A 72089-nucleotide genomic window follows, 5' to 3' on the forward strand; every position below is an offset into this window, starting at 1 on the left:
AGAAAACCACGTATAAACCCCTAATTGGGCTCGCGGGCCTATGATACAGAGGCTTATCCCAAGCTACTGAGGTGACTAGAATGAAAGGTTAATTTAATGCTTTAGAGAAAGAGAAACAGTTACAAAATCGTAGTCAACTCGAGATAAATTGAAGGGGAACTCAAGAGGGTAACGCACTCTCTATCCCCGATTTACTGTTAAAGAGTTTATGAAGTTTTACATTAGCAAGAAGTAATTTACATTTTAGAAATCACACGGTTGCATAATTAAAGCTTAGAACCTTCCCCTTGGATAAGTTCGCGGAGATAGCTACAGAGATAGAAAAATGGTGGCCATTAACTGGGCTGGTGTACTGCCTGCCGAAGAATGAGGCGCCCCACCTCCTGTCTTAACACACACACTCAGTAAGTCGACGATCAGTAACACAAGGTAGCTTGGAAAGCCGCAGCTTATATACCCGAGGGGATTGTTCGAGAAGGCTCTGGACTAAATCCGGACACACCCTCTCATTTTTATTGGATAGTATAAAAGTTACAAGAAGCCTATTATTGGCTGAAAATTAATTACAGATAATTTGTAATTGGCCAGATTCAAAAGCTGGCGGAATGAGAAGGAAGTGTTGCAAACCTTGAAATATTGATATAAATGAAAGTTAGTTTAGTTGTGAAAACCTATGAACACAAAGCTTCTTTACATCACAAATTTTTCTACCTTGCACCAGAGTGCATTACTTCAGTTTTGTGTAAGGAAATCTATGGAGAAAAGTTCAAACTTCTTGACGTAAACCAAAACAAAACAAATAAATCCAGTCAGTTTAGGCAACTTCAAAATAACACATTACTCAATTATTCAGTGGTGACATCTTCTGGTCAATGTCCCAACTTCATGCATTAGTGGTTTCAAGTTTAGTTTGATAGGTAGAGTTCCAGGCGCTTCTTTTAAATATGCGAGGTTGAGGTGTATCTCCCGGTATAATAATAATAATAATAATAATAATAATAATAATAATAATAATAATAATAATAATACCGAGCTCGATAGCTGCAGTCGCTTAAGTGCGGCCAGTATCCAGTAATCGGGAGATAGTGGGTTCGAGCCCCACAGTCGGCAGCCCTGAAGATGGTTTTCCGTGGTTTCCCATTTTCACACCAGGCAAATGCCGGGGCTGTACCTTAATTAAGGCCACGGCCGCTTCCTTCCAATTCCTAGGCCTTTCCTATCCCATTTCGCCATAAGACATATCTGTGTCGGTGCGACGTAAAGCAAATTGCAAATAATAATAATAATAATAATAATAATAATAATAATAATAATAATAATAATAATAATAATAAATGTCTGGCCATTTCCAAAGTAATTGAGGTTGGCAGTATTGTATAAGTTAATTTGGCCTAGTTTTACAGCCGGATGACCTTCCTGGCGCCAACTCTATGTGGAGGGATGTATTCTATTATGCGTATCTCTGAGGTGAATGGTTACCGAGCGAGTTGGTCGTGTGGTTAAGGTCGCGCTGTTGTGAGCCTGCATTTGGGAGATTGTGGGTTCGAACTCCACTGTCGACAGTCTTGAAGATGGTTTTCCGTGTGTTCCCATTTTCATACTGGTAAATACTGGAGCTACACTTAATTAAGTTCATCGTTACTACCCTCCCGTTCCTAGTCTTATTTCCCTCCTTTTGTCTAAAAAGCAGATGGAGGTGAAAATAAGTGTTTAAAGTCACCATGACATTTTATTCAGTATTTTAAAGTTAACGATGTGAATATACCCATCGGTAAGCTCAGCTGGAATCAATGTACATTTACATCCATTGGATTCAAATATGTTAACTGCTCTGTAGTTGGTTAAGTTTAAGAAAGGGCCCATAGCCTTAAGTTGGCCACCGTTAAATGCGATACCTACCTACGATGGTTATCACTGCGGGGAAGGCTAGTCTAGTGAACCACTGGTTTATATTGTAAGGCCAGGACACTTGTCTTCTATCGCTTGTCTTCTATCTTCTCTTTCAGTATTACAGTCGAACCTCGATATCTCGAATCACCTAATGAGATAAATTCTATTTGGAGTTATCGAATTTTCGAGATATGCAGAATTCCCGTTTCTGAGCATGTATAGCACATGATTGAATCACGAATCTCCTGTTATTATATATATAAAAACAAATCGAAGTATTTTATATTTTTAATTACAGTACAACACTTATTATAGCAAGCCCGCCTGGTGGCCATGTAGTCTAAACGGTCTGACACCGAGGTTAGCCGGTTCGAGTCCCGTTGGTCGAAAAAAGTTTCACCATCAGAATGTTGGCCAGCAGGGTAAGGGAGATGGCGGTATACAATTTCCAATCGCTATATTGCGTGCCAAAAGCCTGGATTCAATTCCAAACCTCTCCGCAGAGCTCATATGACGCTTTTGATGGTGATTTGTCCGTCGGACGGGGCCGTTAAGCCATGAGCAGACCCCTTCGTGCTATTCGAGAGGAGTAGGCTATGTGCCGGCAGCGGGTTTCACCCTCTCCCTTCCTACTATCATATATCACGTCATTCATTTCATCTCATAAACTCGTCTGGGGAGTTTGACGTCAGGAAGGGCATCCGGTCATTAAACCCGCCAGGACAGATTCATCTCACCTCATAGCTCACCCCGTAGAGAAACGGGACAAGGGTTGGACAAACACAATACCAACAACTAGTCGGAAACAGAATACATGCTGTAGACTAGGGGAATATTAAACCTCCGTTAACACCTATTCTGTTTTTTACTCTCAAGCTTGCTGTTATTGCTGTGAAAACACTGTCATTTACAATCGAAGAACAGTAACGTCTGGTCTGCTGACGGTACAGGAGAGGGCTCAAGCAGCTCCAACCAACACATCAGAGGTAGACAGGAAGGCCGCTATGTAAGCATATTGAGGTCCGAGTGGAAGGTGTATTGCACAGTTATTGTCGAACAGTTCGAATTACAGAAAGTTTTTCCTTCTATTTACGAAACGTATGCTTCGAGAAATCGAAAAATTTAGCATAATGGAATTTAAGGTAATGGAGATAAAAGTATAAATAATGAATATAAATAACGGCCAGGAAATAGAAGTTGATTCGAGATACTGAAAATTCGAGTAATGGAGGTTCGAGATATCGAGGTTCGACTGTAGTTGAAAAACCTGATAATTTTAACCTCTAAGCACATGTCCTAAAGTTGATGTTCACTATTTACTCCACTTAGGATATCTCTGTTCTTTACTTTAGCAGTGCAGGGTATTTCAGCATTCTTCGATGAATCCATATTTCAGAGTCTTCTCTTTTTAAAGCGGTGAACACGTACGATTGGATGACCTCTAATACACAGAGCCGCTGGGCCATGACATTGACGACTGGTACCATAAAGTTGGTCTTGTTTACATTAATATTGGGTCTAAATTCTAAGATGATGTGTTGGTATTGTGTAGTAAGTGTTGAAGGTCTCCAGTGCTGTCGCAAAATATCAGTGCACCGTCAGCATATCTAGGTGATCGTGTTCGTATAACACTATTCACTTTAACATATACATTGGCATTTTCTAAGGCTTCTTCCTGTCTTAATTTTAAAAAATGGGACAAGGTGTGCAGCCTTAAGGAACTCTTTTCTGTATACTGTTTATTTATTTATTTATTTATTTATTTATTTATTTATTTATTCATTTATACCTTCCACAATTAGAGATTGCCTCTGAGGACAAAGTATACAAAAAGACAATATGAATATTAAAAGTAATTTTGGGTTCGAACCCCACTGTCGGCAGCCCTGAAGATGTTTTTCTGTGGTTTCCCATTTTAACACCAGACAAATGCTGGAGCTGTACCTTAACTAAGGCCACGGCCCCTTCCTTCCCACTCCTAGGCCTTTCCTATCTATCGTCTCCATAAAACCTATCTGTTTCGGTGCGACGTAAAGCAAATAGCAAAAAAAGTAATTGTGAGTTGGTTAGTACATTTTACATACTGTATGTTGTTGTTTGGGAGATATGGTTATTTTTATTTCAATATTTCAAGATAAATTTCAAGGCAGCCACTGCAATTTCGTTCATTAATTCCTGATTAATGATTTGCAGAATTGGACGAAAAAGACAGGAATGGTTCCTCTAGCGCCAACCATTAATACTATGACTTCGATGTCATTCAGCCGGTATTCTTGTTTAGAGAATCGGATTGTTGGTTCACATGTTGTTTTCTTTTCCTCCTGTACCTCATTGGATTGTGTTTCGGATATCTCGAATCTGATCGTCGAATATTTTATAAAGTCCTTTCGGTGGTCTTTGAAGGCTATCATGTCAATTCGACGGGTGTTGCCTGTAATAAAGGGACCTTACTTTACCGTACTGTAGAAATCTATGGTTTCGTGACATATTTACCCACTCCTAGAGTATGATGTATTTAAGGTTCATTTTTCTTTACACGCGCGCATAGGAAAATGAACTCAACGAAAATTGCTCTGATGAACTGTATATCAATATGTGGCTGGGAGGCGTGACCAGTCTTAAGGGAAATAATAGACAGGAAGAGCATTGTCACATCCGCGGTTTTGGCATACGAGCGACGATATCACAGACCCATAATACATCGAGGTAATACCCACATAATGTGGCGGCGATAGCGACCCCGCGGGGCGGGGGCCCTACGGCTTGTGAGGAGCCTATGACTGTTTCTTACTTCAAGAGCTGAAGAGTGATTTTACATATTGGTGAAGCTACAGCACAGAACACATTTATTATTTATATTACAGAGGGTTATTCCAAACTTAGGCCGTCGTTCAGAGCTTCTCTCGTCAATAGGAGTACGGTAGTTATTCCTGAATGAACGTGGGTTTCCCTACCTCTTCCAATAATAACCATCCCTTGCTGCCACTCACAACAATCAACAAGGGTTTTGAAGTAATTAGCCTGTTCCGAGAATCCAGAGAATATGCGATAACAAGGACGGCCTCCTCACCTAAACTTTAAATACTGAAGTCTCGAGCCTGTTTATAACTCTCGGCAGTCAGTGTAGATAAGTAGGTCTACGATGGACGATTGAGTTATAAATTATTTCGTCCTAGGATCGAGATAACCCGGTCTAGAAAGCCAAGAATAACGACCGAGAGGATTCTTCGTGTTGACCACACGGCACCTCGTAATCTGCAGGCCTCCGGGCTGAGCAGCGGTCGCTTGGTAGGCCAAGGCCCTTCCAGGGCTGTAGTGCCATGGGGTTTGGTTTGGTTTTAGGATCGAGATAATTTCTTAATATGGTGACAGTCGGCGTGTTTTGTTTACCGTAATTGAAATACGCATTACGTGTGTGTGTGTGTGTGTGTGTGTGTGTGTGTGTGTGTGTGTTCGTACCATATACGTGTATTATTTTTATTCCTTCGGATTTGAAAACTAAATTGTGCAAATTATAATTATTATTATTATTATTATTATTATTATTATTATTATTATTATTATTATTATTATTATTATTATTATTATTATTATTTTTGTCGTTGCTGTTCATTGTAATAATATACAACCTTGTACTACGAAATAAATTTGTAACTTCCCTTATCCGGAAAGGAGGGACCCATTTTCAAATAATGCGGTGGGGGGCTGAGCTTCATAACGCCGCTATTGCCCACATTCCAAGTGAACCACGTTCTATTGAACAAAATTTATTATCCGCATAATGTTTGTCTTTTATTTCTAATAAGTAAGTCTACGAAACCCTCAACAAAACCTTGCACCCGTTACAATAGTGACAGCCTATCGCCATTTTTTCTCTCCAGGGAAGCTGTGAGCGCCCGTGCCCAGCTGTAATGACAGAAATGTAGGCAACCAGCACACCATTGGGACGTTGCAGTCGGTGTGGAACAAAGGCGCTACCCCGTGTTTTCACTGCGAGTGAGGTTTAAAATACAAAATGTACTGTACAGCCAATAAAAAAAACACAATTAATTAAGGGCACTTCCACTACCTTCCCGGACCCAGCCTTTTTCCATCCTTCCGTCGTCGAAAACGTTCGATTTATCGGTGCTGCCGAATTTGATTGATTGTGTCACTGATCTTCTACCGAACAAGTGAGATCAGTGCGTTGCGACACGGCCAGGTATAGAACTCAGGAGACAGGTGGGTTCCAATTCCCCGTCGACTATCCTCCAAATGGTTCTCCGTGGTTTCCCATTTCATCTCCAGGCAAACGCCGTGAGGGCTTCTCTCTGAAGCTCACGGGCGCTTTGTTCCCATTCCTAGCGCGTACAGTTACACCTGCACCCACATACAACACCTTCACAAAGAGGAAGCCTACATGGGGTGTACCTGGAAAACAGCTACAGAACTGGAGAGTCGAACATGTCCTCGGAAACTCCCAGCGCTAAAAGATAAGAAAAGTCAACTGATCTTCTATCTGTTTACATGTCTTTAATGCACCAAGGAGACTGTGTAACGGAAGTCTATACGTCGTTATACGGACTGTTCTGCAAGCAGTTCACAATATAGTGAACATATTTCAAGCTGCTGTGCGGTATTGTATTTCGATAAATATTCTTGGCAAATGGTTACAGTTTTGTATTATCTTGATGGACAGCGTTATAGACACCTCTCGACGAAAGAAAAAAGGTTCAGGCCAAGTAAAATCCTTATTTTCTGCGTTTGATGTCTGTTACAGCATTCTTCAATCTGGTATTAGTTTTACGTTCCACGTTGATGGTTTTCGCTGACGTGAAGTGTCCGAATTTTTTCCCGAACTTCTTTTGCGCGCCTGTAAATCTACTGACATGAATCTGACGAATTTGAGTTTCTTCAAGTACACCGGACTGATCCGGTACCGAACCCGTCAACGTGGACTCAGAAAACCAGCGCTCTAACGTCTGAACCACTCATCTCGGCATCTTCAGTATGTATGTATTGAACCCTTTAAGGTCCATAAAGGATACCTACCTTCCTTACCTATTAGCAATCGGCATGAAATTTGTCTCTTGGGTCGTTTACGTGTTCTTCGTCACTTGCTTAGGTAAGAGGCGGATTTCAGTAACTTAATCTATCTACTAAATTAGAGGAATCAAGTCTAAGAAATTGATGTTTATTCAAATAAACTTTAAACGAAGTTGAAAGGACACACATTATTTTGGAACGAACTCCATCTTGTTCGTTAAACCAAATAAACAATGACAATTATAATGCTGATGAGCGGTACTGGCTTTCGAGGCCTTAACTCAACTGCCTGAGGGGCATCCTTACTAGAAACCACTGTCTTCAGCTAATAGTGAAATAAAGAAAGTCTGGAAATCCTTAAAATCGGCTTCCTTGTGAGACTGCATGTACCATCATAATGATTCGTGATGATCCAGCCCCGGTAGCAAGAACTCTGGACTCTTGGTATAATTAAGGCAGCCCAATCAGTATGTGCCACACAGTGGTTGTACGGCATGGACCCTTAATTGAATCGATGTGACCTGCGACTATGTCATGGACCAACATCTAACTTTGTAATTTACGTTAAAGTCATTGTGGATGATGACCGCAAGGAACATGATGCTATAATGGCAGATGGCCCTAATCTAAGTCACTGAGGTTGATGTCTCCATGACCATCCAAATTTATAAGCTGACGGCTAAACACAACTAAGTTATAGTAGTTGATGACAAAGATTTTCCACTCTAATAATCCCCAGCACATTTGATGCTCAACAAATCAAAAATGATAACAACAACAACAAACGCACACAACACTAGTGACAGTAAAGTCCTTTGCTATCGGACAAGCTCCTTAATCGTTACGTTAACAAGTTGAAATTTTCCCAGCATAATAAACTAAGATTTCCAGAATACATTTTCAAGTTAGTCACTTGGTTTTAAGTTAATTCTCAAATACGATTGCACTGCCTTTAATAATTTAATAAATTGAAATAATGTCATAATACTAATTAACAACAACTTCTATCTGCCCGGACGAATAGTTTCTTTAAAAGTCCCTAATTGTTTCAATTACTTAATTTGATTTTTGTTTGTTTGTTGTTCACTTTCTTCGTTGAGGCTGGAAACGCGAATACAGTTTTTTGTTTCCAGTACTATTTATTTATTTCATGACGTCACACAATAAGCTTACGTTAACACTAACAATTCATTACTAAACTAGCTTGGATAACCCTAACATTAATTAACTAAAATCTGCACAAATAACACACAACGCAAAAAAATAATCAGCTCCATGTATTTTCGCTTCGTGACATTTAAAATAAGGCTTTGTGCATCCCTCGAACTATTTAAATCTAAGAATTTCATTTTTGTCCGTATTGAACTGAGAATGGAAGATAGGAAACTTAAAAGGGTCCACCTTTTCAATACAATTTTGACTCGCCCTTCATGACCATTTTGAAACTGACATTGTACTTCACGTCTTCATATTCTCTCTTTTAATCACACTGATGTAACACCTTGTATAATTTAAATGTCTACATGCTATGCCTATTTTCCACATTTTGGCTGAAGATGACGCCAAACAGCGTCGAAACTAGTTCCAAGTGTAAATATATGTTGTAAATAAACTATAACATTTACTTGTATTGAAAAGGTGGACCCTTTTAAGTTTCCTATCTTCCCTCGAACTATATCAAACAATGTTACTACAAACTCTCTAATTTTGATATCCCTGGAAAAGGTTAAATCCGAACATTATTGTCTCATTTCCATCGCTTCAATAATAAATTCAAATCTATATTAAACGAGTGTATTCTAAAGAATGCAATCTGATTTCAAAACACTTACTCTCAATGACAAAATACAAGATACAGCTAGGTTATTCGAACAGCGAGCTCCCTCGATTACAAGCTGATCAGATAACGGGACAACAAAAATAATCTCTCCTCACTTCTGCTATCGCCAGACGACAAGCGGGCGGCGGCTAGTCACGTTTTAACTGGCATTTGAAGAAACAACAAACTCGGTCTCGCTAGCAATTCACAAAATATATAATTCTTGACCCACATAGATTGTGGGAAGAGATTCACTTTAAGACGTCACTCAAACATTCAATATCCATCACTGTCGTACGGTTTCACGGTGAAACCTAATTATGGTCTGACCCTATTCCCATCTCAATAAATTACACAAAAATAATTCACCTGGTTCTACACTGAACATCCCGGCATCAACGCTACATCTTTTTACCAACCTGATTCACAATCCTACATTAACTCACATTACGCAGTACAGTACTTGAGCACTTGCTCAAACACCACAAACCTCGACGACATTAAAATGGAATATCTCTATCGGGTGACCCACATCGCTGTTACTCAAACACTCTGTGTCGGTTAACCATTTCTCCCCACATATCTTGATGTAATATTTACAAATCGCACTTCACAACATGACTTACAAAAATTTTACAATTATTTCTTTCGTCAATTCTACGCAGTTTTAAACGGACATTAAATAATAATCCCCTGTAAACAAAACTTTATCGATCTCACCTCGTAACTTTCCTTCAATAAACATTTACAACATTTACACACCGGTATCTTCACGTCAGCTTTAAATGAATAACCACGGATTTTCTCCTACATAAATTTCGTCATTACGTCGAAGAGACTTTTACGATAAATTAATACCTGAACTCTGACAAATCACAAACACAGAAAATAATGCACGGAAATGATACTCTACCTTTAGACATTATATTCGTTTCTTAATCATCAAATTTACTATTCTAGAACAATTTACCCGCTAGTTCCGCGATTTTCCTCTGATTATCCAAGAAACTAAACGAATGACCCTTTGTCATACTTCTCTGACATTTTTACGAAATGGAAATGGGTGACCAAAATGCGTCACAAACACGCACAAATAAAACGGTGACATCATGAAACAAATAAAAGCATGTTATGACGGTGATAATTACCTACCTTTAGATGTACGTCCTCTGCCATCGGACAGATTCACCAGCGCCTCTCAATCGTTTTATTTAACCATCTCAACAGATTGTCTCTTTACACACATTTTCCTTTATTCGTGTATTCACCTGAAAATAATGGCATAAACAAAAAGAAAACCCTTCACACCCCAGTTTCGCGGACCGAACACGTTTGTCGAATACCGACCGCACATGCAATAATTTACAACATGATAAATATTTATTTATACTTCAATTACAGGATCGCGGCATCAGAATGACCGTCTATTATCTGTTCATGAAAAATGATGTGATACTTAAAAAAATCTATCTCCACTTGGAGGAGATACAACAGCCACCTCGGCCAAAACCTGTCTTTTCTTGTTGGACTTAGTCTTACAATAGCTGGTTTATGGAGTTACTCAGAAGTGCGTGGTCCCTCCTTGAATTCAATTGACACAACGGGTGATTTCAGGATAGCTCACCTTTCTTTTATAGTTTTTCTCTCCACGCTCATGCCATTTTCCTTTGCCGCTAAGAATTTTTCATACATTTTCCTACCCCATGAATATGTATTGAAGGCAAGTTTCACTGTAACATATAATTGCTAATTTAGTACTAATATTATTTATGAGCATTTAAGAAATTCTCTTAACAAATTTACTTGTAAATTACCTCAGAAGATAGGCGCTATAGTTTCGTTGATGTAACAGAGGTTGAACGAACAGGCGCGTCTTTTGACAAATATTCTTCTGAAGCCATTTAGCGATCTAAAATCTGTATCATTAAATACCAAATGATTTCACTTACAATTTTCTGACATTTATTATGCTAGTATCGTTGCTAATTCTTTTTCAAATGTACTTTTATTAAAACAATAATTCCGCTGTATCTATGCTCTATTTCCACGTGTGGGTGACGTAATTTCTCTAGCGTGAGAACGAAAACTGCCACCTGTTCCCCCATGTGCCGTCTCTAGTCAGAGATAAAAAGTGTAATTAAAGCTCCTCACTTGTAATTGATATGGGGCCTCATGTAATGACTTTAGGACTCTGATTCCTTATGACTCAAAGGTCATGGGTTCAGTATGTATGTATGCATGTTTGTATGTATGTATGTATGTATGTATGTATGTATGTATGTATGTATGTATGTATGTATGTATGTATGTATGTATGTATGTATGTATGTATGTATGTATGTATGTGCGTATGTATGTATGTATGTATGTATGTATGTATGTACGTATGTATGTATGTATGTATGTATGTATGTATGTATGTATGTATGTATGTATGTATTTATTGAACCCTTGACTTACCATTCCATCGTTGGTCGGCCACAGCTGCTACAGCAGAGCAATATTGAACTCTTAAATCTTGGGGTCGCTGCGGGAAGAAATTCGGTCACGATCTTAACCAAACGATGGGGTTCAGAAGAGAGCCTAACTACTTGAAATGAGGAGCAAATATATGCTTAGTAACTTTTATTAAATTCTTAATGGCCCAAAAAATTGTATTTATATAAAAAATTAATTATTAATTATTAAATGTTTCAAACGCACTCACATTGCATAGCGTTAATTCATTTATTATAATATCGAAGAATTTTCTTCGGAGAAAATAGGGATCTCATAAATTAGTGGACGGCGAAACTGAAAAAAAAGTGAAAGGAAAATCTGAAAAATCGGGCACCTATTAATCCAAATGATAACTGAGAATTAATCCACACGATCCGTGGAAAATCTGACCTTCAGCAAGTAGAACGCCTGATTTACTCTTAATTAAGGTTATCCACCGGTCGAATACCCTTTTGGATACGGAACACCCGCCGAATGGACCCTTAATCGAACCAAATTGACTATCAGTTGCTTTGGATAGGTTGCGAAATATTATTGGAAAGCATGGTGTTCACTACGAGTTGACAGCAGCATTCACAATTGAAACAAAATTCCACCATGTATTTGTCATTTCATGACATCCTTATGTTATAAAATAATCCCGATGCTAAACGTGCATCACCCCAAACAGCTGTTCAGAAGGAACCAACAACAACACGATCCGCAAGGATCTTACGTTACGTCGTTCTGAAGGAACAAAACTGCGAAATGCAGGAAACACTTATTTATCACGCATTTAGAAGAAATCCCAAACACTGAAGTCAATTAAAAAGTGGTAAATCACTTGAAAAATATTATTATCAAACCGTTTTTTTGATTATAAATGGTTACGTTACGCTTATTAAAATTACAAGTCCACATGATAAAATAAAACAAATTACAGAATTCTTTCCTACTTAACAATGACTACCATCACAGATCCATCTACTTATTGTTTGTCCCAACACACTACCTACAAAGTTATCAATTGACCAAACTCAACTACGTATAAAAATGAAAGAACGACAAAGATTGAAAATAAAATATGTATTACTGGCTGACGAATCGAATCCGTATCCGTAACTCAAGTCTCACACACATACGCTGAGTGTCAACATGCACACTATCAAAGCGAAACGGGCGTCAGAACGACAAACAATTAAGTCCGTAAAATAAAATAAAATACTGAAGTTAATTAAACTCAAATACGCATGACAAACTGCAGTAAATATTCAATCACCGCTAGCTCAGTATCCACTATCGGACAACCCTCATATGCCGATAGTGGTTCCATAATCTTAAGTAAACACCTTCCAGCTGTTGAGGGCTGCACACAAGCTTGGCCTCGTTATTACCGAGCTAACCCTCTTCATATTGCGTATACTACTACAGACATTACCTTCGATCAGGTAACTTCGCAAAAACATCTAATCTAAGACTTGAGTATGTACAGCTGACATCCCAGACCTATCGTCGGGCCTACTTAACGTCTTTACACCCTAACACTAACCTCTATGTACACATACTTTCCTAATTCTATCGTTGAGCGTGAACTAAGACGTCTCATCATCAGTATACTCCGAGGATAACATGTGACGTCCTAAATCTATTGTCGAGCGGAAACTGGGTAGTATACGCTTCCCCTAGCATATCAGGCGAAATCGTAATTTCAAACAAACTCTGATATTTTTAGCTGTAAATCTGGTCGAAACTAATAACACACAACGAAACAACTCTTGCCACAGAACGAACGCAAGTCGGAAAAATGCAACGAGTCCCTATCTTGTTACTAAAACGTGAAATTGAAATATAAACATCGCGTGGCGAACAATCCACAACTCAAACACGATCTCAGCATGCCCAATGAGTTTAGAAAAGAGTAATGACTTCCTACACACGTCTGACACTACTTGACTATCGCCCAACAATAATCATCACCATCGCAAAAATCCATACTGCAGTTTTAGGGTGAAGCCCTCAAATCGCCTACCGTCATTTTTCAAATATTCATATCCATGACTATCCAGTGAAACGAAATTCAATAAATTTACACAGCCAAACATATTACTTTAAAAACGTCCAATATCCCATCCCACAATGATTCCGATTTAACGATAAATTACCGCCTTGTAATTTGTGAACTTTACTGATTGGAAACTTGTCATTACAGTCAAATAACACCAACCGTGTATTCAAAATTCTCTTCTACCCTCCAGGTCATATTATTCTAACTTTCATTATACTGACTTTACGTAACTAGTCACTTGATTTTTACTACCAAGATTTGCAATCTTCACCAGAATCGTTTCTCACTTGGGATCTTACTTGAAATTTACTGTGCTTCACACAATAATTCTCGAACCAACCTTCTCCAGGTCCCAGCTTTCGGATTGTTAGCGGAATATACTACAGCCTGCCACATAAATCTCACATTTAATATACAGCCTGTCTCAAAAATTCTTCCTCGGCAAATATAGCCTGTCTCAAAAATTCATTCTCATCGCCTTCTCATGGCGGTATTATATGAAATATCCAGGCTTTCTCTGCCTTCAACATTTCTACAACTCTTATCTCCACCTATTTAAATTCTTCGCTCTCAATCCATTTCCTTATATTTCAAGACCTTTTTCAAACCTTAATCCTCTCGTGACAAACAACTTTTATAAAAATATACCTTTTTTATTTTACTGTTACTACAACTTTCGAACCTCGAGAATACAGCAACACACCGTGATTTTCCATATCGTCGACATACACGATGTCATAAAATTTTTACTTCCCATGAATAAAACATAAATTTATCTGATTTCACTGGAGTTTTCTAGACACCCACAAGCCTTGTAGAACATACTTGTTAAATCCACTTTTAACATATGAAAATTTTATCCCGCGGTAGATATTATTATTATTATTATTATTAGTATTATTATTAGTATTTCGACCAAAATTTTCTGAATTCAAACGATATTCGAAATTAAGACATTCGCCACGACTACGTTATCATTATCACTTTCCTAAATTTCCTCAATTCGGACAATATCTCAAAGAATATTAACACAATATTTAAACATCGCATTTTATAGTTTCTTGATGTAAATTTTACAACACTAAAGATTTTCATACGCTGACCAGAAATATAATACTTTCGCCTGATCATTACAAAATATCAACCCAACACACGCAATGAAAATTGGTAGGGACAAACAATAATCTAACTACAACATTGATACAAAAATATTCACAGACCTGCGATCGTAGTCACCGTCCTGGATTCTGGCTGCATCAGCCAGCAAACCTAGTTTATTTTAGCCTTCCATGGCTATCTGGGATTTCTTCTCATATTTACACAGGTAACTTAAATTACACAACACTCTATAACGCACTTTCAAAACGTTTACCAGGCGACGAGCATTCTCCTCAAATGATCACGTCCATTGCGTTCGCAAGACTGTCCCCTTCTCGCCCGACTACGGCCAGGTGTTCCAACAGATAAGAAACCAGACACAGTAGCTAACTTCAAACTCCTCTTTAACAGACACACACTGAATACCGAGAGAAATTCAATTACTTCTAAACCTTCAAAGTTTCCATTAGCGGCAGCTCAGAAAATTTCTATCATCTTCCGCTTCTAACAGTATATTTGAACCATAGCCACCAACATGTAATAAGTTATTTGGAGACCAAATTTTCACACTTTTCTGCTGACTAGTGACGCGGGCTCCGCTGCCCCAGTAACCAGACAGAGACTGTAAAATATACAGGGAGAGATTTCTTTTATACTCTATGGGATGACGCTACTCAGACCATGAAGCTTGGTTGTGTAATGTGCTAATTCCGCATCCAATAGACCGATTTTCCTGAAATTTGTTCCATAACTTCCGACAGACTTGCGATTTATTTCGGTGTTAGTTTCATAATTTTCCCATACTCGTAACAGGCGAAATAAATTATTTCTGCCCGGGCGTTTCGCGGGGTTTCTTCATCCCTCAACCTTGGCACGTGTAGGTAGTTCGCGGATCAGACGCGGAATCGTCTCTAGGCTTAAATGCATTTATATTTACCCTGTGGGTTCTGTCTTCACACGTAGGGTTTAAGAATAATTCAGATTCTTTATTTCTGGATTTACTGTGTTGCCAAAATCTCTCGTTACGAGGAATTCCTTGAATTTGAAAAATTGTTGAATATTCGAAGTCCACCGAAGTGTCCCGGCGTTTCACGAGCTTGCGGTCGGCTCGACATGGGGAGCTCGTTCCCACGAGACAGCTAGACTCATGAAATGCAAACATGGCCTCTCTCAAACAAGTCACATTTATTTGAAATAAATATTGAGAAAATAAAAAAAATTCTCATCGTAGAATTATGGGTTCGGTATGGTGTTCCGCTACTGAGTGAAGAATTTTGAGCATTTTCTTGATTTAATATTACTTAAACAACTTTTCAGGCGATTCTACTATGATGTGAGACCTACAGAAGGCAATGGTACGCTGATAAATATGGTTAGAAGTCATGTTGTGAGTTTCACTAATAGGAAAAGTCCTCTCAGTTTTAATTACTGCGTTGATGGGGGTAAAAGTTCTTTATTGGGATCAGTGTAAGAACCTAGGTGTTAATAGAAGGAAAATTATTCATTGGGGTAATCACACAAATTGGATTGTAAATAAAGGGTTCAGATCTCTGCACATGCTTATGAGGGTATTTAGGGCTTGTAGTAAGTATGTAAAGGAGAGGACATACTAGTCTCTGGCGAGATCCCAACTAGAGTATGGTCTAAATCCTCACCAGGATGATTGGATTCGAGAACTGGGAAATTGATCTGGGTGATTTGCGACAAAAGAGTAGCGTTACGAAAATGTTGCAAAGTTTGGGCTGGGAAAACCTGGGAGAAAGAAGACGATCTGCTCGACTAAATGGTTTGTTCTCAGCTGTCAGAGGAGAGATGGCGTGGAATTAAATCGCTAGATGAATGAGTCTGAGTGGTGTTTTTAAAAGTATGATAGATAACAATATCAAGATAAAGTTGGTATTCAAGAGGAGAAATTGGGGCAAATGTTCGTTTACAGGAAGGTGAGTTAAGGATTGGAATAATTTACCAAGCGTGCTGTTAAATAAATTATTTAAGGAAAGACTAGGTAAACAACAGATAGGGAATTTTGCCACCTGGGCGTCTGCCCTATACACAGATCAGTGGTGAATGATGATTCAGAATGTAGGGTTATCATAAGTAGACTTAACCGCACAAAAATATGCCGTCACAGAAGATGACTTTCTTTCAAAATCCTCGTGTTTGAAATAGAATGGATGTATTGTGCAAGTGGTAGGATTCCAAGAGTCAACTTTTCGGCTACCGGTTATCCACAGTTAAAGAATATCCTCGCATTTTGAAAATGAAAACCTGCAAGCTGTTTTCCAGTCGTTGGCCGGGTCAGGGTTGGAATGAATGAAGCCCCCATCTTGCGGCGAGGATAGGAATTGTGCCAGCTGTCGAGGCCTGTCGCACTCCTCTGGGGCAATGATAAATGACTGACAGATGAAATGAAATGATACTGGAGAGTGTTTCTGGAATGAAAGAGGGCAGGGAAAATCAGAGTACCCGGAGAAAAACTGTCCTGCCACCGCTTTGTCCAGCACAAATCTCACACGGAGTGACCGGTATTTGAAACACGGAACACAGCGTTGAGAGGCCGACACACTGCCACCTGAGCCACGGAGGCTTCCTCGCGCTTTGAGAATGTATGCAATTAGATATTTCTTTCCCGGCCAATGTTTGTCCTATTAAGTGTACAGGAATACATATCTTCATCTCACACATGTATTCAGTACAGTATTTTTATTTCAACCACTTCTGGGTTTGTAAATGCGACGTGGTATTCCATGTGATGTCCTCATCAGCCAGCCTCTTAGTATTCTCATCCTGATACCTATAGTATTCACAAAATAACTCCACTGAACACAACAATAATGAGTTAAAGACCTGTAGTTGTTTTGATAATAGATGGACGATGATCAACAAAACCTTTGTTGTTAAGAACTTAACTAAAATACACTTTAAAATTACTTAAAACTATTTCGTGCTCACACCACTCACAAGATCGTATCTTGAACTGGCTCTTCAAAATAACATGCAGGTACAGTGATAAATTTTGAAATACTGAAAATGAAAATCCACAGCCTGTTTCCGGTCATTCGCCCGGGTCAGGAATGAAATCTGCGGCGAGAATAGGAATCGTGCCGGCTGACGAAGCCTGTCGCAATGATTAAAGGCTGACAGATGAAATGTTACTGGAGAGTGTTGCTGGAGTGAAATACAACAGGGAAAATCGGAGAACCCGGAGAAAAACCTCTCTCACCTCCGCTTTGCCCCGCACAAATCTCACATGGATTGACTGAGAGTTAAATCACGGATCCCAGCGGTGAGAGGTCGGCGTGCTGCCACCTGAGCCACGGAGGCTGTATGAAATACTGAAAAAGTCCTAATTCAGTGACAAATCGCTGTACGTATGTATGTATGCAGGTAGGTAGATAGAGAAAGAGGGGACAAGGCGGGACCGTGGGGCAAGAGTGGGTATGTGTTACGTGTCTTCATTGTGCTGCTACCTTCCGGATAACTATCAGATCTCAAAGGGCATTTCAAGGTTTCGCAGCACCTACGGTTCCTGTCAGCTAAAAGCGTTTTTAGCGTGTGATAGCCAGTTTTTATTGCTCACTGCTGTAATCTTATTGTATCATATTGGAAATGTCAAGAGGTAAACCGCGATTTCAAATATGTTAGTCCTTGAACACCATTAATTGGAAAGTTTCTTAAGGTATTTATTTTTGTCAATATGGAGATGATTCAGAAAATAGGTAACGAATTATTCAGTTAAAGCAGATGTTATAACTTACATGAAGCAAGACCCTTTAAAGTGTAATTTTGTGACGATATTAGTGTTAAATACCTTCATTTCATATTTAAAAACTCGGCCCAATGTTAAAGAGCAAGCGTAATCTTGAACAGAAAATGATCAAAGTTTCTTCCATAGAAGGGAGTAACGGTACTGAGTGAATTTGCTGTGACAGTTTGATCTCGGAATCTACAGAAGGGTGGGTCATGTGTGTGTAGAATGCCAAGAGTGAGCGCATGTGGCGAGGAAGAGAATGAGCATGAGGATGAAGACGCCGTATATGTGAAAATAGTATTAGGCCTACCCCTTCGCCATTATTGAAAGAAAACATTTCTGTATTTTGTGGGTGCAATTTGGAAATTGTATTTTTCTGAAATGTTGTGAACAATAATATTGACAACACTTGTAGTATTATTTATGATTAACTTTTCAATGAGGATAATGTTCAGAGATGCTTTTTTCTTAGCATCCCCAACTTGCCCCTTTCCCGTATGTATATGTATGTATGTATGTATGTATGTATGTATGTATGTATGTATGTATGTATGTATGTATGTATGTATGTATGTATGTATGTATGTATGTATGTATGTATGTATGTATGTATGTATGTATGTATGTATGTATGTATGTATGTATGTATGTATGTATGTATGTATGTATGTATGTATGTATGTATGTATGTATGTATGTATGTATGTATGTATGTATGTATGTATGTATGTATGTATGTATGTATGTATGTATGTATGTATGTATGTATGTATGTATGTATGTATGTATGTATGTATGTATGTATGTATGTATGTATGTATGTATGTATGTATGTATGTATGTATGTATGTATGTATGTATGTATTGAGCCCATAATTCTACCTTGCTGAAATGTCAACTGCTAGATGGAGTGCATCCATATTTTTATTGCAAGCTCATCTCTTGTTCCGTTTCGTGCCAAATCATAGCGAGAGGCAACCCACCAAAACATCGAACGAGGTCGGAATAATTCGGAAGACCTCGGGTAATTAATAATAAAATTCTGGCTAATGACACTCATTGTGAGAGATTTCCGTACTGTCATTAACAAAGAAATAAGTAATTAAGAATGTTGGGAACTATTTGATGAAGCTAAGTCCACAGGGTGGAAATGTATGTAACTAGGGTCGGAAAAAAGGTAGCATTTATCTTGGCCCAGTGGAACACACGTGTCAAGGACATACGTTCAAAATGCGCGGGAACCATCGGGCATGAAATTAATTAATTAATAACGCCCGTTAAAGGAACAGGAAAAAATCAGCGGCCTCCATCGTGACGGGAAAATTAGGTGGAATCTCTGGGGTGAGTCTCAAAGAAATCGTCCCTTCCTCAAGCAAGAGAGTCAGTACTCATTCATTTGTCCGGGAGGGTGAACCTACGTCGCGTGACGTTAAGAAGAGGACTTAAAGTGTCCGAAATAGACTTGGCGAATCTCTAAAGCCTGTTGGCTTGAGGGATGAATATTTTACCAATTGGCGTAAGATGAAGCCAAGATAATGCCACAAGCGGCACAATTACAGGTCTGTCTAATTCAAATATTATGTTTTTGTAGTTAGAGATGTAAATTCTTGTCCCTTTAAATTAATAAATGAATAAATCATAACATCGCGTAGTATATGTGGCTTGTATAGAATTAAGTATGTTACGATGACGATGATATGTCTTGTCGTTATCCTATTGTGGAGGCGAATTGTCTGTTACTTATGTCAGCGCGCGAGACGTTAAACTGTTTAAATTTCTTTAAAAAGTAAAAACCAAACCAAAACAAACCCCATGGCACTACAGCCCCTGAAGGGCCTTGGCCTACCAAGCGACCGCTGTACAGCCCGAAGGCCTGCAGATTACGAGGTGTCGTGTGGTCAACACGACGAATCCTCTCGGGCGTTATTCTTGGCTTTCTAGACCAGGGCCGCTATCTCACCGTCAGATAGCTCCTCAATTCTAATCACACAGGCTGAGTGGACCTCGAACCAGCCCTCAGGTCCAGGTAAAAATCCCTGACCTGGCCGGGAATCGAACCCGGGGCCTCCGGGTAAGAGGCAGGCACGCTACCCCTACACCACGGGGGCCGGCCTAAAAAGTAAAAGTAAAGTTAAATATTGCAATGAAAATCAATGAAATAATGTTCGGGCCGGTAAAAGTAACAATAATGAGAACGATAAAATAACCGTTATGAGTGTGATAAAGTCAAATAACAACGCATCTAAAATAATAATTGTACCGGGAGGTACACCCCAACGTCGCGCATTCAAAATTAGCGCCTTAATGAACTTCTCTATCGAACTAATGTGGAAACTACTACAACTTGAAATTGGAACTTTAATCAGAAGATGTCACCACCGATATATTACGTAATTTTGTTATTGTACAGTTTCCTAAACTGAGTGAATTTCTCCTTGTTTTGTTTGCCATTCATCAAGAAGTTTGGACATTCTCCGATAGATGACACTACAAAAAATTTATGATCATGCCCTCTGGTGCAAAGGGAAATAAGTTATAATTTAAAGTTTTGTATTTCCAGGTTTTTGTAATTGATTGATGTTCATTTATTTTTGGGTTGGCAGTATTTCCTTTTTCTTTCCGCCAGTTTTGAAACTAGCCAATCACTAATTTCTGTAATTGATTGTATACCTATCACAGGCTTCTTGTTCGATTTTGAGTGTTACTTTTGAATCTAATCAATAAAAATAAGAGTGTGTGTCCTGATTAATTTTGAATTATCTCGAACCTTCCCTGAGGGTTTATAAACTGCGGCTTTTCACGTTTCTTGGCCAATTGATCGACGTCTATCTGAGTGTGTGTGTTAAGCAGGAGGCGGGCGGCCTCTTTCGTCGGCAACTAGAACATCTACAAGGTTATGGCCACATAACTTTATTCTTTCTTGCTAACTCCGTAGTTTAACCCCAGAGAAAGGTCCGACTCTTTAGCATGTAACAACTTTTCTAGAATGTAACTTTCTTCCGGCTAATGTAAAAACTTCATAAAATCTTTGACTGTAAACCGGGGATAGAGAGTGAAGTACCCTCTCGAGCTCCCCTTCATCTTGGTTTTGGGGTGACTACGTTTTTCTCTAACTGTTTATCCTACTGTAATGCGTTAATGTAATTTCTATAAGAGTCACCTCAGTAGTTTGAGAGTAGCCCCTGTTTCATCGGCCTAGAGACCTTTAGGTTTTTTAAGTTTTCATTATCTTGGAGCTCATTACGCCTCCATTCAGTTTGTTTCGGGCCATTTACTTAACCTGTTCGTTTCCGCATAGGCCCTATAGGTTGGGTACGAGATACTCCTGTTTCACATTATAAGTTGGGCCATGGAAGGCCAGAGAGTATAAGATTTTTGAGGTTGCCTCGAGGAGGCTGAAAGAAATGGAGAGCCGGTTAGCTCCTTTTCAAGTTTCGTAATTGTAAAGAGTGCCTCTAGAAGGCTAGAAATTGTATTTTGGGGAGCAAGTGCTCAATGAATTAGGGGATTTATGCCCTTAACTAAATAATTCTTCATCCATTTGTAAAATTGTAAAACTAGGGGCTTAAAGCCTAAGTGTTAAGGTTCTGAATCTTGGATTTTTCCTAATCTGGTTTCTAAATTGGCATTGTACCTGACCGTTATTTTTCCCTTATGGAAATTTGTTAAGTCTGTTTTTTATAATGAAATAAATATAACCTTTGTTAAAGTTTTAATTCAGTTCTTGACATTGTAGTTAGACCCATTCACCCCGGCACATTTTTTCACCTCTGCGTTCCACAGATACCCCGGAATAATAATAATAATAATAATAATAATAATAATAATAATAATAATAATAATAATAATAATAATAATAATAATAATAATAATAATAATAAATAATGATAATTGTTCCGAGGGATCTGTGGAACAGCAGAGGTAAAGAAGGTGCTGGGTGGAATAGGTCTCAACTTACGAAATTAAAATTAATTTAAAACTTTAACAAAGGTTATATTTTCTTTTAAGATAAATAATGGTTCATGTTTGTGGGTTACTGTAGTCACGTCCTAGTTCGTGAACCATGGGCAACGGCTGAGTGGCCTAGTAAGTGGTCCTGAGAGTCGGGATACCAGTTGCTATGGAATGGGAGTGGGCATCTCGGACATATTCTGAGTCGTGGCCCTCCTTGTGCTCAGGCGGCTAGGACTATACAATTCACCGGTGGTCCATAACCCGTTAGAGGAGAGATCCTCACTTGGACTATGTGCAAGTAGGGCAGCATCCTGCTTCATGAATTTACCGAGCTCAGAACACTTTAAGCAAGCCTCGGACCTATGGGAGTATCGGAGTCCCACTCCCATTTGACAGGCGAGGGACTCCTTGGAAACAACTTGGCGAACGAAATGGAATTCGATGGGGAGCTATCAATATTAATGGGGCTTATGGAAGAAAGAAGATAGAACTGGCTGAGTCAGCAAAGAGAATGCATCTGGATGTGCTAGGAGTAGGTGATATTCGGGTAAGGGAAGATAATGAGGAGATAGGAAATTATAAGGTGTACTTGACGGGTGTTAGAAAGGGAAGGGCAGAGTCTGGGGTAGGGCTCTTTATCAGGAATACCATTGCACGCAACATAGTTTCTGTTAGGCACGTCAATGAGCGAATGATGTGGGTAGATTTGTCAGTGGGAGGAATTAAGACAAGACTTGTGTCCGTGTATTCACCATGTGAGGGTGCAGATGAGGATGAAGTTGACAAGTTTTATGAAGCATTGAGTGACATCGTGGTCAGGGTCAACAGCAAGGATAGAATAGTGCTAATGGGCGATTTCAATGCGAGAGTTGGGAATAGAACTGAAGGATACGAAAGGGTGATTGGTAAATGTGGGGAAGATATAGAAGCTAATGGGAATGGGAAGCGTTTGCTGGACTTCTGTGCTAGTATGGGTTTAGCTGTTACGAATACATTCTTCAAGCATAAGGCTATTCACCGCTACACATGGGAGGCTAGGGGTACCAGATCCATAATAGACTATATCTTAACAGACTTTGAATTCAGGAAATATGTTAGGAATGTACGAGTTTTTCGGGGATTTTTCGATAATACAGACCACTATCTGATCTGTAGTGAACTAAGTATCTTTAGGCCTAGGGTAGAGAAAGTGAAATCTGTCTGCAAACGAATAAGGGTAGAAAATCTCCAGGACGAGGAAATTAGACAGAAGTACATGGATATGATTAGTGAGAAGTTTCGAACAGTAGACAGTAAGCAGGTTCAGGATATAGAAAGTGAATGGGTGGCATACAGGGATGCTGTAGTAGAAACAGCAAGGGAATGCCTAGGAACAACTGTGTGTAAAGATGGGAAAAGGCGAACATCTTGGTGGAATGATGAAGTGAGAGCAGCCTGTAAACGTAAAAAGAAGGCTTATCAGAAATGGCTCCAAACAAGGGCCGAGGCAGACAGGGATTGGTACGTAGATGAAAGAAACAGAGCGAAACAAATAGTTGTTGAATCCAAAAAGAAGTCATGGGAAGATTTTGGTAATAACCTGGAAAGGCTAGGTCAAGCAGCAGGGAAACCTTTCTGGACACTAATAAAAAATCTTAGGAAGGGAGGGAAAAAGGAAATGAACAGTGTTTTGAGTAATTCAGGTGAACTCATAATAGACCCCAGGGAATCACTGGAGAGGTGGAGGGAATATTTTGAACATCTTCTCAATGTAAAAGGAAATCATCATGGTGGTGTTGCAAACAGCCAAGCTCATGGGGAGGAGGAAAATGATGTTGGTGAAATTATGCTTGAGGAAATGGAAAGGATAGTAAATAAACTCCATTGTCATAAGGCAGCAGGAATAGATGAAATTAGACCTGAAATGGTGAAGTATGGTGGGAAGGCAGGGATGAAATGGCTTCATAGAGTAGTAAAATTAGCGTGGAGTGTTGGTAAGGTACCTTCAGATTGGACAAAAGCAGTAATTGCACCTATCTACAAGCAAGGAAACAGGAAGGATTGCAACAACTATCGAGGTATCTCATTGATTAGTATACCAGGTAAAGTATTCACTGGCATCTTGGAAGGGAGGGTGCGATCAGTCGTTGTGAGGAAGTTGGATGAAAACCAGTGTGGTTTCAGACCACAGAGAGGTTGTCAGGATCAGATTTTCAGTATGCGCCAGGTAATTGAAAAATGCTACGAGAGGAATAGGCAGTTGTGTTTATGTTTCGTAGATCTAGAGAAAGCATATGAGAGGGTACCGAGGGAAAAGATGTTCGTCATACTGGGGGACTACGGAATTAAAGGTAGATTATTAAAATCAATCAAAGGCATTTATGTTGACAATTGGGCTTCAGTGAGAATTGATGGTAGAATGAGTTCTTGGTTCAGGGTACTTACAGAAGTTAGACAAGGCTGTAATCTTTCACCTTTGCTGTTCATAGTTTACGTGGATCATCTGCTGAAAGGTATAAAATGGCAGGGAGGGATTCAGTTAGGTGGAAATGTAGTAAGCAGTTTGGCCTATGCTGACGACTTGGTCTTAATGGCAGACTGTGCCGAAAGCCTACAGAGTAATATCTGGGAACTAGAAAATAGGTGCAATGAGTATGGTATGAAAATTAGCCTCTCGAAGACTAAATTGATGTCAGTAGGTAAGAAATTCAACAGAACTGAATGTCAGTTTGGTGATACAAAGCTAGAACAGGTCGATAATTTCAAGTATTTAGGTTGTGTGTTCTCCCAGGATGGTATTATAGTAAGTGAGATTGAATCTTTTTTTTTTTTTTTTTTTTTGCTATTTGCTTTACGTCGCACCGACACAGATATGTCTTATGGCGACGATGGGACGGGAAAGGCCTAGGAAGTGGAAGGAAGCGGCCGTGGCCTTAATTAAGGTACAGTCCCGGCATTTGCCTGGTGTGAAAATGGGAAACCACGGAAAACCATCTTCAGGGCTGGCGACAGTGGGGCTCGAACCCACGATCTCCCGATTACTGGATGCTGGCCGCACTTAAGCGACTGCAGCTATCGAGCTCGGTGAGATTGAATCAAGGTGTAGTAAAGCTAATGCAGTGAGCTCGCAGTTGCGATCAGCAGTATTCTGTAAGAAGGAAGTCAGCTCCCAGACGAAACTATCTTTACATCGGTCTGTTTTCACACCAACTTTGCTTTACGGGAGCGAAAGCTGGGTGGACTCAGGATATCTTATTCATAAGTTAGAAGTAACAGACATGAAAGTAGCAAGAATGATTGCTGGTACAAACAGGTGGGAACAATGGCAGGAGGGTACTCGAAATGAGGAGATAAAGGCTAATTTAGGAATTAACTCGATGGATGAAGCTGTACCGGCTTCGGTGGTGGGGTCATGTGGGACGAATGGAGGAGGATAGGTTACCTAGGAGAATAATGGACTCTGTTATGGAGGGTAAGAGAAGTAGAGGGAGACCAAGACGACGATGGTTAGACTCGGTTTCTAACGATTTAAAGATAAGAGGTATAGAACTAAATGTAGCCACAACACTAGTTGCAAATCGAGGATTGTGGCGACGTTTAGTAAATTCTCAGAGGCTTGCAGACTGAACGCTGAAAGGCATAACAGTCTATAATGATAATGTATGTATGTATGTATGTATGTATGTATGTATGTATGTATGTATGTATGTATGTATGTATGTATGTATGTATGTATGTATGTATGTATGTATGTATGTATGTATGTATGTATGTATGTATGTATGTAAATAAATAACAGAATGTAACAGGTACCAAGTAGCAGATCAACAAATTAAGAAAGTACAATTTTAGTTCAATACAAAATTTGGGCTTCGAGCCCGACACTCACGAACCTTGAGCTATAAGCCCAACTGTACCTATGTACAAAGTTCAAACAAAGGGGCAGAAAACCCCAATCATGCCAAGGAGCACTGGCTCCTGATTACCATATTAAGCCTCCTCGAGGCAAACAGAAACCAAATTTAAGAAAGAGCAAACCCGCTCTCAAGGTTCGAGCCCTTCAAAAGCCACAATAAACTATACTTCAAACTGCCCTCAAGGCATACCAAGAACAGGGGTAATAAATACCCAACCTATTGGGCCTATTCAGTAAAGAAGCAGGTTAATTACATGGCCCAAAATACCAACTTGACTGGAGGCGTAACTTGCATTCCTAATATACTTTTAAAACCTACTTGGCACTAGGCCGCATACGCAAGGGCTAATCCCATACTAAAGAGGTGACTTGTATAAGAAGACTTTATTACATTAAGAAAGGAAAAAACGGTTGTGAAAACAAAGTCACCTCAAAACAATAGGAGTGGGAGCTCGAGAGGGTTTAGCACTCTCTATCCCAATTTATAGTTAACGAGACGAAGTTTTACCAAGTGTCTATTACATTTTAAAGATAGGTTACATGAGAAAAGTTTCGAACCTGCCCCGAGGGTTAAACTGCTGAGCTAGCGAGAAATGAAGTTATTAAATGGCCATTACCTTATGGATGAACTGCTGCCCGAAGAAAGAGGCGCTTCCCGCCCCCTGCTACATAATCACACTAGGAGAGATGTTTCTGAAGTGGCGAGGAGACCAGAAAATCAGCAGTTTATATACCCTCGTGGAAAATTCGAGACGTTTCATGAATGATTACAACCCGCCCACAAAATTTTATTGGATAACAGCAAAACTAATACACCAGACGAAGAAGGAACACCTTATTGGTGGAAAATTAATTACAGAAATTCCTGATTGGCTACATTCAAAACAGGCGGAAAGAAAGGATTATATTGCCAACCTACAACTGACAGAACAAAATTTAGTTAAGACAAAACTTATGAATACAAAATTTCTTCAGGAAGGTACATTCCTTTACACCAGAGTGCGATATTAGTTTTGGTAGAGACATCTGTTAGAGAATGTTCAAATTTCTTGTTATGGAGCAAACAAACACAAATCGAAATAGGCACAGTTCAAAACACTTCAAAATTTACGGTAGTGACATCTTCCAAGAAACCTTTGAATTAGTACAGTTTGTTAAAGTTCAGGCGTTCTCCTGTAGAGGAGTTTCAACTGGCGCAATATTTGAATTAGCGGCGTGGAGGTGTAACGCCTGGTACAATAATAATATTCACGTCATAATAAAATTGAGATGATAATAATAATGCGCTCAGCAGTTAGGTAAGCTAGATTTGCGGTGTATATCGAAGTAGAAGTATGATAAAGTTTGGCATTTTGGGGAAATTTAAATTTTGTGACGCCATTTATTTGTGACATGGATTTTTTTTTTTTTTTGCTATTTGCTTTAGTCGCACCCACACAGATATGTCTTATGACGACGATGGGATGGGAAAGGCCTAGGAAGTGGAAGGAAGGGGCCGTGGCCTTAATTAAGGTACAGCCCCGGCATTTGTCTGGTGTGAAAATGGGAAACCACGGAAAACCATCTTCAGGGCTGCCGACAGTGGGACTCGAACCCACGATCTCCCGATTACTGGATACTGGCCGCACTTAAGCGACTGCAGCTATCGAGCTCGGTACATAGAAAATCCACGTATGCTATTTTGCTAATGAGGACCGGAAAATTTCCAGAAGTTAATTGTGAGATCATTATAAAGTTGTTTGGTCATGGGATCGCGTGTATTAAAAACGTTTCAAGCAAGAAGGAAATCGATTGGAATGGAAATGAAATATTATGAGAATAATTAGCAAGATGTTAAAGGCAGAGTAAGCCTGTATTTTACGAGTGATGTAGAATAAGCAGGAGTAAGAGGCCCTGTAGTTCGATGCAGAGGAATATTTGTGACATGGGGTATAAGGTATAAGTGACGTGTAATATTTCTGAGACGGGCTGTATAAGAGCAGCGTTGTCCTGTAGCAATCCAGAATGATTGAAGAATGTAAGGGTTGTCAAATCCAAGTGGGTGCGTTGTAAGGCCTATTTTAAATACAAGTTGATGTTTTCCCATTATTATTATTATTTTATATAAGACCGTAGGTAACGGCAGTGGAGTTTAGATTACGGTGCTATTTGATACCAGCGAAGTGCTTTTTGTGATAGCCGGCCTCACGAACAAAATACATTCTGACACATGGTCAAGACAATACTTAATTTTTGTAAATTGAATTCTATTCTGTATCTTTTCGAGACGAAGCATCGCTGACTGGAAACCTTGCGGGTGCGAAAATGAATGTTATTACAATGACAGTTTAGCCTACGTAGTTTGATGAGAAGTTAATTCACTGGACAGTTCACGATGATATATGTTTGGAGTGGTGACATGGCAGGTCAGTTGGAACCTCACACTCGAGTTATGCCGTGAATATCGTGATGGTAGTGATTATTGTTTTCAGTGATATTACGTAATATCAAGCGAGACTTGAGTTTATTTTTATTTTGCGAACTTCACCGCATGTATTTAGATTTAATTTAATTTCGTGCGGCTATTTCTAGCAGAGTGCAGCCCTTGTAAGGCAGACCCTCCGACGAGGGTGGGCGGCATCTGCCATGTGTAGGTAACTGCGTGTTATTGTGGTGGAGGATAGTGTTATGTGTGGTGTGTGAGTTGCAGGGATGTTGGGGACAGAACAAACAACCAGCCCCCGAGCCACTGGAATTAACCAATGAAGGTTAAAGTCCCCGACCCGGCCGGGAATCGAACCCGGGACCCTCTGAACCGAAGGCCAGTACGCTGACCATTCAGCCAACGAGTCGGGCGTGTATTTAGTTTGTATTGAGGAATAGATTAAACTATTCGAATAGGTTTAATTTCGATTTTCACGCTGTATTGTAGGAAACAGACACAGTAATGTTTCCAAATTAGAGTTAATTTTTATAGCGAATTTCACTTCATGTGTTGGAGTTTCAACGAGGATCAGATTTAAATATCCGGACATTGTGTTAAAGTTTCGATTTCACCTGGCGGTATGAATGATGTATAGATACCATAACGTTGGCTCAATGATAGGTTTAGGATGCCGCATGTATTATAATTATCATTAAGAATGAGTAGACACAGTATCGACAGGTTTAGGACGCCGTCTGTACAAAGCCAAGTCATAGGTTAGGCATTTTTGCGAATCGACCTGAACGATGTTAGTGTTTGCAGTAGTGGATCTGAGTGTGGAAGATATGGTAGTGTCGCGTGTTGACACTTAGTTGATTTGTGTAGTATTTACACTACGAATGCCGTTTCGATTCGTCAGCTGTTAGTACACTGACTGACAGAGCAAATGCAACACCAAGAAGGAGTGGTTCAAAAGGGATGAAAGTTGGAGAAAAAACAGAGACGGCACGGACGAATAACTGATGTTTATTTCAAACCGATATGCAGGTTACACAATGCGCACGGCATCGACTCAGTAGGATGTAGGACCACCGCGAGCGGCGATGCACGCAGAAACACGTCGAGGTACAGAGTCAATAAGAGTGCGGATGGTGTCCTGAGGGATGGTTCTCCATTCTCTGTCAACCATTTGCCACAGTTGGTCGTCCGTACGAGGCTGGGGCAGAGTTTGCAAACGGCGTCCAATGAGATCCCACACGTGCTCGATTGGTGAGAGATCCGGAGAGTGTGCTGGCCACGGAAGCATCTGTACACCTCGTAGAGACTGTTGGGAGATGCGAGCAGTGTGTGAGCGAGCATTATCCTGCTGAAACAGAGCATTGGGCAGCCCCTGAAGGTACGGGAGTGCCACCGGCCGCAGCACATGCTGCACGTAGTGGTGGGCATTTAACGTGCCTTGAATACGCACTAGAGGTGACGTGGAATCATACGCAATAGCGCCCCAAACCATGATGCCGCGTTGTCTAGCGGTAGGGCGCTCCACAGTTACTGCCGGATTTGACCTTTCTCCACGCCGACGCCACACTCGTCTGCGGTGACTATCACTGACAGAACAGAAGCGTGACTCATCGGAGAACACGACGTTTCCTCATCCAAGTCGCTCTAGCCCGGCACCATGCCAGGCGTGTACGTCTATGCTGTGGAGTCAATGGTAGTCTTCTGAGCGGACGCCGGGAGTGCAGGCCTCCTTCAACCAATCGACGGGAAATTGTTCTGGTCGATATTGGAACAGCCAGGGTGTCTTGCACGTGCTGAAGAATGGCGGTTGACGTGGCGTGCGGGGCTGCCACCGCTTGGCGGCGGATGCGCCGATCCTCGCGTGCTGACGTCACTCGGGCTGCGCCTGGACCGCTCGCACGTGCCACATGTCCCTGCGCCAACCATCTTCGCCACAGGCGCTGCACCGTGGACACATCCCTATGGGTATCGGCTGCGATTTGACGAAGCGACCAACCTGCCCTTCTCAGCCCGATCACCATACCCCTCGTAAAGTCGTCTGTCTGCTGGAAATGCCTCCGTTGACGGCGGCCTGGCATTCTTAGCTATACACGTGTCCTGTGGCACACGACAACACGTTCTACAATGACTGTCGGCTGAGAAATCACAGTACGAAGTGGGCCATTCGCCAACGCCGTGTCCCATTTATCGTTCGCTACGTGCGCAGCACAGCGGCGCATTTCACATCATGAGCATACCTCAGTGACGTCAGTCTACCCTGCAATTGGCATAAAGTTCTGACCACTCCTTGTTGGTGTTGCATTTGCTCTGTCAGTCAGTGTATATTGTATTGTCATTTTTCGTTATTCACATTATTTATGTGAGCCTTTGATCTACCAATCACTTGTAGTTTGGTTTAATGGGACAAGTGCAGGTAGAGAGATTTGTAATTGTAGTCGTAGTTATAGAGAATTGGAAAGACTTCCTGTTTGTTTTATATTGTGGACTTGTATTTAACGACGTAACTGTTTCCTAACCTGAAAGTTGGTTTAGTAAGAACATTTCCAAGTGATTTTTCACTTTTCTTTAACTTCAGTGTTTGGGTTTCTTCTAAATGCATAATGGATTAATGTTTCCTGCATTTAACAGTTTAGTTCTTTCAGAACGGTGTAACGTAAGATCCCATCGGATCAAGTGTTGTTGGTGCCTTATGAACATCTGTTTGGGGTTATGCATGTTTCAGCATCGGGATTCCTCTGTAACTTAAGGGTGTCACGAGTTGACAATACATGGTGGAATTTTATTTCTGATTGTGACAGTCGCTGTTAACTTGTAATGAACACCATGCTTTCAAGTAATATTTCGGAACCTATCCAAAGCAACTGATAGTCGATTTGGTTCGATTAAGAATCAATTCGGGGGATGTTCCAATATCCGATAGGATAGTCGACTGGTGGATAAACTTAATTAAATGTAAATCCGGAATTCTACTTCTTGAAGGTCAGATTTTCCACGGATCGTGTGGGTTAACTCTCAGTTATCGTTTGGATCAATGTTGCCCGATTTTCAGGTTCTCTATTCTTTTTCTGGCTTTGCTGTCCACTAATTTTACATTACGTTTTCATTCTTTGGATGTCAATAATAAGCAATTTCAAAATACATTTACCACTCACGTTATGCATTGTGACTGCGTTATAACAAGATGTGAAAAATTTAACGGGCTTTTCTTGCCTATTTAATAAACAAATCATCGTGATTTATATTGAATAAATATTTTAGTAAGCACATTTTTGCTCCTCATTTGAAGTAGTTATGCTCTCCTCTGAACCCTATCGTTTGGTCGATGAAGTGACAGAAAAGGACTCGGAACGACCCCCAAGATCCGAGAGTACGACATTGCTCTACCGAAGCAGCTGAGGCAGATGAACAACGATGGAACAGTAAGTTCAAGAGTTTGGTATGTATGTATGTATGTATGTATGTATGTATGTATGTATGTATGTATGTATGTATGTATGTATGTATGTATGTATGTATGTATGTATGTATGTATGTATGTATGTATGTATGTATGTATGTATGTATGTATGTATGTATGTATGTATATATGTATGTATGTATGTATGTATGTATGTATGTATATATGTATGTATGTATGTATGTATGTATGTATGTATGTATGTATGTATGTATGTATGTATGTATGCATGCATGTATGTATGTATGTATGTATGTATGTATGTATATGAGGTAGTACTAGAAAACATCCACATGTATTGTATACGTGATAAATGTTACATGGTAAATATATCATCAGAGAAGTGATGAACATCATCCTGGTATGTGCATGTATTGTAAAAATATTTATTCGTACATTAGCTTAATTGGATTCAAGTAGGCGGGACGATGCATGAGTAATTTAACACCGGTTTGAAATGTTTGTGTTCGTTACTTTTTGGTTTAATAAATGCATAAAGTTGAGTGGTCGTGTTTCATCGATGAAATGTAATCTAGTTCCGAGATCAATAGAGGATAGGCAGCGCCACGTGCGCAAACAGCGGCTCGCTAGATGATTCAGCCCCCTACAGCCACAGTGATAAGTGTAAAACGAGACACAAAAATTAAACAATAAACGAAAGGAAGGGACAGTTGCATGTATTTGATTAGTTGGCGTTTCATCATGGTCCATATTTGTTGGCTTGTTTGTGGATGTGTGTGAAACTCCTCACTAATAATGTTTATACATACTAAGTTAGAAAATTTCCAAAATTGGAACTGTATACTTGAACTGACGGACTAGTCTTTAGATTGATACTTTCACGGCCCGTAATCATAGATATGTTAGTACAGCTTTTGGTCTTTTGACGTGTCAAGAATACAAGGTGAAATACTTTACGTTTCACAGAGAAATTCGCTCCGCGTCTTCAGAAGAAAATCTCATCTGTTCACGAGCAGGACTTCTCTAATAACGAAGGTCTGAATGTAAGAATGAAGGGGAAGATTCACTAAATTCTGAACTTCTACATTTTTCAACCAATCGCCTCCAAAATTGAACCACTCATGTATGCCCTTAAAAGAAATAGCCACACAAAGATTTGAGACGATTGGTGAATTAGTTTTTTAGTTACGTACCTTTTTATAAAAAATCAATGCAACGTGAAAAAACTCCTTGTGTCATATTTTTTTGTTTTTCAAGCTGAAATTTGCAGAACTTGTCCTAAGCACTCATAGAATTAATTTATCTTATACATTCTTGTTGTTAGACAAGGTATCTGGAAGATACAAATTTTCAAATTCCTCTGACCTGGAAACTTTGGAAAAATATATATTTTATTGCAAATTTAAAGGGAAAAAACTGGTAGTAATATTCATTTGACCCTAAAATGCTATAGTATAATTTAACCCTTATGTATACTGGAAGATTTCCTGAAAGTTTCACTTAATTTCGATAAGAACTTTGTCTCAAGAAGCCTGTTCTATGGGAGGAAATGCTGAAAAATGTAAATGTGAGAAAACAGTAATTGAAAGCTCAGACAAACACATTCACTTTAAAATTGCCCTGAAACATACGTTTCGCCTTCAGACATATTTTGCTCTCTTCCTCTTATATTTTCGTCCATTTCACCCACTTGCCCTCTTGCTTTTGTGTAGAACTGTTCCTTTTGTTGCTCTTGGTGCACCATCTGTGGTCCCGTTGCTCACTGATGCTCAATGCTGATCCTTCATGCTGGTCACAACTTAGAGGGCCTTTACACACCCCATATTGAACTCAATCAGGGATTTAATTACCGCTAGCTCCAGTTTATTTTTGGAAACAAATGTTTCCTTAGGGTAGTTATTCTGTAGACGCACAATGTAGTGAAAAATGGAAGGGTATGTATAGGTATTTTAAGGCAGAAACAGGTTCCAAGAAGGACGTTCCAGGAATAATTAATGAACAAGGGGAGTGTGTATGTGAGGATCTTCAAAAGGCAGAAGTATTCAGTCAGCAGTATGTAAAGATTGTTGGTTACAAGGATAATGTCGAGATAGAGGAAGAGACTAAGGCCAAAGAAGTAATAAAATTTACATATTATAACAATGACATTTACAATAAGATACAAAAGTTGAAAACTAGAAAAGCGGCTGGAATTGATCAGATTTCTGGGGATATACTAAAGACAATGGGTTGGAATATGGTACCATATCTGAAGTACTTATTTGATTATTGTTTGGTCGAAGGAGCTATACCAGATGAATGGAGAGTTGCTATAGTAGCCCCTGTGTATAAAGGAAAGGGTGATAGACATAAAGCTGAAAATTACAGGCCAGTAAGTTTGACATGCATTGTATGTAAGCTTTGGGAAGGCATTCTTTCAGATTATATTAGACATGTTTGTGAAATGAATAACTGGTTCGATAGAAGGCAATTCGGTTTTAGGAAAGGTTATTCCACTGAAGCTCAACTTGTAGGATTCCAGCAAGATATAGCAGATATCTCGGATTCTGGAGGTCAAATGGACTGTATCGCGATTGACATGTCTAAAGCATTTGATAGGGTGGATCATGGGAGACTACTGGCAAAAATGAGTGCAATTGGACTAGACAAAAGAGTGACTGAATGGGTTACTATATTTCTAGAAAATAGATCTCAGAGAGTTAGAGTAGGTGAAGCTTTGTCTGACCCTGTAATAGTTGAGAGGGGAGTTCCTCAGGGCAGTGTTATCGGACCTTTATGTTTTCTTATATATATAAATGATATGAGTAAAGGAGTGGAATCGGAGGTAAGGCTTTTTGCGGATGATGTTATTCTCTATAGAGTGATAAATAAGTTACAAGATTGTGAGCAACTGCAACGTGACCTCGAAAATGTTGTGAGATGGACAGCAGGCAATGGTATGTTGATAAATGGGGCTAAAAGTCAGGTTGTGAGTTTCACAAATAGGAAAAGTCCTCTCAGTTTTAATTACTGCGTTGATGGGGTGAAAGTTCCTTTTGGGGATCATTGTAAGTATCTAGGTGTTAATATAAGGAAAGATCTTCACTGGGGTAATCACATAAATGGGATTGTAAATAAAGGGTACCGATCTCTGCACATGGTTATGAGGGTGTTTAGGGGTTGTAGTAAGGATGTAAAGGAGAGTGCATATAAGTCTCTGGTAAGACCCCAACTAGAGTATGGTTCCAGTGCATGGGACCCTCACCAGGATTACCTGATTCAAGAACTGGAAAAAATCCAAAGAAATGCAGCTCGATTTGTTCTGGGTGATTTCCGACAAAAGAGTAGCGTTACAAAAATTTTGCAATGTTTGGGTTGGGAAGAATTGAGAGAAAGAAGAAGAGCTGCTCGACTAAGTGGTATGTTCCGAGCTGTCAGCGGAGAGATGGCGTGGAATGACATTAGTAGACGAATAGGTTTGAATGGCGTTTATAAAAGTAGGAAAGATCACAATATGAAGATAAAGTTGGAATTCAAGAGGACAAACTGGGGCAAATATTCATTTATAGGAAGGGGAGTTAGGGATTGGAATAACTTACCAAGGGAGATGTTCAATAAATTTCCAATTTCTTTGAAATCATTTCGGAAAAGGCTAGGAAAGCAACAGATAGGGAATCTGCCACCTGGGGGACTGCCCTAAATGCAGATCAGTATTGATTGATTGAACACCAAAATATCCTTAGCCTGTCGTCCTTAGAGAAGTGGGCGTGGACTCGCTCTTTCCGTGCTCAGCACCTCCCTATAAAAATGGCATTCGGAACTTTAAAAATGGTGGTATGGTGAAATAATAACAGTTTTTGGAAGAGGAACGAATGCAGAATTTTTTAAGCCGAAAATTAAAAAAAATAAGTGTTTGTGGTGAAAATTGGCCAAATTTCAGTAAAGCCTCCCGTTAGGAATGCTTTGCCGTTGGTCTATTGTAAGTGGTACTCTCGTTCATCACCAGGTGGCTCACTGTGCTCTAGACTTCCGAGAGGGAAGTGACGACACCATCTTAGCTCCAATTAAGATGTTTCTTGGTACAATCGCGATCACAAGAATTTCGGATCGAAAAGGAAACAGGTAACGTTTGGGCGAAGATTTTGACCAATCCTGAGGATGAAGGAGAACTAACCAAGACAACATCACATGTGTTCGTCTTCCAGGAGGTGTGGTTTGCGACGTTGCGCACGCAGAGGCTACTCCCAACTCCATTTTTCGGGAACTGATTAAGATGTTTCTATGGTTAAACATTCTGGCTATACTAGTTTTTCCTAATCAAGGAAAACAATTATTTAAGTCTAATTTAATTGCGATGAAGTGTGCACGATGCAATCCCACCCCTATATATGGCATTTAATTGTTTGATCAACGCTGACAGTAACTTTAATAGGAACGATTTTACAAACACCCTTGTGTCTCTGATACTCATAATTATTTAATGCCAGGTTATTTTTACTTTGGTTTTTGAGGATAACAATTATTATTATTATTATTAGTAGTAGTAGTAGTGGGCCGGCCCCGTGGTGTAGGGGTAGCATACTTGCCTCTTACCCGGAGGCCCCGGGTTCGATTCCCGGCCAGGTCAGGGATTTTTACCTGGACCTGAGGGCTGGTTCGAGGTCCACTCAGCCTACGTGATTAGAATTGAGGAGCTATCTGACGGTGAGATAGCGGCCCCGCTCTAGAAATCCAAGAATAACGGCCGAGAGGATCCGTCGTGCTGACCACACGATACCTCGTAATCTGCAGGCCTTCGGGCTGAGCAGCGGTCGCTTGGTAGGCCAAGGCCCTTCAAGGGCTGTAGTGCCATGGGGTTTGGTTTGGTTTGGTTCTTTTTTAGTAGTAGTAGTAGTAGTAGTAGTAGTAGTTGTTGTTGTTGTTGTAGTATTTAACAGGGCCTATATTGTCTAAAATAAGAGTAATTCTTTCTTACAGTGGTTGAGTGCGATGTCAGTTGATAATGCAGCCATAGTCGAGACCACTAACATATCAGCTAGGCTTCGCACACAAGAATTACAAGGAAACGGGAGAATTTGACCCTCAGTGAGTTGACATACACATTACTTCTGTTGTCTTGATGGAGGCGTGTGGTTCCCCTCTCCCTTCATTGTCGAGCCAGTGGGACGTGTGGACAGGCGGAGAAGCAGGTACCTTCCCCTCCGCGTGTGTTTCGTTCATGCTAGATATTCTCGTACTTCTATTCTCTCCACCTCCCCCCACTCTTCAGATGTGTAACGCGTCTGATGGATGTGTCCAATGAGAGAGTGTGTAAGCAGGTAGTGGATGATTCTGAGAGCTGAATATTTCGAGTATACATCGTATGTGCGTGCGAAGTAAGCAGAAAGGTCATCAGATGAATCAGGCATGAATGTGGTGGAAGAAATAAATAAAAATAAAATGAAGAATAAAATAAAATAAAGTGCAACGGAAGACTGACAGGGTAGAAGAACAGAATAGAGCTGAAGATGGGAAGAAAAGTGTGTAGAAGAGAAAACGAGAAAATTGAGTGTGTCAGGTGGGAGAAGGGGGAGTAGGACGTACTAGAACGAGCTTCGGGAGTGAAAGGAAGTAAGAATAATACAGTAACAGGTGTGCACAGGCTATGAAAGTATGACACACAGCACATAGCTAGAGCAGAGGTGCTCACGCTGGGCATTGTCCCGCGGGCGCCCAACACTGGCAGGCGATGAGCGCGGCGTATGCTATTCAACTACTGTGATGTTGTGGTCGTGAAGTTTGGGCGAAGTTCTCCCAGTCACTCTCGATCACTGCAGCGATACCCGAGTTTGAAATGGAGGCAGAAAATAATGAAAGAAAGAGGACAGAGATCCACGTCATTTACAATTTACGTTGTAAGAAATAAGTTATTTACGTTCATTGCAGTGTATGTACTTTGACCGGATACAATACAGAGTTAGGCTTACAACCTCAAATATTTTTATAATGTACGTAATGAATTACAGTTTTCACTACTACATCTTAAGAGGACCTTTAGAAACTGTTTTGATATAATAATACTGTGGCTTGTGGTTGTTTGGGTTTAAATTATCTAATAAACTCACCAACAATCCAATCATGCTTACCGGGAATAAAATTTGTGAGGTTATTTATTTTAAGGCATACTGTGCATCTATCTGGTTGATGCATTTACATTGTTATTGTACTTTAATTTTGGACAGTAAATATCTATGTCCTCACTCGTGATGAAACTCCCTCTCAACAGACGCCTGTTACATTTTAAATAGATATTCAGTAAACAGGGAAAGTCACACATCACTACAGCACTGTGCAAAATCATTGTTGCATTATGTAATTATATTACTTTTTGCTTAATGAAAAACAGGAATTTTACATTTTTGTAAATGGAAATACTGTCATTCCCAGCCAAGGAATTGTAAATCGTAGCTTATACGTTTAAATACTGTACCTTTGTAGATTGTAACACAAAAATTATAACGTGTGGGTTTTTTGAATGAATAAATACATGAAAATAAAACAGACTGTTTTTATCGAGCGCAATTTTTCTTTATTTTGTTGCAGTTATAAAGTTTTATTTTGAATAAAATACCACGATCAACACTTCACTGAATAGTGGAGGCGAGCTTCGTAATCACAGTCGAACGCATATGCACCCTCCCTTCCCTGCAAAGTGTGTCCGCTCTCTCGCTTCACTGTGACGTATGCTTGCTACGTAAATTGCCCGCATTTGCGTCACGCCAGCTCGGCCGCACTGGGCTAGCCTCAACGGGCGCCCAGCTGAGCACCTTTGGCGTAGAGTGACTACTATTTGCACATATACGGCGTCTTCATCGTAATGCTTATCCTCTTACTCCCCACGTGCGTCCACTCTAGGCATTCTACACACACAATCCACCTTTCAGTAAATTCAGTGATCAAATGGCCACAAAAATTTCACTCGGTACCATCACATCCTTCTATGCAAGAACCTTTGATCGTTTTCTCTTGAACAATATGCTTGTTCTTTAACACTGGGACGAGTTTTTAAATACGAACCAAAGGTATCGCCATAAAATTACACTTTAAAGGGCAAGGAATTGAATAATAAAGAGTATCTTGTAAGACATTACATATATTCCTTATATTTAATCAAAATCAGTAACTTACATGTACTCTCTTATACACAAAATGCATTATAGGATGAAGTAGCACACCGCACCCCACCTCCTGCCCCCCTCACACATTCCCATCACCGCATCTACTTCCCCTCCCCTTTCCAAGAAACAGAATTATTGCCTGCAAAATTTCTCCTCAGCCCCCTGTTTAGCTGGCAAGACGAACACTGGAGATAAAGAAGTGGCGTCAGTCCAAATACAGTTGCTAAAGGTAACGGACAACAGCAGCTAAGTTAAATGGAGAAGAATTTTCATAATTTACTAAAGTGACAGTATAGGACTTATTCATTCATTATTTGTTCATAACATCACCATTTCATAATCATTGACTAATTTACGCAACGTAAACTATATATGTGCATGATTTAAAGAGATTTGATAGAATGTGAGATAGTTCTTGTAGAAGGAAACATGTTATTTTTTGTTCAATGGTGTGTATTTTTTTTACAGTTATGTTACATTGTTACATATTACGTTTTGAACCAGTGTGTTCGACAAACTGCAAAGCTTTTAGGTTTCACTCCTTAATTTGGTATAGTAATACTTCCCTAGTCTTACCTACTTGACATCCCTCCTTCATAACCTCCTTAAGATTCTCATTATCCTTTCAAGACAGTTCAAGGCCAGGGTATAATTCAATACCACTGATCAACAATAGCACCATCACCAAAACTGATGTTAACACCGTTTTCTTAATATTGTAGGGGCTGTTGACCGTTTGTATTTCTTCAATTTCGATCTACACTGCCACCTCGCAATAGTGTATCGGCATTGCTCAACTGAAAGTCCCATGTTATTAACGCATTCGTACTCTTACTTTCAGAACACACTCAGCGCTTTATGTCAGAGGTTGAATTGCAACTGTTATTTAATACATGGTACTATTAATAATGGAAATAATACAATAATAATAATTAATACATGGAAAAAATAATCATGACTCGGTTATACTGATTATCTAAATAAGTAAATAAAAATATACAAATAGCTGAATCAATATTCTTTTGTTATACTGAAAGAAAATTGTATTAAGATACATTGCAATGGCGATGCAAGTATCTATATGAAGTAACTGAAGAGACCTCACAACTATTATATTTTTAAATCAGTGTTTTAAAGAAGCGTAAATAATCATGATAGTGTACTTTTTGTACAAACCAGTACATCCCTTGTACGTAGAAAAGTCAATAAGTGTCTGCAACTTGGCTCTAATTGACTTTAGGTTGGCTCTATGGCGCTGTGTGCTCACCAGCCGCTAGATGACACCGTTATCTTCGTCTGTGGTAGGTTTCAGCATTATCAGATCAGGACAGCTTGCGCTGTTGCGATGTAAAGATGGCCGCGCCACTCCCTGTTTGCACCAAGGAAGAACAGTGTTCCGTAATCCGGTTTTTTTTTGTGGTCTGACGGTGTACCAGGAGCGGATATTCATAGACTTTCGGCACAATACGAGGACAACGTTTTGCCACAGCGAAGTGTTTACTAGTGGACTGAGTAGTTCAAAAGGGGGTTGCACGAGCGTGAAGGATGAGGAAATATCCGGGCGTCCATCTGCAGCCGTAACTGATGCAAATACTGAACAAGTGCGTGACATGATCCTGAACAACAGACGAGTGAATGTTGAGGACGTGCCAAACCATATACACTTGAGCGATGGTTCTGCATATGAAATCATGAATGCCAGGCTTAACTTTCACAAAGTCTGTTCGAGATGGGTTTCAAAAGAACTCAATGAAGAGCAGAAGCGCAATCGTTTGAGATTCTGCCAGCACCTACAGGACCGTCATGCTAATGAAGGTGAAACGTTTCTGAAACGGATCATCACTCGAGATGAAACATGGGTTCAACACTTCTAACCAGAGAGCAAACGTCAGAGCATGGAATGGAAGCATCCCGGATCCCCTGTCAAAAATAAATTCAGCAGTCAACCTTCTGCAGGAAATTTGATGCTCACAGTGTTTTGGGACTCTCAGTGGCCAATTCTGGAATATTACCAGGAAAAGGAGAAGACAGTAAACAGTAAACAGTTAACTTTCACAAAGTCTGTTCGAGATTGGTTCCAAAACAACTCAATGAAGGGCAGAAGCGCAATCGTTTGAGAATCTGTCAGCACCTACAGGACCGTCATGCTAACGAAGGTGAAACGTTTTTGAAACGGATGCTGGTAAACAAGCTGAAACCTACAATTCGCAACAAACGCAGAGGTCGATTGTCGGAATGAGTTATCTTGTTCCATAACAATGCGCGCCGTCCGCACCGCTCAAACTCTTCAGATGCTGCGTTTCAAGATGTTGGAGAATCCTGCGTACCGTCCCGATATCGTCCAGTCGGAATTACCATCTGTTTGGTGCACGTAAAAATGCTCTAAGAGGCCGTCGATTCAGCTCCGATCAACAGGTGAAGGAAGCGGTGCAAACGTGGCTTGCTGCGAAACCATAAACCATTTTTTTTACAGAGGGTATCAGAAATCTTGTGAAAAGATGGACCATATGGAATGAAAAGCAGGGTGACTGTGTTGAAAATGATATCAATAAAAAGTGTGTACTCTTTTTGTAATAAATTATAAAAATTGATTGCAGGTACTTATTGACTTGCCCTCGTAATATATCATTAAACAAACAATAATAAGCCTACATAGGAGAAGTAATCAAAATTTATACTGCTCTTATAAATAAATAAATAAATGTAAATTCATTAATTAAACAATTAATTAAATATCTTTGGAAAACCAAATGTATATATGTATGTATGTATGTATGTATGTATGTATGTATGTATGTATGTATGTATGTATGTATGTATGTATGTATGTATGTATGTATGTATGTATGTATGTATGTATGTATGTACTTTTTAAACATAGGTTAAATAACAAAATATAAATAATGCCAATTTTTCAAATTATTTACATGATTTCATGGTTAAAAACAATGTCATCAATCCTATCTGGATCTAGATTAGTCCCTCCTACTCAAAGAGCTGAAAACTCTCTCACTTGCAGCACTTGTACCTGGAATGCCTTGCAGTTGTTTTGTTTGGCTGCGAAATGTGGAAATGTATTTCAAACCGACCATGTCCCGAATACAAGAGACGTAACCAACTCGTACTCTGCATTCAAGTCTGGTCCTGCTTGTAGGACAGTCTACTGACACGGTTCGCCCATAGTGTGAACATTTCCAGTTGGTAGGATCATGTAATAAACCAATTTATCAGCCCGTGAATATCAAGAAGTTTACAGAGTGAGATTGAATTTGATTTAGCTGAATGTAATCGCTAAAAATTGGATCGTATGGTCGTGCTTGTGACGGTTTGCCGAAATAACTCTCATTTTTTCCGTGAAATAACTGCGCTAGTTAATTACAGAGAAGATAAAACACTTGTAACATTTCTATTTAGTTGTTAAGTGGGTCTTCGAGATAAATGTTGGATATTATATTTGTATTGCATGAAGTGTTATGTGTAGATCAATGATTGGATACGAGAGATAAAAGCAATTATATGTCCTTTGCTAATTCTAATTGGATGAGAAACTACCAGTTACCTGACTTACTGCTAATTAATGCAATAAAAAGAGAGAATGGCATGAAAAGAAAAGAGATTTAAAATGTAATATCGTAATATTCCATCAATAAATGGACATTTTTACACTTGTCCCTCGCTATTTCTGTATCTACCTGTCGTGGAATTCATTTTAAAAGGACCCAGTCTCAAGACAACTCAGACATCCCTTCACCGAATGCTGACAGCATTTTTATCCAAATATGATTGTACATCTGATAGAACTTTATGATTTACTTATTGACATAAACGTTTTCAACAAACTGGCGGAACCATTAGCATATAAATTACAACTGCGTCAATTGTTAACAAGGAATATCAAAGTCTCTGTATTTAGGACGAGAAACGAAATGCTATCAAATCACTTTTCTCTAGAAGATGGTTTCTTTGCCTGTAAAACTGTGAACTATTTGTTGTATGAATTAATTATTGAACAGAATCATAAAATGGAGAACATTCTTGAGTCGTTAAAAGTAATGTTTCCTGTATGAAGACTGAGTTCTCATCCAGAAAATTCGTTGGATTGCCTACAGTTATCTCATCATTAGTTTATCTGCTGCCTTCCTCTCGGAACCATATTATTATTATTATTATTATTATTATTATTATTATTATTATGTAATGACATTGTTTTTACGTCCTACTTACTACTTTTTTACGGTTTTCGGAGATGTACTTGAACACCTTCAGATACCACCGAACTGAGCCAGGATCGAACCTGCCAAGCTGGGGTCAGAAGGCCAGCCACTCAGCCCGGAGCCATATTTAATGTTCATCATCGTTGTCATCGTCATCCTCATTGAAAAAATAGCAATTACTTTATTTATGGCCGTTTAATTCTCCCACTGGCTTTTCATGGAAAGATGATAGAAAAAGGACAAGAACTAAATTGTGTTGAATGCAGCGTGCTACAATAATAATAATAATAATAATAATAATAATAATAATAATAATAATAATGTCCGCCTCTGTGGTGTAGTGGTTAGTGTGATTAGCTGCCACCCCCGGAGACCGGGTTCGATTCCCGGCTCTGCCACGAAATTTGAAAAGTGGTACGAGGGCTGGAACCGGGTCCACTCAGCTTCGGGTGGTCAACTGAGTAGAGGTGGGTTTGATTCCTACCTCATCCATCCTGTAAGTGGTTTTCTGTGGTTTCCCACTTCTCCTCCAGGCAAATGCCGGTATGGTGCCTTACTTAAGTCCACGGCCGCTTCCTTCCCTCTTCCTTGTCTACCCCTTCCAATCTTCCCATCGCCCCGCAAGGCCCCTGTTCAGTATAGCAGGTGAGGCCGCCTGGGCGAGGTACTGGTCATTCTCCCCAGTTGTATAGCCCGACCCAATGTCTCACGCTCCAGGACACCTCCCTTGAGGCAGTAGAGGTGGGATCATTCCCTGAGTCCGAGGGAAAAGTCAACCCTGGAGGGTAAACAGATTCAGAAGAAGAAGATAATAATAATATAATAATAATAATAATAATAATAATAATAATAATAATAATAATAATAATAATAATAATAATAATAATAATAATAATAATAATGGTGTGTGGTCTCCGGAGAGGCCTGGAGCGGGTCTTTCAAGTTGACACCGTGTAGGAGACCTGCGCGACTGTGAGGATCGGGCCTTTCGTAAGATGAATTCTAATGATGAAGATGGCTCAAGCACCCAGCCCCCGTGCCAGAGGAATTAATCAATTAAGGCTAAAATCTCCGACCCGGCCGACAATCGAACCTGGGGCTCTTGAAACAAAGGCCAGCATGCTAACCATTTTCTTGTGGAGCCCTACGTGTAACGAGGTAAGAAAGATCTTCTGATTACCATTTTCTTTTCAGTGCGTGTATTTTATGAAAATTGGTCACAAAAATATTGTAATGTTGTTGAACTGTGTGATTAGACCAGTAGCGTCGCCAGGATCGGTCGATAGCTGGGGATGGGGGGGGGGGGGTAAATTTAAAAAGTGAAGGTGCGTATGTGGTAGGCGCATGTGTGTTTTGTCATTGTAAGCACTATTCTATCCTTGCTGTTGACCCGTACCACGATACCACTCAATGCTTCATAAAACTTCATAAAACTCTGATGAGTCTAGTGTCAGACCTAAGACGAAACGCTGGTTAATAGAGCAAACGCCTGGAAAAGCCTTACATCTGATCTCTTTTTGACATGCTCTCTTAGTGAAGAATATATAATCCCCTCCACGGGAACTTAGAATTTTCCATTCGGAATTGCTAGGCGGGCAATAATTCCATTGTGGAGATTTATCTCCCGTATGGAGTTATCAGACTGTGTCTCTTATAATGGGCTTCTGGTAAGTTCACCTGCATACACCCCAGCGTCAGTGGGTAGGGTCTGACACATCCCACTCTGATGAGTCTAGTGCCAGACCTAAGACGAAACGCTGGTTAATAGAGCGAACGCCTGAAAAAGCCCTACATCTGATCACTTCATAAAACTTGTCAACTTCATCCTCATCTGCACCTTCACATGGTGACTGAGACAATTCTCATCTAATTCCTCCAACTGACAAATCTATCCACATCATTCGCTCATTTACGTGCCTAACAGAAACTATGTTGCGTGCAATGGTATTCCTGATGAACAGCACTACCCCAGCCTCTGCCCTTCCCTTTCTATCACCCGTCAAGTACACTTTATAATCTCCTATTTCTTCCTCATTATCTCCCCTTACCAGAATATCACTTACTCCTAGCACATCCAGATGCATCCTCTTAGCTGACTCAGCCAGTTCTACTTTCTTTCTTCCATAAGCCCCATTAATATTGATAGCTCCCCATCGAATTCCATTTCGTTCGCCAAGTTGTTTCCACGGAATCCCTCGCCTGTCAAATGGGAGTGGGACTCCGATACTCCCATAGGTACGAGGCTTGCTTAAAGTGTTCTGAGCTCGGTAAATTAATGAAGCTACCCTACTTTCACATAGTCCAAGTGAGGATCTCTCCTCTAACGGGTTATGGACCACCGGTGGATTGTATAGTCCTAGCCGCCTGAGCACAAGGAGGGCTATGACTCAGAATATGTCCGAGATGCCCACTCCCATTCCATAGCAACTGGTATCCCGACTCTCAAGACCACTTACTAGGCCACTCAGCCGTTGCCCATGGTTCATGAACTAGGACGTGACTACAGTAACCCACACCATGGACCACAAAAGATACCACGATAATCCAAGTTATGAGACAACCTTCTGGTGTAGCTAAGAATATACTCGTAGACCAACTGAGGGGAGGTTATAAACTGTATATCCACCATGTTAAATTTCTGATGACCGGGCGAATTGGCCGTGCGGTTAGGGGCGCGGTGCTGTGAGCTTGCATCCGGGAGATAGTGGGTTCGAACCCCACTGTCGGCAGCCCTGAAGATGGTTTCCCGTGGTTTTCGATTTTCACAACAGGCAAATGCTGCGGCTGTACCTTAATTAAGGCCACGGCCACTTCCTTCCCACTCCTAGCCCTTTCGTATCCCATCGTCGCCATAAAACCTATCTGTGTCGGTGTGACGTATAACAGATTCAAAAAGTTGGTGATGTTCGTGTTCCTTTTCCTCAGTAAGTATTTGACCTATTGAAACAAAATTCTGCAGGCTTTTAGATCTGTGCTTTCTTTTTGAATGATGTTTTTTGAAAACCGTAGGCCTATGTTTGTAAATAATGTTTTAATATTTTTACTGTTAAATTCTTCCCTTCGAAAACAAAATATTTCTTTTACTATTTATGGTAAATTCACAATAAATCCTCCAATCCTTTATTCCTACTACTTGAATCGCTGAAAAAATCAAATCTCTACTTTTCATAAGAAAAAGCAACATTTGTAAGGAAGAACCAAAATGGAGAAAATGCTCCTGAAAATAAATATTAAATTCATGTGCAAGAGGCCCATATTCTGGATCATGTGGGTTTGCCTTCATCTTCTCTGCTTCTCTTGCGGTTTCCTTTTAACTTCCTAGCTTCCTATGAACCGCCCTCAAATGTTATATCTGACTTGCTCATACGTAAATCGTCCATTTTATAGCACGCACCGATCATGTTCACATGTGGTTCTATTAATCCTACCATTGTTCCCCTCACTGAATGCCGGTGCAGCACCATATACACGTGTTAACTAAGTCCCTTTCCCCCCACAAACACCGTTTCTAGCACCCGGGTCCAAATAATATTATGGAATGACTCGTTTGGATTTTGAGTTCTTCCATGCAAGCACTTCGTGTGACTGCAAGACAAACAAATGAATGCCGCACAGCGTCTATCAGGCTGGCCAACACACAAAACTCCCCTAGAATTCACAAACCTCTGCAATAGAAAGGAACTAGCCCAGGAAACTGAAAATATCCCAGCTCTCGGAAAGGAAGCGTTGCTCTCTTATATTTCACGTGGCATTTAAATGGCCGTTAAATGACGTTCGGGATATTATTTCAGCAAAATTGCACATGAACATTATAAAATGGAATTGCCGCTAATAAAAAAATTAAAAATCTAAACGTGGTATTTTCAACCTGAATTGGCTTACAACCTCCCCTTAACTTATGAAAGCACGGTGAGAGGTTTGAAGATTAAATTCAGCGCTCCCGGGAGCTCTTCTTTCACTTCCTCCAGGGCAGGGATGGCCAACCTGTGACTCGCTTGCCACTAGGTGATAATCGAACACGATTTTTTTTTTTTTTTTTGCTATTTGCTTTACGTCGCACCGACACAGATATGTCTTATGGCGACGATGGGATGGGAAAGGCCTAGGATGTGGAAGGAAGCGGCCGTGGCCTTAATTAAGGTACAGCCCCGGCATTTGCCTGGTGTGAAAATGGGAAACCACGGAAAACCATCTTCAGGGCTGCCGACAGTGGGACTCGAACCCACGATCTCCCGATTACTGGATACTGGCCGCACTTAAGCGACTGCAGCTATCGAGCTCGGTGAACACGATTTTTGTGGCACCCAACACAACATACCACTACATTTTAATAAAGAATTATATTACAACTAACTGCTACACGCGGCTTCGCTCGCGTGGATTTCATAATTTGACAAACATAATCGTTCCTCGGCACTGCACTAAGACATTATCTGAAAATACCTAATGTATGAATACTCACCGAAAAATGTAGTTTCATTTACCCTAGAAACTCTTTGTTAACCACGTTTGTGGTATTGTCTTTTGGGGCTAAGATGACCAGGCTACTGCGACACAGAACTGTACATGTGCGAGACAGTCGTCTCTCAAGACGAAAACAAAAATTCGTTTTACTTTATTTTTATAGGATATTCCAAATAAATATTTCCACGTCTGAAACATATTCAACCGGGCGAGTTGGTCGTGCGGTTAGGTGTGCGCAGCTGTGAGCTTTCATATGGGCTACAGTGGGTTCGAACCCCACCGTCGGCTGCCCTGAAGATGGTTTTCAGTAGTTTCCCATTTTCACACCAGGCAAATGCTGGGTCTGTATCTTAATTAAGGCCACGGCCGCTTCCTTCCCACTCCTAGGCTTTTCCTATCCCATCGTCGCCATAAGACGTATCTGTGTCGGTGCGACGTAAAGCAAAATTGTAAAAAAAATATTCAGTTCTTGAGATATAAATATCCCCATAAAAATAATTCAAACCCTTTATTAGTCCGTTTCCTCCCCCTCCCCCACCTAAGGGACTGTTCCGAAAACAAAAAAATACATGTTAATTTACTTTTAAAGGAGATTCCAAATACCAGTTTTCACGTCTGGTACATGTTAACTTTTTGAGATTTACTGTAGATATACTCATTTAAAAATTCACCCGGCTTTTCAGTTCTTTTCATCCCCTTAAGTAGATTTTCCAAAAACAAAATAATGCGTGTTTCTTTACCTTTAATGGAGATTGCAAATACCGATTTTCACGCCTGTAACATCTTCAGTTTTTGAGATATATGTATCCCCATTAAAGGAATCAACGCCTTTTTCAGTCCCTTTCACCCCTCCCCCTTAAGTAGATTTCCCGAAAACAAAAACTTGTTTCTTTATTTTTAAAGGAGATTCCAAATACCAATGATCACGTCTGGTACATGTTACGTTTTCGGGATATACTGTAGGTATACTCATTTTAGAAATTCACCCACTTTTTGAATTCTTATCACCTCGTTAAGTGCTTTTTCCGCAAACAAAAAGATACGTATTCCTTTATTTTAAAGTAGATTCCAAATACCAATTGTCATGCCTGTAACATCTTCAGTTTTTGAGATGTATCCCCATTAAAGGATTCAATACCATTTTTGGTCCTTTTAACTCCCATCCCCTCTACCTTAAGCGTATTTTCCGAAGAAAAAGTCGTTTTTCTTTTTAAAGGAGATTCAACATCCCAATTTTTATGTTTGTAACGTGTTAAGTTTTAAGATATACTTATTTTTAAAATATACCCGTTTTCTTTTCATGTAAACCCCTCCCTTAAGTGGATTTTCCAAGAAAAGGCGCGTTTGTTTATTTCTAAAGGAGATTCCAAATACCAATTTTTACGTCTTTAACATGATCAGTTTTTGAGATATATTCATTTAAAATTTTATCCAATTTTTCGCTTCTCTTCACCCCCTTAAGCGGATTTTCCGAAAACAAAATATACGTGTTTCTTTTTTTAAAAGAGGTTTCCATGTACCAATTTTTACGTCTCTAACATCTTCAATTTTTGAGACAGGCTATGTGTGCCCTCACAAAAAGAATTCAAACACATTTTCACATATTTTTACCCCCCCCCCACTTAAGTTTACTTTCCGAAAACAAGAAAAACAAGTGTTTCTTTATTTTTAATGTAGATTCCATATACCAAAGTTCAAGTCTTTAAACTGTTAAGTTTCTGAGATACAGATATATTCATTTTACAAATACACCCCCGTTTTCACCCCTTAGCGACGGAATATCCAAAAATCCTCCCTTAGTGAGCACTTACACTCTAATATAAATGTATCCCCAATATTTGATTTTTCTTTATGTCCAGTAGTTTTAGCTCGGCGATGATGAATCAGTCAATCAGTTAGTCTGTACATGTCATTGTATAAATTAATTCTATGGCCGTAATTTTTACAAATTATATCAGGTAAAGTGGAGCTTCCGTGGCTCAGGTGGCAGTGCGCTAGCCTCTCACCACAAATTTCCGTGGTTCAAATCCCGGTTTCACTATGCGAGATTTGTGTTGGACAAGGCGGAGGTGGGGCAGGCTTTTCTCCGTGTACACATATTTTCCCTGCCATTCTTCATTCCAGCTATACTCTCCATTATCATTTCATTTCATCTCATTTCATCCGTCAGTCAATCATTGCCCCAGATGTGTGCGACAGGCTTCGAAAGCCGGCACAACTCCTATCCTCGCCGCCAGATGGGGGCTTTATTCAGTCCATTCCTGTCCCGGTCGAGTGACTGGAAATAGGCTGCAGATTCATTTTCACTGGGTTAAAGTACAAAAACTATTTTATTTTTTAAATTTATCTTTTTTAAAGTAATTTTCATTAATAATTGCAAGATAAAATCATGTAACATTCAGGCGAATAGATTTATATGAAATTCAATCTAAGGTTTCATGATGACTTTTAAAGGAAAATAGGCGATGGCACACTAGAAAATAGAAAACAATAGGCACGACCTTAATTCACACATATGTCAGAAAAGGTTTGCCATCCGTACTTTAGTGGAATACCAGAGTAATGTCTCTTTTTTTCAATTCTCAGGGAATATATGTCAAACCTAGTCCCAAAGATGTACAGCTATACCGCCTAGAATTGGTATCACAATACACAGACTATCAGACGTGTTTGACTCTGGAAGCACATGTGAAATGTGACTTCGCAGAGAATCAGGAGAGAAATGCTGGAGCCACACTGGACAGCCACCCTCGTCTGGGTCGTGATAATGTCCACCAGAACGTCAATAAACCACCATTAACTCCACATGCAGAGAGAAATCGATAAGATAAACAAATCTCCCAGTTTAGTGAAGAGCTAGAGACAAAAGGTATACCTCCCGACTGCTCTCCGTATCCTTCAACACCGCCAGTGTGAATATCCCAAACATTTTGAAAAAGCTATCCAACATCTATCTCTAAGTTCTGTGTGCACCTGCTAAAATCTTAAATTAAATTCCAGTTTTAACTCCGTGATATTAATACGTCACATTTCTAGGTCTTCTGGGAAAGGATTCCGATCTATTATAGTACGTCCTACGGGGACTGAACTGTAGTCCGCCTCTGTAGTATAGTGGTTAGTGTGATTAGCTGCCATCCCTCTCCCCCGGTGGGCAAGGTTCGATCCCCGGCTCCATTACGATATTTGAAAAGTGATACGAGGGTTGGGACGGGGTCCACTCAGCATTTGGAGGTCAACTGAGTAGAAGGGGGTTCGATTCCCATCTCAGCCATCCTCGAAGTGAACTTCTGGGGTTTTCCACTTCTTTTCTAGGCAAATGCAGTGATGGTACCTAGCATAAGACCACGGGGACTTCCTTCCCTCTTCCTTACCTATCCCTTTCAATCTTGCCATCCCCCACAAGGCCCCTGTTCAACATAGCAGGTGAGGCCGTCTGGGTGAAGTACTTGTCCTCAACCCCAGTTGTTTTTTGGTTGATGCCATTCTTGTACAGTGACTGGATTCCATGATTCCTCCAAATTTGTGCGCTCTTTTTTCTCCAGTTCTTCGAAGAGCCTTTATTGGCATTTAGAGGTAGGGTTTCGGCTGTATATATTAACCATTTCGTAGTGACGTACCTTAGTGTTCTGGGAAAGGCACTCGTGCGTGACGTTTGGTAGGCCATTTCAAGTTTGTGTACTGATCAGGATTTAACTGTCATTAAGAGCGTGGACTGACCGTCTAGTGTCACTGTGTTGCACCATAGCGGTTGCACCACAGTTTGTTGCCGTGACAGTTCTTTGCTAGTCCTTGTGAGAGGCAGTTGCGTGCGTACAGTATAAGCAGAACGACGACCTCTTTTGCGAAGGATAGTTGAATGTCAGCGGCGGAACTTGAGAATGTCGCAGTTTGAGCACCAGGCAATTTTGAAGTTCTGCCAAAAAATTAGGCAAGTTAAATAGAACTCACCCGGATGACTGCGACGGGAAAAGACGCGAAAAGACAGATCAAAAGACTATGTGATCCTTGAACTGCTAACGCCAGTTCACGAACATCAAATTGACTCTACTACGTACATAGGTGTACACTGTGTTGCCTGCACTGTAGGCGCCAGTCCAAGAAGTTATTGACTGTAGTAGTAAATGTGTTTCAGTGAGTCTACACAGTACCTACTAATACAACAGGCCTCACAGCACGGCCGATGACGTCACAAGGATAGGCAGTCACTCCTGAAGCGGGCAACTGCACTTCAGTGGTTGTTGAACGAATTACTTTGATGATGAGAACTTGTGAGCTTTACAAAACGTTTTCAAAAGATGCTCTTTCAGGGTATTAAAACACATTCAGTTGTACCGAGACCAATTAAAGCAGAAGAAAGGCGGAGAGATGGCGCACTCCGTTTTCTGGAAATTTCGTAAAAGTTCAGATTGATAGTAAATAACAATAAGGGGTTTTAATTTGATTGTTACCATTTTTCAGTTAATAATAATTTTATGAACCTTGGTGATTAGTAATTAACCTACGTTTTACTCATAAAGTATCAGTTAACATTTTACTGGAAAATAAAATAATTATATTAATTAATAATCAAGGTCTTTCGTACATACTACTAATTATAAGCCAAAGTAAACTGGAATTTCGTCCCATTTAAGACTCTTTAACGTGCCGGAAACCTCCCTTTTTTTCTTATTTAGAACATTTTATTTTTACTATTTTGGTAAATATTTCTGTCTTAGTGCTGACTTAGAAACAAATCGGATATTATACATAATGGAAATAATTAGTTACAAATGAAAAATGGAATACAAAGGAGGGAATGATTCACAGAGGATGAAGAAATTATGCTGGAATTCATAACAGGAAATACAACAATTTAACAATAATAACATAGTTTTAGTTAAATAACTTAATTCTTCTGTACAAACATTACATCAATACACATTTCTGAACTGTTAATTCTTAATCAAGGGAATTTTCTCACAGAAACTTGTTTAAACTCATTTGTTTATTTAGATGAAATTAAATCCTGTAAATTTTCAATGTTTAATAATAAGAATAAGAATATAATAATTCCACAAACATTACTGAAAATCCACTGAAATTTTCCTTAAGTCTTCCAGTGAAATAATCTGACATTTGTCCTAGATGTTCGTATTTCTTTTCTCCATTAGTGGCAAGATGCAGTAATTAACTTAATTTTTTACTTTTCAAGTAATACCCTGTCAATCACATTCCGTTAATGTAAAAGCTCTCTTTCTCTCCAACACACTGGTTTAAACATATTTTGCTCAAATTGCAAGAAAAGTGTTAAATATGTTTTTATGGAAGACAATTTAACTTAGAAACTGGCCTAACATAGGAAAAATTCTAAGCAAAAGAAATCTAAAAATTCCAACAAGTGCATATTTTGCACAAATTGCAAGAAAGGTGTTAAATCTATTTTTTTTGTGGAAGACAAATTAGGCTAACTAAGAAAATAGCATAATATGGAAAAAAATTCTTAGCATAAGAAACTTAAAATTTTGCTCAGATTACAAGAAAATTTTTAAATATGTTTTGTTGAAGACAAATTAACTTAGAGACTAGCATACAATTAGGATGATGGAAGTAAAGCCTTTTATGGCAATAGACTAACCTTGAAACAGTGAATCAACAACAATACACTCAGCATATGAGTACATGGGCTTAATAATATCACAAAATTAGAGCCCAGAAATGCCTGATTAAATTCAGATTACATGGAAGTACTGATACTAAATTATGTACTCTCATACTCAACATGTCAAAAATTAAAAGTATCTATTTGAAAATATTTTAATTTTGCTATAAAGTACCACTGGCCATTTAGATAATGTTTGAAAAATATTTTTTCATTGTCAATAGAAATATGCAAAGGTTTGGAGTATATTTTTTTAAGAAATAATTTACAGCATACATGGTAATATAATCATGCATCCAAACCATAGTCACTGCAAGATATTAATTCTTAAAATTACAAGACACATTTAAAAGGGTATGCAAGCACCTAATATTTTTCAAGGAAACTCATTAATGAAACTGTGCAAAGATTTAGGTTCATTAAAAACATGATGTGATTTAATTTCAATTTCAACCTTGGCATAGAGCTCGAAAGTGAACTACTAAGTTTTTCACTAAGGCAGTACTTTAAAATTTAAAGATTTTTTTCTCCTTTGCAGGAACACATACATCTTCTGGTTCTGTTGCCATTCTGATAGGAATGAACACTTTATATTAATTGAAGAACACTTTGAAAATATGACACTTTTTGAATTACACTACACTGCATTTATGAAAATATCTGAACCAGTTTATCACTGACTAAAGGGTGGAATATGACAACATAATAGCCAAGTTTACAGGGTATGCCTACATTATAACATTTCATCCTCTTACTGTACAACCACTCTATTACAAGATAATTTAGTACCCTTAACCTATGAGACTGTTAAGCTTCCTCCTCTTTGTATGTATGCGACTCTGGACATTATTTTCTTAACATAATTATTAAGGAATATGTTACATCCTGTTTTTACAATGTAAGAGAGAATTTTTTCATGAGTATGGTCATCTTGAGTACATGGCAACTCCACAAGAAGTACACCTTCTTTTCTAATCACAGACATTGCCAATGTTACAACTAAATTTTGCTGTGATGGGTGCTTCATAAACAAGTATTCATACTTCTCATATACCAAGGTTTTGACAGTCAAGTAAGTGAAAATAATGGCATTAACAACTTCTGGGTTGGGACAATGCAGCCCCCCCCCCCCCCTGTCAACACTTTTTATAAGCTCATAATTACCTTGATCATCTGTTAATGATAATGTTCTATCCAAAACGAGTGATGTTTTACAAATTTCACACTTCAACCTTCGAAGAACTGCTCTTACACAATATCCTGACAAATATGTGATAACAGGCAAATATTCCTGAATGGATAAAAGCTGGTCTTCACTGACATCTACACAGTAAAGGTCAACATCTGGGGGACTAGCCTCAAAGTCATCCAGTTTGAGATCACATTCAAATGAATCCAGGTCCAGATCAATTTCACCAAAAGCATTAGATGCAATTTTCAATGACAATAGAGTTTGAATTCTTATCTTTGATTCAATTTCAAATACTTGTCGCAGAGATATTAGGTACTGAGATCCAGCCATTGTTCTGTACTTACCAAATCGTGCTTCAAGTGCATCTGTTTGAATTTTACCTGGCAAAAGGTATTTGAAATTCAGCTCTTGAGTACAGTATTTAGTGATTTCTAAAAGGGCATGAGTAGTATGTGATATGGCTAGATGTGTTTCATTTGACAGAGCACTTGCACGGTTTGGTAAATTTTTCCAGAAATCTAACCAACACAAGAAACGTTCCAGAAATATGAAATTTTCATCACTTGGATTTGACAATGGTTTTTGACAGATATCCTTAAAACGAATATCTCTACCAGGTGATCCTACATTTACAATTCTCCACCATGTACAAATTAATTTAATGAAAGTGGCAGTTGCCTTAAAATTTACAATTCTGTTGCTTTCTCCAAGAGCTTCCAGCCCCTGAATAGTCATTTCATTGAAAACATTCAGTACAAGTTTTACATTTTGACGTTCAAGATTGGTAGGAAATAGTGACTTCAAGTTCAGCCTGTTGGCATATTTTACAATCTGAGTACTCTCAATGTCATGAAGTGTCTTAATGGCTGAGAATTTGGCCACTGCTAACTCAGTGTCTTGTGGAAATGTCTCAAATGAGGGATACATTATCGACTGATCAACATCTTTTTGGTTAAGCCAATTGTTTCTAATACATTTGAGAATGTGAACAGAATCTAACACATAGAAAAGAGGCTTGTTGTCATCACATGGGTGCCTATAAACAATTGATAATTTTGGTGGTGAGGCAAGAAAAGACATAGCCCTTCTATTGAGTGCATTATTGTCAGTTACAATGCATATGACCTTAAAACCTATTGCACGTAATCCACAAACCACTCTCTTAATAAATTGAAACAGACCCTCACCATTGAGCTTCTTGACTGGAAGTATGTGTACTACATCTTTGAATGATGACAATAAACTTTGAATCATAAAAACTTGAGCACTAGCAGCAGCATTTGAGGAATTATATGCAGCACCTAGTATGTTACCACCAGTATAATCTAGGTAAGGTTTCAGATGGATTTCATCAACCATTAGTGAAACAATATTATCTGATACACTAAGAAATTTATATTTTTGCCTTATATAAAGGAGAAAATTCTTGTCAATTTGCTCCATAGCTGGGTTGGTATTATATGCTGAGCAAATTTTATGCAGTGTGTTGGGATGGGGCAGTATCAAATAGCCTGAACTTCTCATAAATCTATATGCATGAGGTGAAATAGAAAATAAAATGCTGCAAAAAATGAGGAAATCTGCTGAATAAGAATAATGATTCTTGGGTAAATTAAATAACAGTAACTGCTCACATATAAAGTTGATCAAACTAGATTCTTCTCCTTTAAGTAGCTCTGATAACTTCATTAAACTGTCCTTAATAAACTGAAAATGATCTTTTATAAAATCCTTATTTTCTAATCGTCCAATCTTATCAAGTTTGAACATACTGTCTGCTACATCATTGATATTACTAACTATTATAGGAAACTTTCTTTTATCTAGGTTATTAAGTTCCATTTTCCCCACATGTATGGACATACTCAGGTCACTTTTTACCACAATGGAAGCTAGGAGTGTGGGAATATTGCATGTCTCGAGTAGGACAAATGAAACATTAGATTCTGATTTAACACAGATCCAGTCATCTAAAATTTGGATATTAGGGAGACATTGAAGAAAACCTTGAAAGTCTGTGAAATTCCTTTTGTCTTGGTACTGAGCATGGGTTTTCAAACTTTCTGCTAATGCTGTTTCAAGATCCCTGTTTTCCAGTCTTTTTCTTCTTTGATCACCACTCTCTCTACACGAAGAAGTGGAAGAGAGATAAGAGGGGCAGTTGGGCATAATTGTTGGCACTGCTCCCTGTTTCAGACGAGGTTTCTGAAGAGGTATACAATACTTATTTCCAGTCTTACTGCCATAGCAGTCACTATGCCTCAGGATTTGGTCCTCACTGAAATGCAGTTCACAGACCTTAAAAAGAAAAAGAAAAGTCTAATTTGTTATGTCAATACCTTAGAAAACAGTGAGGTAATTAATTAACTACGGATAATCATCTCAAGGTGGGCAGTTAAAATGTGGAACAGGACAGCAACTTGATGTGTGTGGTTCAAATTAGGGTGGTCTTAGACTCAAATATTATAAATCTTAAATGTTCACATTTATCACCTGGTTCAGTTTGAAAGATAATGAATACGGTATAACAAGCTTCCTAGACCTTTGAGTGAAAAATAAGAGCTCACAACCTAAAACGAACAGAATTTTCAAAATATAAGTACTGAGCTTACCTTTGAATTCTGCGTGACCTGGAAATTGTCTCGGCGTATTGCTTTAACCCATATCTTGCGAAGTCCTTCATCGCTTGGGAAGGAAAACACAGCTACACGGGATCCTTTATCATAATTTCCCCTGCAGCGGGGAACGGAACATTTAAACACCATTCTTCTACGAACTGTAATACCGGTACACTACACTAATTATTTCGACCATACACCAGTATTAAACAGATTCAGCACAGCATTATTTAGTCGCATGTTCCTCACGCACAACACGCAGCCATGTTTGATGATTACAGTAGGGGTGCCAACATGGAAACTTCAATTTTTCTCCAGGTGAAGAGGCAGGGAAGGGAAAATAAATTGGTTCGAAATACATTTAACCGTTTTTATTCATTAATGAACTTCGCTGTTCTTTGTAGTTCATTATAATCACATTTATTTACGATGCTGATCGTGGAATAAATATTCCATACGTGGGGTGAAATAATAGACGTTGGCACCTCTACTATGCTTAGTTCCTCCTTTCACCGCCAAGGAATCTCTCTCTTTGCTGTGATCTAAACGCTGGGTCGTCGACTGGCCACGTCTGCCTATCCCCGTGACGTCACATACCTCACGACACATCTGTTGTAAGGCCTGTAGTATTAGTAGGTACTGGTCTACACGTCGCTTTGCACAGCTCTACTCTTCATGACCCTCAAACTTAGCGCGAAGTGACCAACCGCTCAGGGTGCAAGTCTGCATTTCGTTGAATGTTCTAACGTCAGGAACGCATCCTGCCTCGTTGTCTATGTCCAGTGGGAAGCATTTTATCCTCGAAAGGCTAATCACAATTGTCCTGCTCAGTGACTTGTGTGTTTGAGTCATCAGTCCATAGACTGGTTTGATGCAGCCCTCCATGCCACCCTATCCTGTGCTAACCTTTTCATTTCTACGTAACTATTGCATCCTACATCTGCTCTAATCTGTTTGTCATATTCATACCTTGGTCTACCCCTACCGTTCTTACCACCTACACTTCCTTCAAAAACCAACTGAACAAGTCCTGGGTGTCTTAAGATGTGTCTTATCATTCTATCTCTTCTTCTCGTCAAATTTAGCCAAATCGATCTCCTCTCACCAACTCGATTCAGTATCTCTTCATTCGTGATTCGATCTATCCATCTCACCTTCAGCATTCTTCTGTAACACCACATTTCAAAAGCTTCTATTCTCTTTCTTTCTGAGCTAGTTATCGTCCATGTTTCACTTCCATACAATGCCACGCTCCACACAAAAGTCTTCAAAAACATCTTTCTAATTCCGATATCAATGTTTGAAGTGAGCAAATTTCTTTTCTTAAGAAAGCTCTTCCTTGCTTGTGCTAGTCTGCATTTTATGTCCTCCTTACTTCTGCCATCGTTAGTTACTTTACTACCCAAGTAACAATATTCATCTACTTCCTTTAAGACTTCGTTTCCTAATCTAATATTTCCTACATCACCTGCCTTCGTTCGACTGCACTCCATTACTTTTGTTTTGGACTTATTTATTTTCATCTTGTACTCCTTACCCAAGACTTCATCCATACCATTCAGCAACTTCTCGAGATCTTCTGCAGTCTCAGATAAAATAGCAATATCATCAGCAAATCTCAAGGTTTTGATTTCCTCTCCTTGGACTGTGATTCCCTTTCCAAATCTCTCTTTGATTTCCTTTACTGCCTGTTCTATGTAAACATTGAAAAGGAGAGGGGACAAACTGCAGCCTTGCCTCACTCCTTTCTGGATTGCTGCTTCTTTTTCAAAGCCCTCGATTCTTATCACTGCAGACTGATTTTTATACAGGTTGTAGATAATTCTTCGTTCTCGGTATCTGATCCCTATCATCCTCAGAATCATAAATAGCTTGTTCCAATCAACATTATCGAATGCCTTTTCTAGATCTACGAATGCCATGTACGTGGGCTTGTCCTTCTTGATTCGATCCTCTAAGATCAGACGTAAAGTCAGGATTGCTTCACGTGTTCCTACATTACTCCTGAAGCCAAATTGATCTTCTCCCAACTCAGCTTCAACTTGTTTTTCCATTCTTCTGTAAATAATACGTGTTAAAATTTTGCAGGCATGAGATACTAAACTAATGGTGCGGTAGTTTTCACACCTGTCAGCACCGGCTTTCTTGGGAATAGGTATAACAACATTCTGCCGAAAATCGGATGGGACTTCTCCTGTCTCATACATCCTGCACACTAAATGAAATAACCTTACCATGCTGGTTTCTCCTAAGGCAGTCAGTAGTTCAGAGGGAATATCATCAATTCCAGGTGCCTTGTTCCTATTTAGGTCACTCACAGCTCTGTCAAACTCTGACCTCAAAATTGGGTCTCCCATTTCATCAGCATCAACAGCCTCTTCATGTTCCAGAACCAAATTATCTACATCGTTACCTTGATACAACTGTTGGATATGCTCCTGCCAACTTTCTGCTTTTTCTTCTTTCCCTAGAAGTGGTTTTCCACCTGAGCTCTTAATATTCATGCACCTAGATTGCCTTTCTCCAAAGGTTTCCTTGATTTTCCTGTATGCAGCATCTACCTTTCCCAAGACCATACAGTCTTCGACATCCTTGCACTTCTCCTTCAGCCATTCTTCCTTAGCTACCTTGCACTTTCTATCCACTTCATTCTTTAATCGCCTGTATTCTTTTCTGCCCTCTTCATTTCTAGCATTCTTGTATTTTCGTCGTTCATCAATCAGGTCTAGTATCTCCTGAGTTATCCACTGATTCTTAGTTGATCTTTTCTTCCTTCCTAACATTTCTTCAGCTGCCCTACTGACTTCATTTTTCATGACTCTCCACTCTTCCTCTAAAGTGTTTCCTTCAGCCTTTTCATTTAGTCCTTGTGCAACATGTTCCTTGAAACAATCTCTCACACCCTTTTCTTTCAACTTGTCTAGATCCCATCTTTTTTCATTCTTTCCTTTTTTCAATTTCTTCAACTTCAGATGGCATTTCATGACCAATAAGTTGTGGTCAGAGTCCACGTCTGCTCCTGGGAAAGTTTTGCAATCCAACACCTGGTTTCTGAATCTCTGCCTAATCATAATGAAGTCTATTTGATACCTTCCAGTGTCTCCAGGTCTCGTCCACGTATAAAGCCGCCGTTTGTGGTGTTTGAACCAAGTATTGGCAAGGACTAAATTATGATCAGTGCAGAATTCAACCAGCCAACTTCCTCTTTCCTTCCTTTGTCCCAATCCGAATTCTCCTACTGTACTACCTTCTCTTCCTTGGCCTACCACTGCATTCCAGTCTCCCATCACAATTAGATTCTCGTCACCTTTTACATATTGAATTAAATCTTCTATCTCCTCATATATTATTTCGATTTCTTCATCATCCGCTGAACTAGTAGGCATATAGACCTGCACAATTGTGGTGGGCATTGGTTTGGTGTCTATCTTGACAACAATAATTCTTTCACTATGCTGGTCGTAGTAGCTTATCCGCTGCCCTATCTTCTTATTCATTATTAAACCAACTCCTGCATTTCCCCTGTTTGATTTCGTGTTGATAATTCGGTAGTCGCCTGACCAAAAATCCTGTTCTTCCTGCCAACGTACTTCACTTATACCAACTACATCTAACTTTAGCCTATCCATCTCCCTTTTCAGATTCTCTAACCTACCACAACGATTCAAACTTCTAACATTCCACGCTCCGACTCGCAGAATGTCAGTATCCATCTTCCTGATGATCGCCCCCACTCGTGTAGTCCCCACCCGGAGATCCGAATGGGGGACTAGTTTACCTCCGGAATATTTTACCCGGGAGGAAGCCATCATCAGTACATCATTCATACAGAGAGAGCTGCATGTCCTCGGGAGGTAGTTACGGCTGTAGTTTCCCGTTGCTTTCAGCCGTGTGGCAGTATCAACACAGCTAAGCCATGTTGAGTATTATTACAAGGCCATATCAGTCAATCATCTAGACTGCCGCCCTTGCAACTACCGAAAGGCTGCTACACCCCTTTCGATGAACCATTCGTTAGTCTGGTCTCTCAACAGATACCCATCCGATATGGTTGCACCTGCGGCTCGGCTATCTGCATCATTGGGACACGCAAGCCTCCCCACCGCGGCAAGGTCACATGGTTCGCAGAGGAGGGCTCAGTGACTAAGTAGTATATAAGTTAGCTATGTGTATGATGGACCAGTTAAAAGATAACATGTTACCAAATGCGGGCCCTGGTGAGTAGTGTAAATCAATCTAATCTCAAACCTCGATAACTGGCTCGATATACCAGACAACTCGGCTGTTCAGTTACTCATGGGGTAACAAACTGTGAGTTGTTGCCTTGTTCTGTTTCACGCGTGTGCGTGACGAGTGACTGTGTACAAGAAAGATGTGCGGAGAACCAATGCATGAGGCAACAATATATCACTGAGTGAGTCACTTGAACTTTCCAGTTTCCGAGCTGCTCGATCTGTTCAGACTCGTTTCTGCTCATTGTGATCAGGTAGTAAGGACAGTTTGGTAGACTCATTCGTTCAGTGAAGTCGAGCGCCTTTTCGAATATGGTCTGTCCAAACAATCATTGAACAGTGTGCTTGAGCAGGATGCTGTGAACAAGTCTAGACTGAGCAGGACCCATTGCCTGTAAATGAGTTGCAGTGAGTCTACATGTCGCTTTGCATAGCTCTACTCTTCAAGACCCTGAAACGCGACGCGAAGTGTCCGACCGCTCAGGGTGCAAGTCTGCATTTCGTTTAATGTTCTAACGTCAAGAACGCATCCCGCCTCGTTGTCTATGTCCAGTGGGAAGCAGGTTATCCTCGGAAGGCTAATCATAATTGTCCTACTAAGTGGCCGCTGTGCTGTGGCATTATACTACCCGTTCAATGCGTTGCACTCGTCGGAAAATTACAGTGTGTTAAACAACACTTGTACCGGGCCAAAATAGTCCTACTTCATATTAACGACGCAGCGGAAACGGCTTCCCATCAATCAACCACTGATCTGCATTAGGACAGTCGCCCAGGTGGCAGATTGCCTGCCAGTTGTTTACCTAGTATTTTCCTAAATAATTTGAAAGAACTTGAAAATTTATCCAAAATCTTCCACAGTAAATTATTCCAAATTGTTCTTTTCTACTTTTAAAAACTGTATTCAAGCTTATTTGACGTCACTGCAGACCGAAATAGCAGCACACAGTGTTTTCGGACGAATACAGGTTCTGTTTGTTTGAAAAAGATGGCCGCATTTTGTTTCCCCTCAGACAGGGCGAGAAACATTACATTGACTGCATTTGCACCAGACACAGCGCCAACTCAAGGCCATATAGAGTGCGGTGCTATTGGGTACAACCATAAATCAAAGTTGGTGCGTATCCAGGGCACTATGACCAGTTTGACCTATGTGAATAAATTCCTGTGACCCGTAGACATACCCTTTCTGCACGTCAGTTCCGACGCCATATTTCAGCAGGACAATGCGCGACCACATGTTGCTGCACGAACACATGCCTTCCTGTCGTCACAGGGTGTCAGACTGTTGCCATGGCCCGCCTAATCACCGGACTTGTCGCCAATCGGAAACGTGTGGTATATGGTGAAACGGCGGGTGTGGCGCTGTGACCCAATGCCAACCATCAAAGATGAACTATGGAACCAGGTGAATGCAGCATGGATGGCTATACCCCAGGACGCCATTCGCGCCTTATACGCGTCGATGCCATCACGCATGGAACAAGTTATCAGTGCCCATGGAGGACCCAGTGCCTACTAGGCAACAGGACACATGCTGAACCTAGGTGACTGGAATGCTAATCGTTTCTGCAGAACATATCAATGAACATGTCCTGTGTGTATGAACTTCCTATCTCTAGTCTTTCAAGGTGTTATGTTTTTATGACCATGAGTGTAACATAATAGTGAATGATTAACAATAGCATAACAGTGTCCGCTGTTTGCTGAAGTGCACTCAGCTTCTACAGCTACTTTTCTCCGCTAGATGGGTTTACTGCTGGAACTGTACAAAGACTATCGCGTTGTAACCGTCCAGGCTTCTCCAGCCCTACTAATTTAATATAATATCATTTTACGCAGTATCATTTGATATCAAGTTTATCCGCCATCGGCAATTATTCGTAATAACATATGTATTCTACGTCAAGCATTTGTAAATAAGGTTTTTGCAATCATATTGTATATATTATAAAATCATTTATTATTTATTATTATATTATGAAAGATAGGAATTTATTATGTATTGGATTTGGCTAATATGTTGAAATATAGTTGTTGTCATTTCATCTCATATTTGTGTATACGGAAAAGGTTATTCTTGAGCGTGGAAAATTACATGACTCACTGGGTTTAACTCATGAGCCAAGGCTAGTAAACAGCGACCCGCGCGCGAGGCTTGCAAGCTAGTCAGCTACATCATCGCCACGCCTACTGGACTTGTCAAGAAAGAAGAGAAGGGGAGTTGAGAATTCGATCTACGAATCAGATACTTCGTTGTATATGAGTTTTGAGATTGAACTGTTACCAAGAGTGGGGGTGAGCCAGGATATATAGAGATTCTCACTACGAGAACTCACATCCTAACTACTTCTTCTGCTGTGAACCTAACTACTATTAAAACATCTACTGTGAACGACGTTATTGATTTTTGAAACAGTATGTCGTCGCTCCGCGACATAGTGATTTTTATACAATGTGTTGTCGCTTCGATACAGTACTTAGCTGCTGTTATGTTATCGGATCTGCGTGAGACGAAACAAGCTTACGGCTTGTGTAATATTCAGTAAATATCATGGACGAATAACTACGTTTAGTTCAAGTCTACGTAATTTGGTACAAGTCTGTACCGTATAAATAATATAGCTCAGTTGGATTGAGATTTCTATTAACATGGAAAAAATCATATCTCTGAATTTTCTCCTCTTACGATCAACGCTGATCAGTTTTTACAAGTATAGGGCCAATGTCTAATTTAAAGACTAGGCAATTAGGGAGTACTAGTCCAGATAGCCCGTACTACATCAGAGAAGGAAGGATGCCCATGGAGCAAATTCTACGTCGAGAAGAAGAGAACGAGTGACCACGGAAACCAGATGATTTCAACGAAAGCTGCAATTGGTGAGCTTCAGTTAGATAAAGCAAGCAATTAGTAAATTCAGTAACGTAAATTCTAAATCCCTCCACGCTTTAAGGAACTTTTCCGATTCATCTCATTTTTTTGTATAATAAATTCATTTGTACTTTATATTGCGATAAATTTTCTTTCCTAAGCGATACATAATGGTTAATTATTTAAACTCCTACCCCTGTGATATAAGTATAAGTCTCTATGCTAGAAAACAACATCACATAGAGAAATGGGAAATCATGGAATGTTAATTGTTTCTATTTGCGTGGCAATTTGCGGGCAAGTCACGTATAGTTTATTTGATATTCATGTGTCCCAGGTAATAACTTTCATCTCCCCAAGTGTCTTGATGAGGAGAGCAAACAGTTACAGCGTCAAAGACGGCCACAAAAAGTGGTTTAGCTTATAAATAATTAACTGGCCAATTGTACTGTCTGCAGTATCCAAACTGACCATATGTTTCATAGTTTGTTTTCATGAAAGGTAAGGCTTTTAAAATGTTATTTTATTTTTATGTTGGTTTCCAAAGTCTATAACAGGGCTGTCAGATTTCTCATATCAAATTAAGGAACACTAGCGTATAAGTAGCATTAATTATATAAAGAATTCAAACTATGAAAAACATTATCGATACAAAAACTTAATAAACAAATTAAAACTGTACATACATTTATATTTCCAATCAATATCCTAAATGTTCTGAATCATATTTGTCACATCAAAACAAGGACATACGCACTTATTGGTCTTCAGCATGTAAACAATCAACATTTGAGAAATATACGGTACTCATAAAGACTAAATAAATTGAAACACACAACACACACATTCATGAGAATCTGACATCATAACAAATGTTTGTGATGAATTTTCTGCAAATGTGAACATTGCAAATATGTATACATCTTATTTAAGCATTTCAAATAATCACCTGTTTCCATTATTGTAAAATTGTAACGTTAAATGAAATGTTCAAGGTTATGCACGCATAGACCAGTAATAATATCCATTTCGCAAAGTATGCAATTTATTATTGCGCGTTTATTCTTCCACATCGAATGCTTAAATAATATACATTACAGGATCTGAGGTGGAACAGAAATTGTATTCCGTCTTGAATATTTGCGTCCCTTAGCGGGTTCGCGAGGTACGTGAAGTTATTTTCCTTAAATACAGGGTTGGTCCTTAAAAGACGAGAGGTCTAACAACCGTGGCCTATAATGTTGCTGTAAAATGTATAATACTGATACGTTAGAGAAGACAGTGGAAGAATTAAGTGTTCTCGCCTGGGACCGCCGTCACTTTCATCATGTCTAATAATTTATCCTTTCCTTCGGCAGATATTTATGCTGATTCTTGTTGTTTTATGGACCTACTAGCAACGGTATTATAATGAAATTTATAATTGAATGCTTAAAATTTTATATATAATCCGCCGAAATTCGCGATCTAACTCGTTTTCTGAGAGAATCCGCCAAAATTCGTGATCTGACTCGTTTTCTGAGAGATTGCGTCCAAGTTCCTCCCATTTTTCAATCTTTCTTTCCAGCAATCGATTTCGTACTTCCCGGGCTAGATCCAGGTATTCCACCCGGTCAGTTGGGTCCCTAAATCATTGCCGTCTTCTCCTATAAGCATTTTTAGTATGGATCAAATCCTTCAGGAGATCAAGCGTGGTGTCGTCTTGGGTGCCTTGGCGACACTGAACCCGCGGCCGGACTGCATTCTTAGTCATAACCCGTCCAGGACCAGTTTCCAGCGCGGTCCGCACATTTGACGACGGTCCAGAACATTCTTCTTCTTCTTCTTCTTCTTCTTATTATTATTATTATTATTATTTTTTTTTTTTTAGAGATGTTCTTGACCCCACAGCAAGATGCAAGATGCAAGACCGCTACTTGGCGGTAAATTACATCTGCTGCCATTGTCATTGTTGAGGATATGACCAGCACCATTGTTCGGCGTAGGCAAGTGTGCGGGATTTCTGCGATACGAATGACATTTTCCGCGCATTATTGACCTTATTATAGAGGTGAACAATTGGACGGTCAATCTCATTCCTATCGTTTATTTCAAATGTGTTTAAATTTTTATTTATATGCCAGGAGAATCTACTGAAATCTAAGAACGTTCTCCGAAGGAATAGATGGTTCTTGAAAACGAACCCAGGAAAGGTTAAAAATGATCGGTTTATGATCAGAATAAGTACATCGAAAATCTACAGCATGTTTCCAGTCATTCGACAGAGTCAGGAATGGAATGAATAAATCCCCCATCTAGCGGCGACAATAGGAATTGTGCCGGCTGCCGGAACCTGTCGCACTCCTCTGGGGCAATGATTAATGAATGACAAATGAAATGAAATTATATTGGACAGTGTTGCTGGAATGTATGATGACAGGGAAAACGGGAGTATCCGGAGAAAAACCTGTCCCGCCTCCCTTTTGTCCAGCACGAACGTCACATGGACAGACCGGGATTTGAACCACGGAACCCAGCTGTGAAAGGCCGGCGCGCTGCCGCCTGAGCAACGGAGGCTCCTTACAAATACATTATGAGCAGTAAAATCAAATGGTCTCACTTCCTTTTACACCCAACCGCCGTTAAGTTTATTCCCCCCCCCCCAAAAAAAAAAACTTATAGGAAGACGTGTTTCTTTATGTTTAAAGGAGATTCCAAACACCCATGTTCACGTCTATTACCTTCAGTTTTGAGATTAAAATAATTCACTTTTCTTCACTTTCACACTCCCCCCCCCCTAAGTGAATTTACCGGCAAAAAATACGTGTTCATTTAATAGTAAAGGATCTTCTAAATACCAATTATCACGACTGTAACTTCTTCAGTTTTTTATTTATGTGTCCTCATGAAAGGAATTCAACTTCTTTTCACTCCCGCCCCCCAAGATGATTCCCCCCCTACAAAACGGGCTTTTATTTGTTTGTAAAGCAGATCCAAACACCAATTTTCACGTGTGTAGGCCCTAACAACTTTAGTTTTTATTAGATGTAAGTATTCTCATACAATTAAGTCAATTACTTTTTCAATTCTTTCACACACACACACCCCCCCCCCCAAATTCATTGGATTTTTCGAGAATACGTGTTTCTTTACTTTTAAAGCAGTTTCTAAATATCAAATTTCACGTCTGTAACATCTTCATTTTTGAGATAACAGTAGCCTAATTAAAAGAATTCAACACCACTTTCAGTCACTTCCCCCTCCGCCCAAGTGGTATTCCCGAAAACTAAAAATACACGTTTCTTTATTGTTAATAGAGATAAAAAAATACCATTTTTCACTTCTGTAACATGTTAAGTTTTTTGAGACATACTGTATAAATTCTCATTTTAAAATTTCACCCACTTTTTAGTTCCCCTTAAAAGGAGTTTCCAAAAATAAATCACCTATGTTTCTTTACATTTACTGCAGATTCCAAATACCACTTTTTACGTCTGTAATATTCTACGTTTCTCAGATATTCTGTAGATATAGTCTTTCAAAAAAATTCACACCAACATGTCACTCCTGTTTAACCGCTATTAATTGGATTTTCCAAAAACAAAAAATTGTGTTTCTTTATCTTTAGATGAGATCCCATGTACAAATTTCCAGTTCTGTAATATCTTCAGTTTCTGAGATATACGTGTCTTCATTAAAGGCATTCAACCCATTATTCACCCTTTTTCACCCCTCCTATTATGATTTACAGAAAACAAAAAAATACGTGTTCCTTTATTTTTAAAGGAGATTCTAAATACCAATTTTTACATCTGTAAACTTTTAAAGTTTTAAGATGTAGACACACTCATTTTAAAAATTCCCCCGCCTTTTCACCCCCCCCCCATTATTTGGATTTTCCAAAAACAAAAAAATACGTTTTCCTTTATTTTTAAAGGACATCCCAAACATCAATTTTCAGGTTCTGAAATATAAGTAGCCTCATTAAAGACATTCAACCCATTTTCACCTTTTTCCACCCTTCCTATTGGAATTTTTCGAAAACAAAAAATAAGTGTTTCTTTATTTTTTAAGGATATTCTAAATACCAATTTTTACATCTATAAACTTTAAAAGTTTTGAGATATAGATATACTCATTTTAAAATTCACCCTATTTTCACCCCCCATTAATTGGATTTTCCAAAAACAAAAAAATACGTGTTCCTTTATTTTTAAAGGAGATTCTAAATACCAATTTTTACACCTGTAAACTTTTAAAGTTTTAAGATGTAGACACACTCATTTTAAACATTCACCCGCCTTTTCAACCCCCACCCCCCTATTATTTGGATTTTCCCAAAACAAGAAAATACGTGTTCCTTTATTTTTAAAGGACATCCTAAACATCAATTTTCAGGTTCTGAAATATAAGTAGCCTCATTAAAGTCATTCAACCCACTTTCACCCTTTTCCACCCTTTCTATTGGAATTTTTCGAAAACAAAAAATAAGTGTTTCTTTATTTTTTAAGGATATTCTAAATACCAATTTTTACATCTATAAACTTTAAAAGTTTTGAGATATAGATATACTCATTTTAAAAATTCACCCTCTTTTCACCCCCATTAATTGGATTTTCCAAAAACAAAAAAATACGTGCTTCTTTATTTTTAAAGGAGATTCCAAACACCAGTTTTCAGGCCTGTAATGTCGTCAGTTTCTGAGATATAAGTATCCTCATTAAAGGCATTCAACCCATTTTGTTACCCCTTTTCCCCCCTCCTATTGGGATTTTCCGAAAACAAAAAATACATGTTTCTTTATTTTTAATGAAGATTCTAAATACCAATTTTTACATCTGTAAATTTTAAAAGTTATGAGATATAGATGCATTCATTTTCAAAATTCACCCCCTTTTCACCACCATTAATTGGATTTTCCAAAAACAAAAAATACGTGATTCTTTGTTTTTAAAAGAGATCAAAAGTACCAATTTTCAGGTCTATAATATCTTCAGTTTCTGAGATATAAGTACCGGTATTCCGATTAAAGGCATTCAACCCCCTTTTCACCGTTTTTTACCCCTCCTATTGGGATTTTCTGAAAACCAAAAAATACGTTTTTCGTTATTTTTAAAGGGGATTCTAAATACCAACTTTTACATCTGTAAACTTTCAAAGTTTTTAGACATAGATACACTCTTTTTAAAATTTCACCCCCCTTTTCACCCCCTTAGCTAAGGAATATCCAAAAATCGACTTAGTGAGCACCTACATCTTAATATGAATGTATGCCCAAAATTTCATTTCTTTATGTCCAGTAGATTTGGCTCGGCGATGATGAATCTATCATCAGTCAGTCAGTCAGTCAGTCAGGACAAGTTATTTTATATATATAGATAAAAGAGAGAAAACAAGATAATGTATCATGAATAAAATATTATACAATTGTAATGTAATTTTACTCAACCATTATGTTCAAAATTGAGCTAGAGAAAGTATTCATCATCTTAAATAGGCCTATATTTGTTCTGTAGGAGATTCGTTGGCTTACACCTTACACTAAGGGTTATTAATGAGAAAGAGAAGAGTGAATTCTGTTCAATGTCTTCTTCTTTTAACTACGTGCCTTGTGCCCTACTTTCTCAATGCTTGAATAAATACCCGTGTTCAGAGGCAGGCAAGTTCGTGCCAGCTCGGTTCTGACGGGCTATAGGTGGGCCGGCACAAGGTTGCACTTCACAGTTGTAATTCATGTTGGCACCACTACAAAAATGAAATGAAGAACGTCGCCCGTCAATCAGAATCACCAATCTACTACTTTCTATGTTAGATACAGTTACGCATTTTATTCATGTTAATTCGTATTTCATTCCGTATAGTGCTTATAATCTTTTATTTGCTTACACAAATACGAGCATTTAAAAGAACATTATAAGTTTTAAGCGAGCCACAAAATAATTACGAACTATTTTCAGTTGCTTGTTGTTGGCAATACGGGTAGTATAGTGGTGCCATCTATATCTAGCTTGACCACCATATTGAAATTTTGCCGTTTAGTCTGTCGTCGCTAGCACGTGGTCAGGTGTGATTTGCACGTTTGTGAAAGGTTTCTTTTCTTTGTGAGATAATTGTGAATTTTTATTTTAACGAACGCAGTGCGATGTCAGGAAACGACAACGTAGTTATGAATCGCGAAGTGATAATCCTTTGCGCCGTGGAGTGGCCCTTAATAGTCAGGCATTAGAATTAGTGCGGATAACTCGTGAGTTTTACGAGAGGGAGAGGAAATTCGTACGCTTGTATAGCCGTCTCTGTGTTCCTGCAGTTCAAGTTGTGGAACGCATATATCAAACATTAGGGCTTCCAAACCGTACTGCTATTCAGACAGGTGTTCGTCTCCAAGAACAGAAGGAAAAAGGGACTGGGACTGGGGGACATAGCAGTAGCGGAAACGGGGCTGATAGTAGGGACTTGTTTCACAGCACTCCGGGAAAGAAACAAATTAAACTATCTCCTATATTAGGAATGGATTCTTTTCAGGCTGATGCAATAAGAAGACACGTATACGATTATTACAGCTCCAAGTCCCTTCTGTCATTGTTATGGACAATGCACCTTACCACTCCGTATTAACGGACAAGACCCCTACTTCGAGCGTCCATAAAGAACTGTTAGTGGAATGGCTGCAGGAAAGAAATATCCCAGCGCATATGTGTATGACAAAATTAGTCGACGAGGTAGCGAAGGAACACGGGCACGAAGTTATTAGATTGCCGCCGTACCACTGTCACTTCAACCTCAGTGAGTGATACCGGTACGGTATGGGGTGAAGTAAAACATTACGTACGCACTAATAACTAGTCCTTCACAATTACTGAAGTGGAAGGACTGCTCTGGGAGGGTATTGCTCGAATGGATGCGGCTTTGCGGAAAGAAAGTTAGCCATGTCGCAACATTCATTAACTCGGCAATGGCAATACATGGCATCAGCAGTGATTGTCAGGAGTTGATGATCTGCCTAGAGGACGATGACAATAACAACGAAGGCGACAGTAGTGATAGCAGTGATTTGGAGGGTATTGAGCCTCTACCTGTATGAAACAGGTATGAAAATAAGGTTTCTGAATTTTCGTAAATTTTCTAGATTTTACTTGAAACCTTTTGTGTTAGCACCGGTGTATATTATTCTAACATTTATTGGTGTATTTAAAGTGAGATTCTTGTCGGCTGATTTCTTCCGTATTTTCTAACATCGCGAAAATACGAACTTCGTAGAATATATCTCGTATCATTTTGTGTGAAGAAATATTTTATTGTAAACTTAATCGGTGTGTTGAAAGTTCGATTTTTGTCGGCCGATTTAATTTGTATTGTGTATCATCGCGATGACATTAAAATAATTTCTCCCGTGTTTTTAAAACTCACATGTCGTGCAATCAGCTGTTGTTGCGGCGGCAACATCGCTTCGTGCACCACTGCAGTGTGACCAACATTGTGCGAGGCTGTCATGTGCAACCTTACGCCGGCCCACCTATAGCTCACTCAAAGTGCCTCGCGTAACACATCGCGGCGAGCTGAGTTGTAAGTCGCCGAGTTGGGCTGCCTCGTCGTCACGTCGCTCAAAGTGTCACGCGCAACACATCGCTGCGAGTGGAGTTGTGCTCGCCGAGCCGGGCTCGTTCGTCATCACGTCACTGAAAGCTTCACGCGTAACACATCGCGGCGAGCTGAGTTGTAAGTCGTCGAGTTGGGCTGCCTCGTCGTCACGTCACTCAAAGTGTCACGCGCAACACATCGCTGCGAGTTGAGTTGTGCTCGCCGAGCTGGCTTGTCTCGTCACCACGTCACTGAAAGCTTCACGCGCAACATATCGCTGCGAGTTGAGCTGTGCTCGCCGAGCTGGCTTGTCTCGTCACCACGTCACTGAAAGCTTCACGCGTAACACAT

This window comes from Anabrus simplex, chromosome 2 (genome assembly GCF_040414725.1).
Source record: "Anabrus simplex isolate iqAnaSimp1 chromosome 2, ASM4041472v1, whole genome shotgun sequence".
NCBI classification, from domain to species: domain Eukaryota; kingdom Metazoa; phylum Arthropoda; class Insecta; order Orthoptera; family Tettigoniidae; genus Anabrus; species Anabrus simplex.